Below are 72,089 nucleotides of genomic sequence, written 5' to 3' on the forward strand. Positions count from 1 at the left end.
TGTTTTTCAATAAAATGTGTATGATGGAAAAGCTCCGACTTGTGAATGTTATTATTTGTGACGACTCCAAGCGTGACCAATGAAGATGTGGCTCTGCGTGTGCATCACATCAGGTACCGAGTGGGACTCTGGGCTCAGTAATCTGGGGTGTTGATGACAGGGGCGTGGGGTGGCAGGGTGAGGGGTCTCCGGGCCGTAATTGAAGTTCTCCCCTTCTTAAGGTAAGAAGGATGGTAGGTAATCTGACATCTTTCTAGGTGAAGTGATCCTTCTGGCCACTTCATGAGGATGACAGATACTTGCCTGGATATTGAGGGGGTGATGGGGATATCCCCCGTTCCTGCTCTGGGTGAGGATGTGAGGAGTGGCCCAGCATGGTTCTGAAGAACATGAGAAGTCCTGGGAACAAAAATCTGGAAGCACACAATAAGCTCCTGGTCCGTTTTGTATTAGAATGCAGTCCCTTGATTATTAGGGATTTTTCCCTATGTAACACTCATTACCAGAGTATGAATGGGCAGAATCCAAAAGGTAACTGAATGGCAGAATTGGTTTGTGCTTAAAAAAGAAAAAACTCTACATACATTGCATAACATTTCTAATAGTAAATTTAGAACCCCTTTGTAGAGCAGCTTGCAGACAACATTTTATGGAATAGCCATTCGCTTGGCATAATGGTGCACGAATACACATTCGGAGAATGTTAAGATAACTCTCAATCTGCCTCATGAACCTAGGCAGAGAGGGGAGCATCCAGGATTTGGGCAGGTAGGCAAGTTGGGTGGGTCAAGGCCCACACCTGATCACAGGGCGGGGCGGGGGGGGGGGATGCCAGGTGGTGGGGGCATGCCAAGCATGCAAAAGGGAAGTAGCAGAAAGATGGCCTAAGCTGGCCGATCCCCCAGGTCATCTGCAGGCCTCGCTAAGCCAGGCGGTGAGGGCTCAGGCTAGAGCCCGGCTCAGGCAGGCAGGGTAGAGGCCTGGCCCCGGGGCCCTTGGAGGGCTCCACTAGGGGCTGCCAATCACTTGGGGCCTCCCTGAGCAGCTGCTGGGTCTCAAGATGTGTCTGCCAGCTAGATTCAAGCACTCCCGGAGGCGGCCAGGGAGGTGGTCCTTCCTCTCCTCCAGGTGGTCCAGACAGGCGTTGACCTGGTCCAACATGCAGTTGATGGCGGCATACGCTGCCTGTCCGGCTATGTCGCCGTCCTGGTCTTCGGCACACATATCCACAGCCCTGTTCCACGTGGCAGCAGACAGGGCGGCCTCGTGCACACGCAGGACTCACGTGATGTTGGAGTGAGGCCGCGAGGGGTGCTCAGTCTGCCTTTTTCTGCTGACCCTCTGTTTTGGTCTCTCCTGCACACTGACACCAAAATGGTAGATTAGAAAAGCAGATTGGATCTTAATGGAGTTTACCACGTCCAACCCAAGTGTCCTTGCTATGGGCCACTTAACTTTTTCTCTTTATCTTTTGCAGTTTATATCATTAACTCTCTTCTCCCATGAGGCCAGAATGTGCGTTCTTCCCTGAGAAGGCCATATTCTTTCACATTCCTGCTCCTGTGCACTTGCTCCTCCTTAATCCTTTAAACTGCCTCCTCTCTTGCCCATGTTCCGCGTCAACTCTCTTGCAACACACATTTCAGCCTGGTGCATCTTTTCTTCACAGACGGGCCTGATACGGTCAACCAAATCTTCAGCACATTTTTGCCAATTCCTCTTATCAGGGCACCACCCGCATTGTGCCTTCTGGTAAAACCAATGAGTGGACAAGGGAGTTTATGACCTTCTCATGGGGAATATCGAATATCACGGGGGCTCTCCTAATGAAAGGTGCTATTTCAGTGTCCCCTTATGTGCTATAGAATCTTCATATGTGTTGCGCTCTATATTGAGCTATATGATACCAGGAGAAAATGAGCAACTAAGCTGATGAATTGGAAACTGGTGGTAAAAGTTTTAAGAACAAGACATATAGATGAAGACATGCGCAAGTTAATAAGTCAACAAAGACATTAGCATAGATGAAGGTAATAATTGCGGAACAAAACAGCCGGCAAACTGGCCAATACGTTGTAAGATGTGGATTAGGCTACATGAAGGTAAGTCGAGAAAAAATCAGAGAAAGTAGATCAGTGTCGGCAGAGCTAGCATGGGAAAGTCTCCGGAAAGGACGTTGTATTTGACAAGAGACACGCACGGTGATAAGGTAACAAACAGTCCTAGTTGTCGTTTCATGAAAGCTTAGTGCGTGTTAAGTCACTGGTCTAAATGCTTTTCATGAACTCACTGAGGGTCATGGCAGCCTGAAGACACAGTTCTTATTAGGATCCTCACTCTACTGATTAGGAAACTGAGGCACAAAACAGTGAAGGATGTTCAGCTGGTAGGAGGAATAATTGTGATAGGAATGCCAAGAGCATACCTCAAGCCCATGGACTGTACACAGTAGGTAAGAAGATATGGTTTTCTTCAGACAGACCATGAATGTGGAGTGAAGTATAACTGAGACAAGAATGAAAGGCAGGACTTTCCTGGTGGTCCAGTGGTTAAAACTCAGTGCTTTCGCTGCTGTGGGCCCAGCATCGGTCCCTGGTCAGAAAACTAAGAACCCATAAACTGTGCGAGACACGAGAAAAATAAAATAAAAAGAATGAATGGTGACCACAGATCGAGGAGACACTGGTGATCGGAAAGATAGGACCTGTGTGGTAGTGGTCATTGTGTGCCAGGGATTGAAAGGGTGCAGCATGTATCCATCTGCTGACGCCAGTCAGAGGGACAAGCCTAGTAACACATGGGAAAGACTCGGCAGATCCTGGGGCAGGATTCACATCAACGGCCCCAGTCCTGCTTGTCTTCCCTCCCCACGTGGATTAATCATCCTTTACTGGTTCCTGGACAAGGCCTGCAACAGCTCTCCTGCCCTCTGGATCTTTGTCAGAGTCTCACCTAACAAGCCCAGTTCTAGAAGAGCTCACCTGTAGGCTTTCTCGGGGCTTGCAAAGGAGCAGCTAACCTACTGGAAAAGAAACCCCTCTGGGCCAATGTCTGGCTGTTTGTTTCTGGTATCTTAGTTTCCTCACTCATAGTTTGGAACTAATTTTCATGTATTTGATTTTGCTGTTTCTTCTGAGTTCTAGTTGAGGACTATGAAGCCAAGTGTAACAGCTGCAGCTGGCTGTGATATTCCAGGTTTATTAGTCAGAGGTATTCATGGAAACAGAACCAATAAGAGGCATTTTACATCTATATCTATCTATCTATCTATATCTATATCTATCTATCTATTTATCTATATGTTGGCTGTTGGTTTAGTCACTAACTCGTGTCTGACTCTTGTGACCCCACAGACTGTAGCCCGCCAGGCTCCTCTGCCTATGGGATTCTCCAGGCAAGGACACTGGAGTGAGTTGCCATTTCCTTCTCCAGGGGATCTTCCTGACCCAGGAATCAGACCTGGGTCTCCTGCATTGCAGGCAGATTCTTTACCAACTGAGCTAAAAGGGAAGCCTATATATATACATATATACATACATATATACATATATACATATACATATGCATATGTATATATATACATATATGTATATATCTTGAGGTTTATCTTGAGTTTAGTTCCCTATTTCTGGAGGCTGAGAAATTCCACAATCTCCTGCCTACAAGGTATAAAGCCAGGAAAGCCAGTGGTATAATTCAGTCCAAGTCTGAAGGCCTGTGAACCAGGGGGGCTGGTGGTGTGAATCCTAGTTGAAGAGAAGGAGAAAACTAGGAGAAATGTTCTATCTCAAGCAGCGAGATAGGGAAAAAAGGGAAGAATTCTTCCTTTCTCTGCTTTGGTTCCATTTGGGCCCTCAACGGATTGGATGATGCCTACCCACATCGGGGAAGGCCTTCTATTTTGCTAAGTCACCGATTCAAATACTCATCTCATCCAGAAACACCCTCACAGATACAACCAGAAATAATGTTTAATTCGGACGCCCCATGACCAGTCAAGTTGGCACCTAAAATCAGCCGTCACAGTGGGCAGGGCAGCATCATGGACTGCTGCATAACACGGCACACCACGAAGCCTCAAGTGAGCTTTCCCATGGGAGGGACAGTGCTAGCATTAGATCATCTTTCCTAGGAGCACTGTGCACTGTGACCATGCAGTCCAGCTAAGGGACCCCGTGGCTATGTGGTCCACACACCATGTAGAGGGTAGATGAGTTAAACACTCGAGGTAGTCAGGCCTAGGGGAACTGTGCCCTCTTGTTTGTACAGTTCACAAGTTGCGAGCAGGTGCAGAAACCTCGCAGCAAGGGGCCTCCTGGAAGGAAGTGGGCTTCCAGTCTCACCTTGGATAACTGTGAAGCTTAGGGACATTTGCAGCAGAGATATGAACTCCTCATATCTTTCTTCCTCTAGCAATAGGAGGAATAACTCTTGTGGTTGGGATGGGAACATGAATTCAGGAAAAGAGTTAGGGAAGTGATCTATGCCTGGGCCTTGTAGGAAGGACAAGATTTTCACAGATAGAAAAGCAGGAAAGGATATGAGATTCCTGAAAAGGGTCGTACCAATCCTAGCAAGCTTCTAAGAGTTAGCCTGTTGTCAGTGTTCCCTGGTCTTCCCCAAATGTCTGCAACCTGAACTCACTTGCAAAATATCCAGGTGCCAACCTTGGGTCCCTCACACCGTGCACAGCCCAGTACTATCTGACCCCAGAGCTCAGAGACAAGTCCTCTGCATCTCTGCTCTGATACATCTCCATGTCCGTATCTAATATGAAGAACTCACATTTTGCCTGGAAGGAGTAAAACTTGGAAGGCTTCCTGGAGGGGGAGGTAATTGATCTAGGCCCGGGTAAATTGAATGTGCATGCTTTCCAAAGTCTAAGATGACAAGAAACAAAGCACAAGGTATGTGCAGAGGCCTAAGAAGTCGAGCTAGGCCTTGAGGGATGGACACGGCTATAGAAAGACGTAGGAATACGACCAGAGATTTCCTGACGTCAGCTTGGGCCTTGGGAAATGGCCAGTTTCCCGCCAGTAGACCTGCCTGAGAGGAATGGCCGTTCTCCCCGTCAATCATCGCAGGCCCACCAATGACGATGTTGGGAGGCGGGGGCGTGAGAGCGGGAGGAAGCCCTAGCGCGTGCCTAAGCGCGTGCCTAAGCGCGTGCCTGTCTGGATTGTGCTTCCGTAGACCGTTTTCCTCGGTTAGGATTTAACGTGGCGGCTCCCTTTCCGGAGATCGTAAAAGTGTAAGTTTTACTAACCTTACTCGTATTTGGCTGTCTGCGGTGTGAGTTGGAGAGTCGGGTAGATGGCGTGTCCTGATGGACACTTTGACAGACGTGTCTGCGGGCTCCTGGGTGGATGGCGGAGAAGACCTCTCAGGCACTTCCGGGGGGGTTGGTGTGGGGCATTATTGTAACGGCATGCTGAAACTTGAAGAAGATTTTCTTTGTTTAAATGTGGGTCTCGAAGCTTCCATCCCAGTTATGGTCTTAATGCTTTGTAGTGTTTGCGGCTTAAAGTGAGGGAAGGGCGGGTGCGTTTGGCTGGGTGGGTGGGGGCGCCGGACGGTCTGCCTGGTTGACTGGCGGCCGCCATGGAGCTGATTCTGCTTTCTGTTGTAGGGCGTTTGGGGTGGATATATCGCTGCCGGGGATTGGTCCAAATGTTGACCTTGGCCATTTTTGTGACCTCTCTTAACCATTGAGGGTATTTCTGTTATTTTCCACGTGAAACGAGACAGTAAGGCTCTGAGGGATCGCGTGCGGTGTTAGGACAGCTGACGGCCCTTGGCTGCCTTGGTGTTTTGTGGATAAGGGAAAGGGGAAGTTTGCCCCAGCCAGTCATGTTACGAGCTTCCAAGTTACCTAATTTTCCTGCAACTGTGTTCGGCTGTCCATCTGTAAGCAAGTCTCCTTGTAGATCTGTATAATCACTGTTTCCTTCAGGACCTGTGATGGAAAAATCTAGTACTGGCCAGCCTATGGGCCTGTAATGAGAAGAGAGTGGACCCGGAATTAGCTGTCCAGACCTGCCAGATGAGTAAGTGCTACCTTATGCTGTGTGGGGCCACAGATGCTGGGAGGAGGGTAGCATCCATCCCATCAGCTGTACCATTATTTAACATGGTGTTGAAATGTCTTCCCTGAGTCTCTAAGACAGGAACTTCCAACAATGTCAGGATCACTCCCTGAGCGCTGCTCAGACACTAGGTTTATAATCGATGCCTTTAACTAGTCAGTGGCATCTTTTTCCAGTTCACCCTGAGTGCCGTTCTTACAGACAGACTGAATTTATTAGAATGTCACATGTCCAGAAAGCCTGATCTTGCCATCCTCACATCAGAGCTCTGATCTGTCTTTTTTATCCTTTTGGAAAACACTTGTAATACCAGGCAGAAGCAGGCTGGACTGGATGGGATTGTGAAAAACAAACTTCAGGAATCCAGAGACTGTGGGAGTGCTGTTTTCTTTCAGGTAGGGGAACATGGATTTGAATGTAATATAAAGCCAGCTCTGTTTAGGAAAGGGGAGAAAGATGAGGCCTGTACACCAAGTGAGCGGCAGAGAATGATAGTCTGCCAGTCTATCCCCTCTGTAAGCGGGTGGGTGTTTACTTTGCAGGGGTTCTGGAGGTGTAGGCTAACAAGTCAAGTAATATGCAGGTCAATACTTGACTAAATATTTACCCTTCCACAGTTTGTCGGGGTTTTTTTTTTTTTTTTGCTTTGCAGATGTTGCTGAGACAATACATCGTGTTTCATTCAAAATAAATTTTAGTGTCTGAGTCTGACCCTTTCTTACTGTCATCTTTGAGCCTCAGTTTCCACATTTGCAAAATGGGAATGACACCTTGCTCTCGGGGATATCTCTTGTGTGGTTTTTGTAAAGTGCTCAGCACGCAGGAGGTATGGAGGGAATTAGTACACCATTTCCAGAAAGTGGGAAGGGAACATTGTGGCTTCATTTAGCTCGTCTCCCTACCTGTCCAGACCCCCATTTCAACCAAACGTTTGTTTCCTTTCACAGGGCCAGCAGATTTCCTCAGATATTACTGGGCTGCTCTTTGGAAACCAGCCTCATTAATCCTGCTATGATGCCAAGAGGTAGCCCAGCAGCTCACACCTTGCCTTGCCCTGAGCCACTTTCTGTTCTGGCCATCTCTGACGCCTTATGCTGAAGCTGATGTGGCTCAGCACCAAGTTCAGGCACCAAGAAGGTGCTTGTTAACTGGCAGTGTGGGAAAGGTCTCCTCTCTTTCATTGTCTGTATAACGTTACTTCTTTCCTGGGCAGGGGTTAATTTGTTGAAAATGTGCGGAAGAGTTTTCACAGTTGGGGTGGGGGAAACGCGCCAAATAGAAATATGAACTCTTCTAAGGTGCATTCAGAGACACTTCTAACCTCCAGTTTCATAGAAACCTCGGGCTCCTCTGTTGCTTTATTAGCACGGGTTTTATCCGGAAGGAGGCATCACAGAACCTGAATTTCATTCACCGAAGGTTAAAAGGAAATCCACATTTCTTTGTGATTGGAAACTAAAGTGTGTAGTCTTTAGAGGGCATGTTTAAAGGCTCTTTGGTTATCCCTGTAATTGGTGAAATTACTTTAAAGCTGTGAAAGAGGGGGGTGGTGATAGTTTCCTACTCAGTGAAAACCTGAAGCCTGAGATACTTAGAGAAACCTGTCCTAGGCGCATGTGCCTTCACCAAGTGGCATGACGATGATCAAAACTGGCTTATTTCCTAGTCAAAACAGTTGTGAAACTTGAGGATAACCGTGAGGCCTTCTTCCCCTTCCATACACACTTGTTCCCACTGCCCATCAAAGTGAACCTGGCTGACTTCGTTGGAGGCAGGGGTCAAGAACACCTAAATGGATGGTTGAATAGGTAAATCTGCTGTGTATTGGCACTTAAAAATAAGTCACAAGGTTGAGGATTCCAAAAAGGTGACTCTCCAGCTGGTGACAGTCTCACAGATCAGGGCTCTCATGGAAAGAGAAGGTAATCCTCTTCTGAATTTGAGGTGGAATCTGGCTTGCTGGTTCCTTCCCAGGAATTCATTCCTAGGCCAGCCATGTCACTTAGGCTCATGAGACAGCACCTCAGTGAGTGTCTACTCACTCGTGGGAATGTTGATGTTCTGTAAATTCTTGGTGGGAGGTATTCCTTTGGATACATACCACAAGTGGGATTGCTGGACTAGATGGTAGTTCTGTTTTTAATTTTTTGAGGGACGTTCATACTGTTTTCCATAGTAGCTGTACCAATTTAACCTTGAACTAAATGAGTTTCGTGAGCGGTGGTTGGCCACTCTTGATTGTCGGTTCTTTTCAGGAGAAGTACTGTAGAGATTAGAGGCTCAGAGGGGAACGCACTTCCCTGATCAGGAAAGGTGGAGTGACTGACTACATAAGGACCTTGGTTGGGGTGCCTAAAGCCTAGAGGTGGGGAAGGGGCTGGGAAGAGTGACCCTCTATGGAGCTGCTCTCAGAGCACAAGGAGAAAGCTGGACAGGAGGACATAGGCCCTCAGTGTGAAAGGTGCATCGGGCTTTCTGTGGTCCAAGATGTCTGCTACCTATTTCTCAAGCCCTGGTACTGCCCGGGATCACTGCAGCACGGGGACTGAAGGTAATAGTGCACATCGCTGAGTGTGACATGAGAGTGGATTACTTCCTGGCCAAGGGGAGACTTTGATGATGAAGGCTTTACCCTATGCTACAGCCTTCCTCAGAATTTTGGACTTCGCTGTTAGAGATGTTCTTGTGTTCCTGCTCCCGTCTGTGCACTGCCTTAGGCTGTCGAAAGCGGCTCAGGAAAGGTGACCTTTCCCCCTCCTATACTGTGGCCTAGGGCAGTAATCTGGGGGCGTCTCCTGGGAGGCGCCCACTGATGTTGACTGCACTTGTTTGCGTAGACCGCTCAACTCTTCTGTTGGGACTACCTGTGGCCATGAAGAGGCACGTGAAAGTGAGCTGCTGTTGCTGCTGTGTTCTCCTGATATGGCAGCCAGACACTTCTTCCTTCAACACCCACACAGCTCAGGTGCCTTGCTAAAGTCCTAAGGAAGGCGCATATTGGCAATGGCAGCATGTGGGGCATGGGAAATGTTGAGTCTGGGGCAGAAGTTGGCCGTAGCCCGATGTCAGAATTCTGTGCCATTGTGCAGAGCGAGGGCACATTGGGATTCCCGAGGAGTCCCAAGTCTGTAGGAATGTGGTTGGAACTTTCCACGTTCGCTTTCTGCACTCTCCCACTGAGCACGCTCTGCACGTTGGTTGGAAGAAAGAGGTCCGATGGGTCTTGTCAATGAACTGTGCATGAATCGGGGGCCATTTGCTTCTTCCGGGGCATATGCCGATGAGCCTGGATGTCCAGGAACCTCCCGAGTCAGGTGCCCCAGCTGGAGGATGAAGCCCTTGTATTCCTCTTGCTGGAGAGGGCTACCCCCGGAGGCTGTACTGTCTCTCCCCACTGTGTATCTGCTGGAAAGGCTTTCTAGCAGAAAGGCTGGCTACTGGTGGCTCCTCTTCCATTTGGGTCTTCCTGGTGGTGGTGGGGGTGACATTACCTCAAGGGGACCTTCCCTGCATCTCGAGGAAGAAGGTGGTGTTGGTAAACAGTGGAGAGACAGTTCTGCATTGTTTGTGGTGGTGTGCTACTGGAGTGGGGGAGGGGAAAGGGGAGCTCAATTTGGGGAGGGAAAAGGTCCCATGGTGTCCCCGTTTCAGGCTTTTGCTTTCTCTTGATGAGGGAAGTTTGGGCCCAGCAGGGCTGTGAGCAGGAGGCTCTGAGAGTATACGGAAAGACTGACAGTGGCGAGGACAAGGGTTTTGGTGTGAAAATTGTGGTGGACATTGTGGGTTCAGGGCTCTTTCTCCTGTCTCCTGGCCCTGTTCCCTCACACTACCATTGGGTGGCCACAACTGTGGTATAGAAGATAGTAAAGCACACGGATATGTGTGAAGTGTGTGGAAGTGGGCCTCTATTCAAGATGAGGCATTAATATTCGGATCAAGTCTTCACATTTCATCTTCCCAGTGAATTGTGGGCCTCTCTCCCAGGAGACCATTTTGCCACCGCTGCTCTTTCTGTGCACCATTTAATGTTGTTTATAATGTTTTATACCGTTGCACAATAACATAACCTGAGGGAGTTCTGAGAAGGAACACCTCTTGCTTCTGAGGATGCTGTAATCCTCCTGAGATGCTGCCTGCCCTCACCTTTTCATGATCTTCTCCTGCAGCTCTATTGACTCTGGTGCGTTGCTTTGATAGTCATTTCTTTCTCTGATTGTCCAGAAGGTCTAGCAGTTTCTGGTTTCAACTGCTTAAGTTGTTCCCTCTTTACCTAGTTCTCCCCCTTTGCAAGGATTTTTGCTTCCAGGTCCTTAAAGAAGCGTTCCTGGGTTGTCAGATTGGCAAGAGGCTTATTGAGCTTTCTAAAACGATTTCCACATATTGCAAAGAGACAGAGAAAGAACTGACAAGTTTTCCAAAGTAAACCTTCTAAAGCAAAGGGAGGGGAGAAAGCCTGCTCTCACGTGTCAATGGGGATAGTTAAACCTTTGTTTCTTATGTCACTTTGTATTTGCCCTCCAATATCCTAACATGAGATACCACGTCCCCCCCCAGGTATCTGTCCCCCGCAAATTGTGATTGTGACACCCTGGCCAAACTGAGGCCACAGGGAACTTCGTTCAGTGGAACTTGTGCCAAAGGTACTGCAAGGAAAAGGAATAAGTAGGAGCCGTTGTTCACCCTCCAGCTCGCTTATAGTTTACCAATACCTGTGCCCTTATGGCGAGTTCTCTGTGGTCATTTGCAGTAGGCAATATAACCAGAGGCCTTGTTTACAGATGGTTTCAGTTGCTATGCTGATCTCACCAGTCTTGGCAAGTGGAAGATACACTGTTCCACTCTGTCAGAAGGGAACAGAAGATTGTGTAAAATATTTTGAATCTGTAGAATTGTGTTTTTCAATAAAATGTGTATGATGGAAAAGCTCCGACTTGTGAATGTTATTATTTGTGACGACTCCAAGCGTGACCAATGAAGATGTGGCTCTGCGTGTGCATCACATCAGGTACCGAGTGGGACTCTGGGCTCAGTAATCTGGGGTGTTGATGACAGGGGCGTGGGGTGGCAGGGTGAGGGGTCTCCGGGCCGTAATTGAAGTTCTCCCCTTCTTAAGGTAAGAAGGATGGTAGGTAATCTGACATCTTTCTAGGTGAAGTGATCCTTCTGGCCACTTCATGAGGATGACAGATACTTGCCTGGATATTGAGGGGGTGATGGGGATATCCCCCGTTCCTGCTCTGGGTGAGGATGTGAGGAGTGGCCCAGCATGGTTCTGAAGAACATGAGAAGTCCTGGGAACAAAAATCTGGAAGCACACAATAAGCTCCTGGTCCGTTTTGTATTAGAATGCAGTCCCTTGATTATTAGGGATTTTTCCCTATGTAACACTCATTACCAGAGTATGAATGGGCAGAATCCAAAAGGTAACTGAATGGCAGAATTGGTTTGTGCTTAAAAAAGAAAAAACTCTACATACATTGCATAACATTTCTAATAGTAAATTTAGAACCCCTTTGTAGAGCAGCTTGCAGACAACATTTTATGGAATAGCCATTCGCTTGGCATAATGGTGCACGAATACACATTCGGAGAATGTTAAGATAACTCTCAATCTGCCTCATGAACCTAGGCAGAGAGGGGAGCATCCAGGATTTGGGCAGGTAGGCAAGTTGGGTGGGTCAAGGCCCACACCTGATCACAGGGCGGGGCGGGGGGATGCCAGGTGGTGGGGGCATGCCAAGCATGCAAAAGGGAAGTAGCAGAAAGATGGCCTAAGCTGGCCGATCCCCCAGGTCATCTGCAGGCCTCGCTAAGCCAGGCGGTGAGGGCTCAGGCTAGAGCCCGGCTCAGGCAGGCAGGGTAGAGGCCTGGCCCCGGGGCCCTTGGAGGGCTCCACTAGGGGCTGCCAATCACTTGGGGCCTCCCTGAGCAGCTGCTGGGTCTCAAGATGTGTCTGCCAGCTAGATTCAAGCACTCCCGGAGGCGGCCAGGGAGGTGGTCCTTCCTCTCCTCCAGGTGGTCCAGACAGGCGTTGACCTGGTCCAACATGCAGTTGATGGCGGCATACGCTGCCTGTCCGGCTATGTCGCCGTCCTGGTCTTCGGCACACATATCCACAGCCCTGTTCCACGTGGCAGCAGACAGGGCGGCCTCGTGCACACGCAGGACTCACGTGATGTTGGAGTGAGGCCACGAGGGGTGCTCAGTCTGCCTTTTTCTGCTGACCCTCTGTTTTGGTCTCTCCTGCACACTGACACCAAAATGGTAGATTAGAAAAGCAGATTGGATCTTAATGGAGTTTACCACGTCCAACCCAAGTGTCCTTGCTATGGGCCACTTAACTTTTTCTCTTTATCTTTTGCAGTTTATATCATTAACTCTCTTCTCCCATGAGGCCAGAATGTGCGTTCTTCCCTGAGAAGGCCATATTCTTTCACATTCCTGCTCCTGTGCACTTGCTCCTCCTTAATCCTTTAAACTGCCTCCTCTCTTGCCCATGTTCCGCGTCAACTCTCTTGCAACACACATTTCAGCCTGGTGCATCTTTTCTTCACAGACGGGCCTGATACGGTCAACCAAATCTTCAGCACATTTTTGCCAATTCCTCTTATCAGGGCACCACCCGCATTGTGCCTTCTGGTAAAACCAATGAGTGGACAAGGGAGTTTATGACCTTCTCATGGGGAATATCGAATATCACGGGGGCTCTCCTAATGAAAGGTGCTATTTCAGTGTCCCCTTATGTGCTATAGAATCTTCATATGTGTTGCGCTCTATATTGAGCTATATGATACCAGGAGAAAATGAGCAACTAAGCTGATGAATTGGAAACTGGTGGTAAAAGTTTTAAGAACAAGACATATAGATGAAGACATGCGCAAGTTAATAAGTCAACAAAGACATTAGCATAGATGAAGGTAATAATTGCGGAACAAAACAGCCGGCAAACTGGCCAATACGTTGTAAGATGTGGATTAGGCTACATGAAGGTAAGTCGAGAAAAAATCAGAGAAAGTAGATCAGTGTCGGCAGAGCTAGCATGGGAAAGTCTCCGGAAAGGACGTTGTATTTGACAAGAGACACGCACGGTGATAAGGTAACAAACAGTCCTAGTTGTCGTTTCATGAAAGCTTAGTGCGTGTTAAGTCACTGGTCTAAATGCTTTTCATGAACTCACTGAGGGTCATGGCAGCCTGAAGACACAGTTCTTATTAGGATCCTCACTCTACTGATTAGGAAACTGAGGCACAAAACAGTGAAGGATGTTCAGCTGGTAGGAGGAATAATTGTGATAGGAATGCCAAGAGCATACCTCAAGCCCATGGACTGTACACAGTAGGTAAGAAGATATGGTTTTCTTCAGACAGACCATGAATGTGGAGTGAAGTATAACTGAGACAAGAATGAAAGGCAGGACTTTCCTGGTGGTCCAGTGGTTAAAACTCAGTGCTTTCGCTGCTGTGGGCCCAGCATCGGTCCCTGGTCAGAAAACTAAGAACCCATAAACTGTGCGAGACACGAGAAAAATAAAATAAAAAGAATGAATGGTGACCACAGATCGAGGAGACACTGGTGATCGGAAAGATAGGACCTGTGTGGTAGTGGTCATTGTGTGCCAGGGATTGAAAGGGTGCAGCATGTATCCATCTGCTGACGCCAGTCAGAGGGACAAGCCTAGTAACACATGGGAAAGACTCGGCAGATCCTGGGGCAGGATTCACATCAACGGCCCCAGTCCTGCTTGTCTTCCCTCCCCACGTGGATTAATCATCCTTTACTGGTTCCTGGACAAGGCCTGCAACAGCTCTCCTGCCCTCTGGATCTTTGTCAGAGTCTCACCTAACAAGCCCAGTTCAAGAAGAGCTCACCTGTAGGCTTTCTCGGGGCTTGCAAAGGAGCAGCTAACCTACTGGAAAAGAAACCCCTCTGGGCCAATGTCTGGCTGTTTGTTTCTGGTATCTTAGTTTCCTCACTCATAGTTTGGAACTAATTTTCATGTATTTGATTTTGCTGTTTCTTCTGAGTTCTAGTTGAGGACTATGAAGCCAAGTGTAACAGCTGCAGCTGGCTGTGATATTCCAGGTTTATTAGTCAGAGGTATTCATGGAAACAGAACCAATAAGAGGCATTTTACATCTATATCTATCTATCTATCTATATCTATATCTATCTATCTATTTATCTATATGTTGGCTGTTGGTTTAGTCACTAACTCGTGTCTGACTCTTGTGACCCCACAGACTGTAGCCCGCCAGGCTCCTCTGCCTATGGGATTCTCCAGGCAAGGACACTGGAGTGGGTTGCCATTTCCTTCTCCAGGGGCTCTTCCTGACCCAGGAATCAGACCTGGGTCTCCTGCATTGCAGGCAGATTCTTTACCAACTGAGCTAAAAGGGAAGCCTATATATATACATATATACATACATATATACATATATACATATACATATGCATATGTATATATATATACATGTATGTATATATCTTGAGGTTTATCTTGAGTTTAGTTCCCTATTTCTGGAGGCTGAGAAATTCCACAATCTCCTGCCTACAAGGTATAAAGCCAGGAAAGCCAGTGGTATAATTCAGTCCAAGTCTGAAGGCCTGTGAACCAGGGGGGCTGGTGGTGTGAATCCTAGTTGAAGAGAAGGAGAAAACTAGGAGAAATGTTCTATCTCAAGCAGCGAGATAGGGAAAAAAGGGAAGAATTCTTCCTTTCTCTGCTTTGGTTCCATTTGGGCCCTCAACGGATTGGACGATGCCTACCCACATCGGGGAAGGCCTTCTATTTTGCTAAGTCACCGATTCAAATACTCATCTCATCCAGAAACACCCTCACAGATACAACCAGAAATAATGTTTAATTCGGACGCCCCATGACCAGTCAAGTTGGCACCTAAAATCAGCCGTCACAGTGGGCAGGGCAGCATCATGGACTGCTGCATAACACGGCACACCACGAAGCCTCAAGTGAGCTTTCCCATGGGAGGGACAGTGCTAGCATTAGATCATCTTTCCTAGGAGCACTGTGCACTGTGACCATGCAGTCCAGCTAAGGGACCCCGTGGCTATGTGGTCCACACACCATGTAGAGGGTAGATGAGTTAAACACTCGAGGTAGTCAGGCCTAGGGGAACTGTGCCCTCTTGTTTGTACAGTTCACAAGTTGCGAGCAGGTGCAGAAACCTCGCAGCAAGGGGCCTCCTGGAAGGAAGTGGGCTTCCAGTCTCACCTTGGATAACTGTGAAGCTTAGGGACATTTGCAGCAGAGATATGAACTCCTCATATCTTTCTTCCTCTAGCAATAGGAGGAATAACTCTTGTGGTTGGGGTGGGAACATGAATTCAGGAAAAGAGTTAGGGAAGTGATCTATGCCTGGGCCTTGTAGGAAGGACAAGATTTTCACAGATAGAAAAGCAGGAAAGGATATGAGATTCCTGAAAAGGGTCGTACCAATCCTAGCAAGCTTCTAAGAGTTAGCCTGTTGTCAGTGTTCCCTGGTCTTCCCCAAATGTCTGCAACCTGAACTCACTTGCAAAATATCCAGGTGCCAACCTTGGGTCCCTCACACCGTGCACAGCCCAGTACTATCTGACCCCAGAGCTCAGAGACAAGTCCTCTGCATCTCTGCTCTGATACATCTCCATGTCCGTATCTAATATGAAGAACTCACATTTTGCCTGGAAGGAGTAAAACTTGGAAGGCTTCCTGGAGGGGGAGGTAATTGATCTAGGCCCGGGTAAATTGAATGTGCATGCTTTCCAAAGTCTAAGATGACAAGAAACAAAGCACAAGGTATGTGCAGAGGCCTAAGAAGTCGAGCTAGGCCTTGAGGGATGGACACGGCTATAGAAAGACGTAGGAATACGACCAGAGATTTCCTGACGTCAGCTTGGGCCTTGGGAAATGGCCAGTTTCCCGCCAGTAGACCTGCCTGAGAGGAATGGCCGTTCTCCCCGTCAATCATCGCAGGCCCACCAATGACGATGTTGGGAGGCGGGGGCGTGAGAGCGGGAGGAAGCCCTAGCGCGTGCCTAAGCGCGTGCCTGTCTGGATTGTGCTTCCGTAGACCGTTTTCCTCGGTTAGGATTTAACGTGGCGGCTCCCTTTCCGGAGATCGTAAAAGTGTAAGTTTTACTAACCTTACTCGTATTTGGCTGTCTGCGGTGTGAGTTGGAGAGTCGGGTAGATGGCGTGTCCTGATGGACACTTTGACAGACGTGTCTGCGGGCTCCTGGGTGGATGGCGGAGAAGACCTCTCAGGCACTTCCGGGGGGGTTGGTGTGGGGCATTATTGTAACGGCATGCTGAAACTTGAAGAAGATTTTCTTTGTTTAAATGTGGGTCTCGAAGCTTCCATCCCAGTTATGGTCTTAATGCTTTGTAGTGTTTGCGGCTTAAAGTGAGGGAAGGGCGGGTGCGTTTGGCTGGGTGGGTGGGGGCGCCGGACGGTCTGCCTGGTTGACTGGCGGCCGCCATGGAGCTGATTCTGCTTTCTGTTGTAGGGCGTTTGGGGTGGATATATCGCTGCCGGGGATTGGTCCAAATGTTGACCTTGGCCATTTTTGTGACCTCTCTTAACCATTGAGGGTATTTCTGTTATTTTCCACGTGAAACGAGACAGTAAGGCTCTGAGGGATCGCGTGCGGTGTTAGGACAGCTGACGGCCCTTGGCTGCCTTGGTGTTTTGTGGATAAGGGAAAGGGGAAGTTTGCCCCAGCCAGTCATGTTACGAGCTTCCAAGTTACCTAATTTTCCTGCAACTGTGTTCGGCTGTCCATCTGTAAGCAAGTCTCCTTGTAGATCTGTATAATCACTGTTTCCTTCAGGACCTGTGATGGAAAAATCTAGTACTGGCCAGCCTATGGGCCTGTAATGAGAAGAGAGTGGACCCGGAATTAGCTGTCCAGACCTGCCAGATGAGTAAGTGCTACCTTATGCTGTGTGGGGCCACAGATGCTGGGAGGAGGGTAGCATCCATCCCATCAGCTGTACCATTATTTAACATGGTGTTGAAATGTCTTCCCTGAGTCTCTAAGACAGGAACTTCCAACAATGTCAGGATCACTCCCTGAGCGCTGCTCAGACACTAGGTTTATAATCGATGCCTTTAACTAGTCAGTGGCATCTTTTTCCAGTTCACCCTGAGTGCCGTTCTTACAGACAGACTGAATTTATTAGAATGTCACATGTCCAGAAAGCCTGATCTTGCCATCCTCACATCAGAGCTCTGATCTGTCTTTTTATCCTTTTGGAAAACACTTGTAATACCAGGCAGAAGCAGGCTGGACTGGATGGGATTGTGAAAAACAAACTTCAGGAATCCAGAGACTGTGGGAGTGCTGTTTTCTTTCAGGTAGGGGAACATGGATTTGAATGTAATTTAGAGCCAGCTCTGTTTAGGAAAGGGGAGAAAGATGAGGCCTGTACACTGAGTGAGCGGCAGAGAATGATAGTCTGCCAGTCTATCCCCTCTGTAAGCGGGTGGGCGTTTACTTTGCAGGGGTCCTGGAGGTGTAGGCTAACAATTCAAGTAATATGCAGGTCAATACTTGACTAAATATTTACCCTTCCACAGTTTGTCGGGGTGTTTTTTGTTTGTTTGTTTGTTTTTTTGCTTTGCAGATGTTGCTGAGACAATACATCGTGTTTCATTCAAAATAAATTTTAGTGTCTGAGTCTGACCCTTTCTTACTGTCATCTTTGAGCCTCAGTTTCCACATTTGCAAAATGGGAATGACACCTTGCTCTCGGGGATATCTCTTGTGTGGTTTTTGTAAAGTGCTCAGCACGCAGGAGGTATGGAGGGAATTAGTACACCATTTCCAGAAAGTGGGAAGAGAACATTGTGGCTTCATTTAGCTCGTCTCCCTACCTGTCCAGACCCCCATTTCAACCAAACGTTTGTTTCCTTTCACAGGGCCAGCAGATTTCCTCAGATATTACTGGGCTGCTCTTTGGAAACCAGCCTCATTAATCCTGCTATGATGCCAAGAGGTAGCCCAGCAGCTCACACCTTGCCTTGCCCTGAGCCACTTTCTGTTCTGGCCATCTCTGACGCCTTATGCTGAAGCTGATGTGGCTCAGCACCAAGTTCAGGCACCAAGAAGGTGCTTGTTAACTGGCAGTGTGGGAAAGGTCTCCTCTCTTTCATTGTCTGTATAACGTTACTTCTTTCCTGGGCAGGGGTTAATTTGTTGAAAATGTGCGGAAGAGTTTTCACAGTTGGGGTGGGGGAAACGCGCCAAATAGAAATATGAACTCTTCTAAGGTGCATTCAGAGACACTTCTAACCTCCAGTTTCATAGAAACCTCGGGCTCCTCTGTTGCTTTATTAGCACGGGTTTTATCCGGAAGGAGGCATCACAGAACCTGAATTTCATTCACCGAAGGTTAAAAGGAAATCCACATTTCTTTGTGATTGGAAACTAAAGTGTGTAGTCTTTAGAGGGCATGTTTAAGGGCTCTTTGGTTATCCCTGTAATTGGTGAAATTACTTTAAAGCTGTGAAAGAGGGGGGTGGTGATAGTTTCCTACTCAGTGAAAACCTGAAGCCTGAGATACTTAGAGAAACCTGTCCTAGGCGCATGTGCCTTCACCAAGTGGCATGACGATGATCAAAACTGGCTTATTTCCTAGTCAAAACAGTTGTGAAACTTGAGGATAACCGTGAGGCCTTCTTCCCCTTCCATACACACTTGTTCCCACTGCCCATCAAAGTGAACCTGGCTGACTTCGTTGGAGGCAGGGGTCAAGAACACCTAAATGGATGGTTGAATAGGTAAATCTGCTGTGTATTGGCACTTAAAAATAAGTCACAAGGTTGAGGATTCCAAAAAGGTGACTCTCCAGCTGGTGACAGTCTCACAGATCAGGGCTCTCATGGAAAGAGAAGGTAATCCTCTTCTGAATTTGAGGTGGAATCTGGCTTGCTGGTTCCTTCCCAGGAATTCATTCCTAGGCCAGCCATGTCACTTAGGCTCATGAGACAGCACCTCAGTGAGTGTCTACTCACTCGTGGGAATGTTGATGTTCTATAAATTCTTGGTGGGAGGTATTCCTTTGGATACATACCACAAGTGGGATTGCTGGACTAGATGGTAGTTCTGTTTTTAATTTTTTGAGGGACGTTCATACTGTTTTCCATAGTAGCTGTACCAATTTAACCTTGAACTAAATGAGTTTCGTGAGCGGTGGTTAGGCCACTCTTGATTGTCGGTTCTTTTCAGGAGAAGTACTGTAGAGATTAGAGGCTCAGAGGGGAACGCACTTCCCTGATCAGGAAAGGTGGAGTGACTGACTACATAAGGACCTTGGTTGGGGTGCCTAAAGCCTAGAGGTGGGGAAGGGGCTGGGAAGAGTGACCCTCTATGGAGCTGCTCTCAGAGCACAAGGAGAAAGCTGGACAGGAGGACATAGGCCCTCAGTGTGAAAGGTGCATCGGGCTTTCTGTGGTCCAAGATGTCTGCTACCTATTTCTCAAGCCCTGGTACTGCCCGGCATCACTGCAGCACGGGGACTGAAGGTAATAGTGCACATCGCTGAGTGTGACATGAGAGTGGATTACTTCCTGGCCAAGGGGAGACTTTGATGATGAAGGCTTTACCCTATGCTACAGCCTTCCTCAGAATTTTGGACTTCGCTGTTAGAGATGTTCTTGTGTTCCTGCTCCCGTCTGTGCACTGCCTTAGGCTGTCGAAAGCGGCTCAGGAAAGGTGACCTTTCCCCCTCCTATACTGTGGCCTAGGGCAGTAATCTGGGGGCGTCTCCTGGGAGGCGCCCACTGATGTTGACTGCACTTGTTTGCGTAGACCGCTCAACTCTTCTGTTGGGACTACCTGTGGCCATGAAGAGGCACGTGAAAGTGAGCTGCTGTTGCTGCTGTGTTCTCCTGATATGGCAGCCAGACACTTCTTCCTTCAACACCCACACAGCTCAGGTGCCTTGCTAAAGTCCTAAGGAAGGCGCATATTGGCAATGGCAGCATGTGGGGCATGGGAAATGTTGAGTCTGGGGCAGAAGTTGGCCGTAGCCCGATGTCAGAATTCTGTGCCATTGTGCAGAGCGAGGGCACATTGGGATTCCCGAGGAGTCCCAAGTCTGTAGGAATGTGGTTGGAACTTTCCACGTTCGCTTTCTGCACTCTCCCACTGAGCACGCTCTGCACGTTGGTTGGAAGAAAGAGGTCCGATGGGTCTTGTCAATGAGCTGTGCATGAATCGGGGGCCATTTGCTTCTTCCGGGGCATATGGCGATGAGCCTGGATGTCCAGGAACCTCCCGAGTCAGTGCCCCCGCGGGATGGTGAAGCCCTTGTATTCCTCTTGCTGGAGAGGGCTACACCCCAGGCTGTACTGTCTCTCCCCACTGTGTATTTGCTGGAAAGCCTTTCTAGCAGAAAGGCTGGCTACTGGTGGCTCCTGTTCCATTTGGGTCTTCTTGGTGGTGGGGGGTGACAAGGCCTCAAGGGGACCTTCTCTGCACTCTCGAGGAAGAAGGTGGTGTTGGTAAACAGTGGAGGGAGAGTTCTGCATTGTTTGTGGTGGTGTGCTACTGGAGTGGGGGAGGGGAAAGGGGAGCACAATTTGGGGAGGGGAAAGGTCCCATGGTTTCCCCATTTCAGGCTTTTGCTTTCTGTTGATTAGGGAAATTTGTCCCCAGCAGGGCCAATAGCAGGAGGCTCTGAGAGTATACGGAAAGACTGACAGTGGCGAGGACAAGGGTCTTTGGTGTGACGACTGTGGTGGGCATTGTGGGTTCAGGGCTCTTTCTCCTGTCTCTTTTCTCCATTCTTGTGCCCTTCCTTTGGGTTAACACAGTGAGGGACAGAAGATAACAGTGGACCCTGACGGATATACTTTAAGAAAATAGGGCTTTCTTATAAACTAGGACATTTATCATGGGAACAGGATTATTGTCCGTTTCCCCAAGCGAATTGTGATTTTGTCTGCAAGTGAAGGCTTTGCTCTCTCTTCCTTCTTCTGTGTTGCCTAGACCCGTGAAAAATGGCTATTGTGGAAGGGGAGCTCTCTGTCCTGCTGTACTGTTGCACAGTATACAATCTAAGGGAGTTCTGAGAAGGAACTGCTGTTGCTTACACAATTTATTGTTTTTCTCCAGAGGTATTTTCTGCCCTTTTCTTGTAGCTTTATGGGCTCTTGTTCACTGCTTTTGCTGCCAGGTCCGTGAAGGAACACTCTTGGTTTGTCAAATTGCCAAGAGGCTTATTTCACTTACAGAAAAGTTTTGCATACATTGCAGAGAGTCAGAAATGGCAACCCATTGCCTGGAGAATCCCAGGGACAGAGGAGCCTGGTGGGCTGCCGTCTGCGGGGTCGCACAGAGTCGGACACAGCTGAAGTGATTTAGCAGCAGCAGAGTCAGACAAAGAACTGACCCACATTCCACAGTTTTTTAGGAAAGGCGAGAAAGAAGGCCTTGTCCCTTTTCAGCATGAGCAATTTAATTTTCCTTATTTTAGTTTCCCTTACAATGTGCTCCCCGTGAGATATCAGGTCCCCTGGGTATCTTCACCCTCCCTCCAAGTGCTGATTCTCAAGTCCTGGCCATAGTCAGACCTGTGCAGAGCACTTCCTCAAGAGGACCTTGTGGAAACAGCACCTGAAGGACAAGTAAAAGGGATGAGTGACTGGTTATCCTCTAGGAGGTTTGTACCCATACATATGTCCTCAGGGGGAATTCTCTGTGATCAATAGGATCACTTGGGATGAGGATGAAAACTACAAACCTTGTTTAGAGATGGTTTAAATTGCTCTGCTGATGTCAGCAGTCTGCTGGCAAGTGGAGCTGAACTTCATCTCTCACCGTCCCCTTCTCAAGTGCTCTGAAGGAGCAGAGATATGATCTCCAATTGGCAGAGGTCCGATTTCTGTGTCTTGTGGTGCACAGGACCTGCTAGAATACTTGGTAGGAGGCAAGGACTCAGATCCTGCAGAGTTTTAAGTATGGAATTTAGTGTGCAGCTCTGTCAAAAAGGGTGGACAGAATGAGCAAAATATGTGCATTCCTGTACAATTTGAATGGTCTCTTCATCCCTCTGGACATGAATTTGCCCTCCCAGTCCACTATGCTGACTCCAGCATGCACACAAAATGAGTTACCAGGCCATCTCACAGTTTAGATTTGGGTTGGCTTTCTGAGCGTCCTTCGCTTCTCCTTATTCATGTGCAAGCCTACTGTACTACTTCTTAGCAGCTTTGGGAAAGAACAGCAGTGGGCTCACTTCAGTGAATCCTAAGGAGATTCACTGGTTTACTCAGCCTCTCCCTATCAGTCAGACAAAGCACCTTCCAGAATGCTGAAAGGCCTGTTGTAGATTTTCCTCTAGTAGACTGTCAGAGTACTGAGCCACAGGATATAGGAGATAGTTAAAGCTGGGAACCAAGCACCTGTGCTTGGACCTCTGGACCCCAGAACTGATGTGTACTGAAAAGGCTAAGAGGGTAGATCTTACTGTTATGTTTTTATTACCAGATAATAATAAATCATGAAGGTGGGATGAAACTTCAGAGCGGATGGGTGTGTTTACGATATAGATTATGGAGATGCTTTATGGATGTATACTTATCTCCAGACTCATTAGATTGTATACATTAAATGTGTACATTTTTTGGATGTCAGTCATTCCTCATTCCTCAATAAAGGGGTTTAAAAAAATAATAAAAAAGACCCTTCCGTGATCACAAATGAGTGCCCTCCCTCCAAGTGTTTTTAGATTTTAGAACTGAGAGGGAAGAATATTTCTCCTTGGGGAAATGGGTAATGCCATTTACAGCTTCTGTATTATGGGTTTGCCTTGGTTTTTCTGTGGATACCTAGTATTTGCATTAGTGGTGTATAAGGTTAACCTTTAGTCCGTAGGATTTTGAATTTCATAGAATCACAGCAGTTCTACAGAAGTCGCCAACTTCATGTGGAGGACTTCGGCTCAAGGAGTGACCCTGTGACATCAGCGAGTTGTCATTTGACCAGAAATTGACTTTGGGGTATTGTGCCTTTGGGAATGGCTTGGACTTTGGGTTGTTTTCATTTTCTATAATGTATGCTTTTGTGCTTACTCAAGAAATCTTTAAAAATTTTATACCCATGGGGGCATGTCAAAGTGCGTGTGTGCTGTACGTCTGTTCCACAGGGAGGAAGGCACTGTCTCAGGCTCATTGGTCTCTCTAGCAGGCCTCTTTTCTCTGAGACCTTCCCACAGCCTTCTATTTGCTGTGTCACTGAGTTTCCTGGCCAGAGCTACTTGATTTGGTATACTTCTCATCTTATCCTAGTTGAGCCAGTAATACTTTTGTTATAGTTTGGGACTAGACCCGCAAGAATGAGTGAGAGCCTGCAAAGGTTCACTAGTAACCTTCTACTGCAGAGAATATAAAAAGACATACTGTTGGGACGTCCCCAGCAGTCCAGTGGTTAAGACTCTGTGCTTCCAATATAGTGGAGAGGGGTTCAATCCCTGGTGGGGGAGGTAAGATCCCACATGCTGCACTGCACGGCCAAAAAAAAAAAAAAAAAAAAGACATACTGCTGAGTTTCCCTGAGCTAGCCTCATTTCTGTGTCTTTAAAATGTATTTGTTGCTTAAGTTTCTTGTATTTTGTTAAATACTTGTGTTCTTGCAATAAAATTCATTTGCTTCAGAAGCTCTCACTTGTATGTTTTTCTTATTCTCAGTGAACACCAGCATGATCAAGAAAGCTGCGGCTCTGTCATGTGCATTGTCACCTGAACCGGGGCGGAGCTCTAAGCTCTGGAGTCTGATGCATTAAGAACAGGAGCGGGTGGCAAGGGGATAGGGTCTCCAGGCCATGCTACAAGTTCCCCGCTTTGTAAAGCTCGCCCCTTTGTTTAGGGAAGTATTCCCCATAATGTTAGTCACTCAGTCGTGTCCGACTCTGTGCGACCCCATGGACTGTAGCCCGCCAGGCTCCTCTGTCCTTGGGATTCTCCAGGCAAGAATACTGGAGTGGGTTGCCATTCCCTTCTCCAGGGGATCTTCCCAACCCAGGGATCGAACCCTGGTCTCCTGCATTACAAGCAGATTGTTTACCATCCAAGCCACCTGGGAAGCCCGATCCCCTAAAGGTAGCAGGTTATCTAATACCTCCCTATGAGAAGTGATACTTTTAGCCACTTCATGAAGGCCATGAATGCATGTTTGGGGATCGTGGAGAAATCTGATACTCCCGAGGGCAAGCAGAGGTAGGGTGACCAGCATGGTTTTATAGAAGATTAGTTCAGAATTCAGTAGGACCAAACTAGAAGCAGCAAGCACACAATTAATTCCTGCTGAAGTCTGCATTAGCATCTCGGTCCTTTGTGCCTGAGACATCTTTTATTACGCCACACCACTAGGTCTTACAAAGACTTTGTAATAGCAGAATTAAATCAGCCAAGTGGGTAGAATTTTTTGGCATTGTTTATTCTTTAAACATAACAACACACTTTCCAGTTCTAACTGGAATTAGACATGCAATTAACTAAAATTGCAGGTCTTACGTATAACTTACCATGGTTTAAACATTTCAGCAGGGACTTCCCCGGTGGTCCAGTGGCTGAGACTCCATGCTTCCAATGCAGGGTGCCCATGTTCGATCCGAGGTTGGGAAAATAGATTCCACATGCCACAACTAAGACCCAGTGCAGCCAAATTAATAAATATTAAAAAAAAAAAACACTTTCCCCCCAAATCGCCTTACTGTGGTCAGTAACCCCCCTCTCCACCCCCACAGGAAAGGAGAAGTCTGTTCTGCCTGTAGATCTTCAGGGTGCCTGGGTGTCATAAAGATCTTGGGCTGAAGGTGGCAGCAATTCTGTTCTTGCCACTCAGTCTAGAGGGCCCCAAGCTTCCATGTCTCATTTCCTGCCCGAGAGGTTCATCAGGATGCAGAGCTCAGATTACTTCTCCTTTGCTCTAATTGCAGCTGGAACTTTATATCCCTTTTATTATTCTCTCCTGCTACAGAACAAGTCTCACAAAAGACTGTAAGCCATCTCCCACTGGCCCTATTTCAGGTCAGTGGGTATGATTTTACCTGAGGTAGACTGCCAAACACCGGAGAAGGCAATGGCACCCCACTCCAGTACTCTTGCCTGGAAAATCCCATGGACGGAGGAGCCTGGAAGGCTGCAGTCCATAGGGTCGCGAAGAGTCGGACACGACTGAGCAACTTCAATTTCACTTTTCACTTTCATGCATTGGAGAAGGAAATGGCAACCCACTCCAGTGTTCTTGCCTGGAGAATCCCAGGGACAGGGGAGCCTGGTGGGCTGCCATCTATGGGGTCGCACAGAGTCGGACACAACTGAAGCGACTTAGCAGCTGCCAAACACCGTGAAATCCCACTACCATTCTGATCTTAATTGACACGCCAAGCCTCACCAGCGCTTTCCTGGAGGCGGGCCCAGGGCAGAGGTGGGCGGGGCCGTGAGCCATACTGGCGCCTGTACAGGCACCGCCCTCCTGAGCAGATGGTTGCTAGTGCACAGGCGCAGTATGGAGGCGGAGCTAGGGCTGAAGGGGCGGAAGAAGAGGGTTGGGGAGGGGTGGAGCTAGTGGGCGTAAGGAGGCGGGATCAGAAACGAGGGGCGGGGCCTAGGTTTCCCCAGGCGGGCGGGGGGTGTAGGGCAGGGGCCAGGGCCCAGGGGAGGAGCCCAGAACTCTGCGTCTTACAGGATGGCGGCGAGGCCCGCTGCACCTGGAGCAGAGGAGTCAGCCAGGTGCCCACCCTCCTTGCCGAGCCCGCCCCTCACTTGTCCTTCTGAGTTCCTTGGCTTGCATGAGGTTCTGTGAACACATTTCCCTGCTTATTCATGCATCTCTCAGACAGATTATTGGCACCTACGCTGCCGATGTTGCCTGCAACATTAATGGGAAAGTCCCAAATACTAGTCAGCATAATCCAGAGCAGCATGTTCAAAGAGTGCACCGTGACCAGGGAATGTAAGGAAGATTGAATGCTAAGAAATCTCTTAATTTTCTGTATTAAAAGACTAAAAGAAAATAATCATCTGGTCATCTGCATCAGCTTTGAAAAGATAAAAATGAAGGGTTATCTGATGTTACCAGAGGCATTTGCTTTTAGTCTATTACCAATACCAGAAAATCAAATTACCACTCAGATCATTAAGTTACTTTCTCTGACATCATCATCACATATATGTACATAATTCACTGTTTACTTAGGGCAATGGCACACCAATTTCTTTCACAAATCATGTGTTTTTTATGAGACAGTGCTACAGGTCAACCTCTCTGGATACCCACGACAGCTCAACCCGAAGAGGATGTGACTCTTGTTCCAAAGGAAAATATGTAATTAACTAACCTGTTTGGAGTTGGGATTTCAGTTGAACTCTTACTTAATATATTGCACATATGTTGGAACATTTAAGGAAATCTTAGTTTTACAGATTTTATAAGTTTACTTTAAAAAAATAGGTTTGGTATTCATGAAGGTTTTACTCACTGCCTGCTTTATTGCCCCTCCCAAATCTGTTCTTCCTCTGTCTTCTTCCCCTATGTAAATGAAAGTTCTTTTCTTCATATTGCTTAGGCCAAGCACCTTGGCATCCTCCTTGACGCCTCTGTTTCTTTCACGTCCCACACTAACTGCATCAGCAAATCCTCAGCTCTGCTTTCAACGTATAAGCAAAGGGCTGCACATCCAGGAACAGGAGGAATTGCTGTGGCCTTTTTTTTTTTTCAGTCAGTTTACCACAGTCTGTATGGGTAAATATGAGCCAATACCTAGAAGCAGAGTCCCATAAGCAGAATACGGACTCATAAAAAGACATGAGCTAATATATAGAAACAAAGTCAGTAGGTAAGGTGTGTGCTTACTGAAGGTGTATGAATCCCTTCTAATCCACTAGGGTAGACACAGAATCAAAAATGGCTGTAAAGGAAACATCTGTGGATTTGCAAGGGGTTAGAATTTCAGCTCAGTGTGCTCTCTCCATATCCTAAGAGGAGCAGAAAATAAAAGGAATCTCCTTTCTACCTCCAGGAGAGTAGAGGAGAAAATAAGCATATAGCCCACAACTTGAATGTTGTGCAAAGTTCAGATGCAGGGGTAGAGTTTTAGACCACTGTTTGGGATCAGTACAAGTTTGTGATTGATGGAAGAAATTTTCACAATTGAGGTATGGGGAAATCATTCTGGCTTATATGTGATTTAGCTTGAACTTTATGCTAACCAGAACAGCCTGTCTTATGACCTGATTATCATGCAGTGTACATCTGCTTTAGCCATTAAGAAAAGAATTCATTATCCAGAAGTAAAGTATGTCCACTTTGAAGGTAGGGATAAATGCTACCCTCTCCTATGATGCTTATGCAAGTATTCCTTTAAAGATAAGTTTTTCTTCCCAGATACCAAGGTCCTGCTGATTCACTCTTGTACGTGCTAATCTATCCCTTTTGAAATCTTGAAGGAATGTACCCCTGCATGTTTCTCTTTGATGGTTCTTTGTTCTGAAAAGACACAAAACTGTGATGAAAACCAGGCTTCTCCAGCACAGCTTCTGAGAGTTACTGATAAGCTGTTCCCTAGGCTATAGTCCTCGGTTTGGTTCAAAGAAAACTCTTTTCTATTTCTATCCCTGTTACAGATCGTTTTATCGGTTATTTGTGTTGACATGATGATAAATAAGGCATGGCTTGGCACCATCTGAGTTAGAAGTGGTAACGTGATATGGACTAGCGTTCTGAGCAGGTTCAGAATATTGGTTCCTGTTTTGGTTCCAGTATTCATAGAAAGGACAACCTCCCCTCCCCCACCCAAAAGGACTGGTCATCACGGTAGTGCTTTGTTCTTTGGCAATCTCTTTCATTGGAGGCACTAAGAACACTTTGAAAATACACCTCTGTGAGGTTATCTACAAGACCTTCTAGAAATAACACCCCCCAAAGATGTCCTTTTCATTATAGGGGACTAGAATGCCAAAGTAGGAAGTCAAGAAACACTTGGAGTAACAGGCAAATTTGGCCTTGGAGTACAGAATGAAGCAGGGCAAAGGCTAATAGAGTTCTGCCAAGAGAACGCACTGGTCATAGCAAACACCCTCTCCCAACAACGCGAGAGGAGACTCTACACATGGTCCTCACCAGATGGTCAATCCCAAAATCAGATTGATTCTATTCTTTGCAGCCAAAGATGGAGAAGCTCTATACAGTCAGCAAAAACAAGACCAGGAGCTGACTGTGGCTCAGATCATGAACTCCTTATTGCCAAATTCAGACTGAAATTGAAGAAAGTTGGGAAGACCACTAGACCATTCAGCAATGACCTAAATCAAATCCCTTATGACTATACAGTGGAAGTGAGAAATAGATTTAAGGGACTAGATCTGATACATAGAGTGCCAGATGAAGTATGGACAGAGGTTTGTGACATTGTACAGGAGAGAGGAATCAAGACCATCCCCAAGAAAAAGAAATGCACAAAAGCAAAATGGCTGTCTGAAGAGTCCTTACAAATAGCTGTGAAAAGAAGAGAAGCGAAAAGCAAAGGAGAAAAGGAAATATAAACCCATTTGAATGCCGAGTTCCAAAGAACAGCAAGGAGAGCTAAGAAAGCCTTCCTCAGTGATCAATGCAAAGAAATAGAGGAAAACAATAGAATGGGAAAGACTAGAGATCTCTTCAAGAAAATTAGAGATACCAAGGGAACATTTCATGCAAAGATGGGCTTGATAAAGAAGGGGATGACAGAGGATGAGATGGTTGGATGGCATCACCGACTCAATGGACATGGGCTTGGGTGGACTCCGGCAGTCTACCAGTGGACAGGGAGGCTTGGTATGCTGTGGTTCATGGGGTCCCAAAGAGTCGGACACGACTGAGTGACTGAACTGAGCTGAACTCACGTTATCTATACTATTTTCTCATGGGAAATTCCTTCATATTGTGAACAATGGATCATGAGAACAAAATGGTTCACTGAGAATCTTAGGATATAGACTCAGAGTGGCCTTGGATATCTTCTAGTGCTATAGCCTGACTTGTGTAACCACTCCTCACCCCAATTAGTCTTTTCAAGACTTAACTCTAACGTGATTATATTTGAGTATAGAAAGTTTTGGAGATGGATTTAAAAGACGTCATGAGGGGGGAGTCTTAATCCAACAGGATTGATGGCCTTAGAAGAAGAGGAAAAGAGAGAGCGAGAGATCTCTTTCTGCCTACACACACTGAGGAAAGGCCGTGTGAGGACATAGGGAGAAGGCAATCATATGCTGGCGCCTTAATCTTGGAGTTAACAGCCTCCAAATTTGTGAGAAATAGATTTCTGTAGTTTCAGCTACCTAGTCTATGATTCTTTGTTTTGACAATCTGAGCTAAGACACCTAATCTAGGGTTTTCTTAACTGTGATCTGGAAAATGCTGTTGTGCCTGGACTGTTAGTAGGTCTTGGTTCTATGGTCAAACGCCTTTGAGAATGTTGCATAATATTAACATCTATTGCTAGTTCACAACTTGCATTAGTCTATTAAAGGCTTTCAGAGCCCGAGAGTGAGGAAACCTGGTTACGTTGTTGGAGAAGCACCTTTTAACATGTACATCACAGATTTCTTACATGGGGCCTGTGGAAGCCCTGGGGGATTGTTTTTGTTCTTGTTTCACACCTGTGCAGGCCTTGACTTTGCTAACTCCACACCTACTGAACCAGAATCCCTAGGGGCAGAGTGCCCCCGATTATGAATGACTAAAAGCATACAGAGTTTTGTGGAGCTGAGTTTGGGAACTACTATTCTAGGACAACCCTCTCATGTTATAGGCGACGAAATTAAGATCCTTGTAGGGAAATTGCTTGCCCAAGCGTGAGCACAGAGCAAATATTTGGACCATCTCCCCCTCCACCATAAATAACACCTGAGGTTTTTGATATTTCTCCCAGAAATCATGATTCCAGCTTGTGTTTCATCCGGCCCGGCATTTCGCATGACGTACCCTGCCTATAAGTTAAATAAGCAGGTTGACAATACACAGCCTTGACGTACTCCTTTCCCAATCTTGAACCAGTCTGTCGTTCCATGTCCGGTTCTAACTGTTGCTTCTTGACCTGCATACAGATTTCTCAGGAGGCAGGTAAGGTGGTCTGGTATTCCCATCTCTTTCAGAATTTTCCACATTTTGTTGTGATCCACACAGTGAAAGGTGTTGGAATAGTCAATAAAGCAGAAGTAGATGTTTTCATGGAACTCTCTTGCTTTTTTGATGATCCAACAGATGTTGGCAATTTGATCTCTAGTCCCTCTGCCTTTTCTATATCCAGCTTGAACTTCTGGAAGTTCATAGTTCACGTACTGTTGAAGCCTGGCTTGGAGAATCTTGAGCATTACTTTGCTAGTGTGTGAGATGAGTGCAACTGTGCAGTACTTTGGACATTGTTTGGCATTACCTTTCTTTGGGATTGGAATGAAACTGACCTTTTCCAGTCCTGTAGCCACTGCTGAGTTTTCCAAATTTGCTGGCATATTGAGTGCAGCACTTTCACACCATCATCTTTTAGGATTTGAAACAGCTCAGCTGGAATCCCATCACCTCCACTAGTTTTGTTCATAATGATGTTTCCTAAGGTCCACTCGATATTCCAGCATGTCTGGCTCTAGATGAGTGGTCACACCATCGTGGTTATCTTGGTCATTAAGCTCTCTTTGTATGATTCTTCAGTGTATTCTTGCCACCTCTTCTTAATATCTTCTGCTTCTGTTAGGTCCATAGCATTTCTGTCCTTTATTGTGCCCATCTTTGCATGAAACGTTCCCTTGGCATCTCTAATTTTTTTGAAGAGAGCTCTAGTCTTTCCCATTCTATTGTTCTCCTCTGTTTCTTTGCATTGATCACTTAGGAAGGCTTTCTTATCTCTCCTTGCTATTCTTTGGAGCCCTGCATTCAGATGGGTATATCTTTCCTTTCCTCCTTTGCCTTTAGCTTGTCTTTTTTTTCTCAGCTATTTGTAAGGACTGCTCAGACAACCATTTTGCCTTTTTGTATTTCTTCTTCTTGGGGATGATCTTGATCACTGCCTCCTGTACAATGTCATAAACCTCTGACCCTAGTTCTTCAGGCAGTCTTTCTTTCAGATCTAATCCTTTGAAACTTATTTGTCCCTTCCACTGTATAATCCTAAGAGAGTTTATTTAGGTCATACCTGAATGGTCTAGTTGTTTTCCCTACTTTCTTCAATTTAAGTCTGAATTTGGCAATAAGGAGTTCATGATCTGAGCCACAGTCAGCTTCCGGTCTTGTTTTTGCTAACGGTATAGAGCTTCTCCATCTTCAGCTGCAAAGAATATAATCAACCTGATACCAGTATTGACCATCTGGTGATGTCCATGTGTATAGTCATCTCTTGTGTTGTTGAAAGAGGGTGTTTGCTATGACCAGTGCGTTCTCTTGGCAAACATTGCTGGGAGAAATTTCAATAACCTCAGATATGCATATGACACCATCCTTATGGCAGAAAGTGAAGAGGAATTGAAGAGCCTCTTGATGAAGTTGAAAGAGGAGAGTGAAAAACCTGGGGTAAATCTCAACATTCAGAAGACTAAGAACATGTCATCCTATGCCATCACTTCATGGAAAATAGATGGGGAAACAATGGACACACTGACAGACTATTTTCTTGGGCTCCAAAATCACTGCAGATGGTGACTGCAGCCATGGAATTAAAAGACGCTTGCTCCTTAGAAGAAAAGCTATGACCAACCTAGACAGCATATTAAAAAGCAGAGACATTATTTTCTGACAAAGGTTCATCTAGTCAAAGCTATGGTTTTTCCAATGGTCATGTATGGATGTGAGAGTTGGACCATAAAGAAAGCTGAGTGCTGAAGAATTGATGCTTTTGAACTGTGGTGTTGGAAAAGACTCTTGAGAGTCCCTTGGACTGAATGGAGTCCAACCAATCCATCCTAAAGGAAATCAGTCCTGAATATTCATTGAGAGGACTGATACTGAAGCTGAAACTCCAATCCTTTGGCCCCCTGATGGGAAGAACTGAGTCACTGGAAAAGACCTTGATGCTGGGAAAGATTGAAGGTGGGAGGAGAAGGGGAAGACATGAGGATGAGATGGTTGGATGACGTTACTGACTCAATGGACATGAGTTTGGGCAAGCTCCAGGAGTTGGTGATGGACAGGGAGGCCTGGTGTGTTGCAGTCCATGGGGTCACATAGAGTCAGACAGGACTGAGGAACTAAACTGAACTAAACTGAAAAATAACCTCTAGGTGGCAGTCTGTGTCTTCGTTTTAGTCTGTGCCTGCACAGGTGAAGAAGTTGAATGGTTACTGAATCCATTTGAGTCTTGAAATACAACAGTTTTGTATTTCGTGAATCAGTGCTGCAGATGAAGCATCTGCTGGGGTGTTTATTGTATTCCTCACAGGCCAGGTCTCTGGCCTGGGAAGAGGAGAACTGAGGGCAAGAGAAGTCTAGATTAGGAAAGGAGAGGTGAAGGGTACCTTTCCTGTAGAGCCTACTCTGCCCGCAGTGCCATCTCCTAAATCTTGAGATGGGCAGAGATATATGTCAGGTTGAGACAGCTAGTTTTCCCAAGCCATCCTTCTGTTGATATATTCTTTAAGAATGCATATTTAAAAAATATATCTGATGATGGGTCATTTAGAGAGATGCCTCTTGAAAGTCTGTCATTTTGAGATCCTTTTTTCTTGTCCCTGCTACTCTTCATCAGCATCCTAGAATATTTGGAGAGTTCCAGCCTCTCCCAGGCCAATACTAGGGTTCCAGTCTTATATCTGCTACTAACTTCCAGAGTGACCTTAGGCAAATCTCCTTCCCTTCTTCAGTCTCTGTTTAATCATCTAATTTATTTGCATTAAACTCCTTCTGTAAATCAGTGCCTATTTGGATGATGGCTAATACTTAATTTCAGTGACTCTAATAATTTATTTTTTAAATGACTTTGTTTTTTGGTTGTGCTGGGTCTTCAGTTTTTGGTTGTGCTGCATGTGAGCTTTCTCTAGTTGCAGAGAGTGAGGGCTACTCTTTGTTGTGGTGCATGGGTCTCTCACTGCAGTGGCTTCTGGTTGTGGAACACAGGTTCTAGGCGCACAGGCTTCAGTAGTTGCCACATGTGGGCTTGGTAGTTGTGGCACATGGGCTTAGTTGTTCCACAGCATGTGAAATCTTCCTGGACCAGGGATCAAACCTGTGTCCTCTGCATTGATAGGCAGATTCTTATCCACTGTACTACCAAGGAAGCCCAGTGACTCTAATAATTTATGTTGAGCAAGATAAACACACACACACACACACACAGATACACACACAGAGGAAACCGCATACGTGGGTTTCCAATACCTGTTACATACTTATTAAGAGCTTCCCTCTTTTTTTAGTATCATCAGGGGAGAAGTCCAGAAGTATAGCAGGCTCTAGACACAGAGCTCCAGTTCCACTTCTTTGTGATTCCCTTGTATCCATCATCCTCCATGATTTGGCTTCATTGTCAGGCTCTTGGCAAGATGGCTACAGCAGTTCCCAGGAGTCACATCCAGATCTAACAATTTCCACAGGGAAAACAAAAGGACCACCCCTCTGCATTTAGTTCTTAGGAGAGAACAAACATTTCTTAGAAGCACCCTAGTACACTTTTCACATCTCACTGGTCCCGACTGAAGCATATTTCCATTTCTTTTTCACACGCTGACAAAGGGAATGATAGAATCCTGAAGAGCTTGCACTAATCTTTTTCCGGGAAAGGAAGTACTGAAATTAACTGTTTATTAACTCTCTTTTGTCCCCAAGTTGGAAAGATAAAATGCTATGGTGCAAAGATGAAGTCATTCCTAATGAGAAGTATTAAATGGTCATTTTCGTGATATGATTCAATAATTGCTGTCCATTTATTCTATCCCATGGGCCCTATGTATTTATGTGCAGAGGGAAAGGGGCCACCTCATGGAGATGGTAATATTATTTACTGTCCAAAGATGCTGTCATCCTTCTAGATTGACTAAAGGTATATTATCCAGGGATGGCAAGTGAGATGCAGTGTCATTTAAGGAATAGAGTTAAATGGAAAGAGTAGTAGGCATTCATGAATTTTATTTACAGTGGTGAGCTCAGGCAGCAGGCTGTGATTCTGTTTTCTGGGTTATCTAATGCAAACCTGGACCAGATGCTAGCCTGTTACATATGGTATTGAGTGGTTTGAAGGCTACTGGCATAATGTAGGGGGGGAAATTCAAAACTTCTGAACATGAGAGTACTGTATTGAATCTTAAGAGGGTCTACCCATTCACTGCTAACTTTGCCCTCCAAAGAAATTAAAGCATCTTTCCTGTAACCCTTACCTTGAGAAATTAGTGGGTGAGGGAAGCATCAAAAGCTTGCAAAAGCACTTCTGCTGAGACTGAGTTTGCCATTAAGTAGATGCCATTGAAATGGGCTCTCTGATTTGTAGCATATTGGAGAGGGCCAGGCATAGATGAGTTTAGGTGGTGACAGTTAACATCAGTAGCAAAGAAGATATAACATACATCTGGGGATTATCTGACATGTTATGGATCGAATTGTGCTCCCCCTCCCCCCAATTCATATGTCAAAGCCCTAATTCCCAATGTGACTATATTTGGAGACGGGGCCTTTAAGGATATAATTAAGGTTAAATGAAGTCATCAGGGTGGGGCCCTATTCTGATAGAATGAGTGTCCTTGTAAGAGGAAGAGACACTAGATCTCTCTCTCTCTACAAACACATAAAGGAGAGACCATGTGAAGGCACAAAGAGAAGGGGACCATCTGCAAGCCAGGAAGACAGGTCTCACCAGAAACCAATCCTGCTGGCAGTGTTATTCTTGGGCTTTCAGGCTCCAAAATTATGAGAAAATAAATGTGAGCTATTTAAGTCACCCAGTCTGTGGCATTTTGTTACAGCATCCTGAGTGGACTAAAACATATGTACAGATCTCTGGCCATGGGTAATTAACCTTGGAGGTCCTGTGAATGAAATCTGCAGATAACCCACCCGGGCCTAATTTGATTTCTATAACCAAAAAGATTCTTAGGTCTGGCCAACAGAAGTGCCTGGCATTTTAGTCACCACACTAGCCTAACAAAGGAATAGCTCACGTTCAATTCCCAGGCATGATTTATTCACACCCAGAGTCCTTAGACTAGAGGATGGTCAGGTGAATCCTTTGTAACACTTGTGAAATTTCCTCTTGGCCTCGCCCCAAAGTACCTGTACCAGTTAAACCTGGCAACTTACAGAGGGAAGCAGGATAGCCACACGCCTTCCAGAGGCTAACTGGAAACTGCCTTTAAGGCAAAACTATTGCCAAGGGATCCAGGACACCCCCGCAGTAGTACCTAGCACAGAATGGAGGGAGTACTTTTGGAGGTTAGGGAAAAAGGGTTCTCGGAGGTTGAAACTCAGAAGGCTCAGGGAGACCCTGACCCCGTCCTCTAGGATTATTCTACCAGTTCCCAGGAACACTTAGCATCAGGCAACATCTGCACACTGCTTAGCGTATGCATTTTTTGTAATTGTGGTTGATGTCAAGCCTGAAGGCATCCGAACTCCCCTGATAGAGCCAAGTTCAGTTCAGTTCAGTTCAGTCGCTCAGTCGTGTACGACTCTTTGCGACCCCATGAATCGCAGCACGCCAGGCCTCCCTGTCCATCACCATCTCCCAGAGTTCACTCAGATTCACGTCCATCGAGTCCGTGATGCCATCCAGCCATCTCATCCTTGGTCGTCACCCTCTCCTCCTGCCCCCAATCCCTCCCAGCATCAGAGTCTTTTCCAATGAATCAACTCTTCTCATGAGGTGGCCAAAGTACTGGAGTTTCAGCTTTAGCATCATTCCTTCCAAAGAAATCCCAGGGTTGATCTCCTTCAGAATGGACTGGTTGGATCTCCTTGCAGTCCAAGGGACTCTCAAGAGTCTTCTCCAACACCACAGTTCAAAAGCATCAATTCTTCAGCGCTTAGCCTTCTTCACAGTCCAGCTCTCACATCCATACATGACCACAGGAAAAACCATAGCCTTGACTAGACGGGCCTTAGTCGGCAAAGTACTGTCTCTGCTTTTGAATATGCTATCTAGGTTGGTCATAACTTTCCTTCTAAGGAGTAAGCGTCTTATAATTTCATGGCTGCAGTCACCATCTGCCGTGATTTTAAGGACCCTCTCAAAAGGGACATTTTGACCTCCATTTAGAATCCACCAAACCAAGCCTAACCCCTTCTTTTGTATGAGGTTTGCCCATATTATATAAACTTGAGAATATTAAGGACCTTTATGTGTGTATGTGTGTGTGAGTGTGCACACACTGTTGGAGACTACTTCATTGTGAACACTCAAGGCCTGGGCGGAGTGAGCAGCATCCAGGAGTTGGGCAGGCAGGCAAGTTGGGTGGGTCACAGGCCCACACCTGACGCTAGGTGGGGATGCCAGGAGGTGGGGGTATGCCAGGCCCACTAAGGGAAATACCAGAAGGATGGCCCAGGCAAACAGATCCCCCAGGACATCTGCAGGCTGCCCTAAGCCAGGTGGTGAGGGCTCAGGCAGGCAGTGTTGAGGCCTGGCCCCAGGGCCCTTGGAGGGCTCCACTAGGGGCTGCCAATCGCTTGGGGCCTCCCTGAGTGACTGCTGGAACTCAAGATGTGTCTGCCAGCTAGATTCAAGCACTCCTGGAGGCGGCCAGGGAGGTGGTCATTCCTCTCCTCCAGGTGGTCCAGGCAGGTGTTGACCTGGTCCAACATGGGGTTGATGGCTGCCTGAACTGCTTCTTGGGTGACGCCGTCGACCTTGCCTACCGTGCCGACATCCACAGGCACACCCTATTCCACATGGCCATGAGACCTAGCAGGCTTGTGCAGGCACAAGGCTCACACAGCCTTGGAGTGAGGCGGCGCAAGTTGGGGGTGCAGTGGCCTAGGCAGGGAGGGCGGAGGGTGGTCATTAAAACCTTGTCCTCATTGAAATCATCCTCCTGGGGAAAAGAAAGCAAGACTGTCACAGTCTGTCCTGATTGAAGATGCGCCCGCTAGCTGGGTGGGCTCGGGTCTCTCCCCGATTATTCATAAAGATTTTATAGGCTGTGGGTATCCACAACTCACATCTTGCCATCTCAGTCTAGGGGTCCCCCAAAGCTGCAAAGTGTCACCTCCTGCCCAAGGGCTTCCTAAGGATGCAGATGTCAAAGAAAGTTCTCTGTTCTCTCATCAGAGCTGGAATTTACCTCTTTATCTCAGTATTATTACCTACCGCTGGTGGCTCAGACGGTAAAGCGTCTGCCTGCAATGTGGGAGACCCGGGTTCGATTCCTGGGTCAGGAAGATCCCCTGGAGAAGGAAATGGCAATCCACTCCAGCACTCTTGCCTGGAAAATCCCATGGATGGAGGAGCCTGATAGGCTACAGTCCATGGAGTCACAAAGAGTCGGACACGACTGAGCGACTTCACTTCACTATGTTAAAGAATGACTTATCCATTAAGATGTGAGCTACCCGACTTAGCTATGCAAGCCCAAGTCAGCAGCAAGGAGAGAAACATGGTGAGATTTGGATATGGGGGAGTGGGTCTTCTTCTCATCTGTACTCCTAATACAGGATCGACAGGTATTAATTAATTAATCTACTGACATGCTTTGTGTTTTATAGGAGACCAAGGGATTTGGGGCCTGGGGAAGACTTGAGAGGAGTGTGCATATTTTTTTTCCATTTATTGAGAGCTTTTTTAAAGCCAGGCTGTAAGTGTCTCCCACATAAACACTGCTGTGAGGATAAATGTGGTGATGAATGGTCATCTATTTCTATATGGCTGGTAAGTGTCAGGGCTATCCTAATGTTCTGTTGCTTCCTCTAACCTCTGTGCTCCAACCGGTTGTATCTCTGAAAACACTGAAATCATCTTCTGCACCTTCTGAGGGATGCAGAGTTAAGACTGGGTGTGGAAGTTTGTCTCCATCCTTTTCTTCCGTAATCCACCACATATTGGTCTCTGCTCACCCTGCTGGAATAGACTGCTCCAGGAAACCTCCTGACTTCAGAAATTTCTAGACAGAGACAGACTCTCATCTCCTGTCTACTGCCCCATGCTCCCTGGCCACTAGAGAAAGAGCTATGAGGTTCAGAAGGAGCGAATCACCTCCTTATCAATAGAGGAAGTAAAATGGGGTAGCTTATCCTTACGGGAATTTCAGAGATTTTGGCCACCATCCAAGACTTCAAAAAGCACTTGTTATTCCTACCACACCCAGGCTAATGTGGATCCACAGCTAAAACAGGCTCTCCATGCTAGTAGGTCAGCCTCTTGGCTCTTATCATGTAGCAGATCCTGTGGTGCCCAAAACGTTTAGGGTGAATCAGTATGCTTGCTCTGTGGAGCATGTGGCAAGGAGAATTGTAGCTCAGGCTGCTAGGAGGTAATATCCACTATGAACCTGGAACCCATTTATGGTGCTGTTTCTCCCATTGCCAAGATTTGCAAGTTTCAGAACAGAAGGGCAGAAACAAAGGTGGTGTCTCTCATAAATAAATCTGACCCATCTGCAACAGTTGTACTTTGTCCCTGCAAGTCTGATCTCTGCTGATTTAGAAGTTCTCATTCCCTAGAAGAAGCACATCTAGTATGCAACAAAACAATGGTTCCACAAAATGTGAAGTTCACTCTTAGTTCCTGGAGCCACTCAAAACAGGTGGTTATGGTGTTCATTCTTTAGAATGAGAACAGGGAGGAATACAAATGAGACTTGGATCCCCTAAGGTCTCTTCTTATATGACTGTGCTGAGGGGTTACACGCCAGAGTACTGCATCCCTAAGAAGCCCACCAAAGCTCAGACTCCTCAGGAATGAAACTGTGCTCCACCCCACCCCCCCAGTAGGTAAGGCAAAAGGACAATGAAATTAACAGAGAAGTTATAAATAAATAACAGGACCACCTTGTGGCTATGTGCAGACACAAGGACTTACCCTCTACCTGTGTTGCCCGGCTGATTTTGTTTTTTAAAAACTCTCTCACCTCTTCTTTAGTATTGTAAATAGGATAGTGAAGTGAAGTCGCTCAGTCGTGTCCGACCCTTTGCGGCCCCATGGACTGTAGCCTACCGGGCTCCTCTGTCCATGGGATTTTCCAGGCAAGAATACTGGAGTGGGGTGCCATTTCCTTCTCCAAGGGATCTTCCCGATCCAGGGGTCGAACCTAGGTCTCCTGCATTGCAGGCAGATGCTTTACCCTCTAAGCCAGAGTAAAGTCTTCAAATAGGATAGAGTGGGAGTGAATTCACCATTTAGGTCATGGAACTGTAGAATAACAACAATAAGTTGGGATAATGTGGTTCTAGAGAAAGAAGAGATTGTGAAGAAAACCTGAACTGTAAACAGACGCCCCATAACCTCACTTTTGACTGTGATAGCTGGAAATGTTTGTATGTGTTGTTTCTCTCTGGTTAGTTCTTGGTGGTATGTGGAGTAATTAAAGTATGCCAGGAGGGAGCCATGTTTGGAATGGTATGAACGGAAGAAGGGTGTTTGTACAAGCTAGGAGTAGAAGGTAGTTACCATCTATATTACTTTTATTTAAAAAAAATATTTATTTATTTGGCTGCATGGGTCTTAGTTGAGACATGTGGGATCTAGTTCCCTGACCAGGGATTGAACCTGAGTCTGCTGCATTGGGAGCACAGAATCTTAGCCATTGGACCATCAGGGAAGTCCCCTATATTACGTTTCTGTCTACCTAACATTTACTCCTTTAGGGAACTGCTGAAAATCACAGGGATTCTCTTCTTCAGACCATAGGAGTGCTTGGTATAGAAATACAGATGATGGAAGGACAGCAGTACCCAGCAAAGGATCCCCAAATTGGACACCCAAAGGACTCTTGCTTGTTCTTTTAAAGGCCTCCACCTTTTAAAACTTTGGTTACCTTACCCAGAATTACTCAGATTCTTTGGTTCAACAAAATTTAGCTTATGAACTTGACTTCTAGCTTCCCAAGCATCCTTTGGGAAGGATTTGAAGCAAAGTTCTTAGATTTTCAGTAACACTACCCAAGGTCTGGACTTAGGGTAACATGTCTTAAAAGACAGACTGTTTCTCACTCTCTGACCACTCCCACACCTATCCTGGGGCCCAGGATTCTAAAGATAGTCTCTCTGAGTCGCTGGAGAAGGGAGTCATCACCAGTAATCATTCAAGTGACCAGAACCAGTCTGAAGGCAGTCATGGGACTGTGTTCAAGAAAAGGGGTCAAGGGTCACAATGGGAAGTGCAGGCTGTAGGCCTGCCCAAGGAAATCATCTGTGCCTGTGAAGTCAGAAGTTTGGTCCTACCTGGAGAGGACCTTGGGGAAAGGAAGGGGGAATTGATAGAGTCAAGGTAGAAAAGGAATTTTTTTCACTAGTCAGAATGGTTGTCATCAAAAAGTCTACAAATAACAAGTGCTGGAGAAGGTATGGAGAAAAAGGAACCCTTCTGCACTGTTGGTGGGAATGTAAATTGGCACAGGCACTTTGGGAAACAGTATGGAAGTTCTTTATAAAACTAAAAATAGAGCTACCATATGATCCAGGAATCCCAGGAATCTTGGGCATATATCTGAAGATATATCTAGCATTTATTGTGTGTAGACTTTTTGATGGTGGCCATTCTGACTGGCGTGAGATGATACCTCATTGTGGTTTTGATTTGCATTTCTCTGATAAGAAGTGGTGTAGAGCATCTTTTCATGTGTTTATTAGCCGTCTGTATGTATTCTTTGGAGAAATGTCTGTTTAGTTCTTTTGCCCACTTTTTGATTGGGTTGTTCGTTTTTCTGGTATTGAGCTGCATGAGCTGCTTGTATATTTTGGAGATTAATTCTTTGTCAGTTGTTTCATTTGCTCTTATTTTCTCCCATTCTGAAGGATTCCTTTTCACCTTGCTTATAGTTTCCTTCATTGTGCAAAAGCTTTTAAGTTTAATTAGCTCCCATTTGTTTATTTTTGTTTTTATTTCCATTACTCTGGGAGGTGGGTAATAGAGAATCTTGCTATGATTTATGTCAGAGTGTTCTGCCTATGTTTTCCTCTAAGAGTTTTATAGTTTCTGGTCTTACATTTATATCTTTAATCCATTTTGAGTTTATTTTTGTGTGTTAGAAAGTGTTCTAGTTTCATTCTTTTACACGTGGTTGACCAGTTTTCCCAACACCACTTGTTAAAGAGACTGTCTTTCCTCCATTGTATATTTTTGCCTCCTTTGTCAAATATGAGGTGTCCATAGGTGTGTGGATTTATCTCTGGGCTTTCTATTTTGTTCCATTGATCTGTATTTCTGTCTTTGTGCCAGTACCATACTGTCTTGATGACTGTAACTTTGTAGTATAGTCTGAAGTCAGGAAGGTTGATTATTCCAGTTCTATTCTTTTTCAAGATTCGAGGTATTTTGTGTTTCCATGTAAATTGTGAAATTATTTGTTCTAGTTCTGTGAAAAATACCACTGGTAGCTTGATAGGGATTGCATTGAATCTATAGATTGCTTTGGGTTCAGTTCAGTTCAGTCGCTCAGTCGTGTCCGACTCTTTGCGACCCCATGAATCGCAGCACACCAGGCCTCCCTGACCATCACCATTTCCCGGAGTTCACTCAGACTCACGTCCATCGAATCCTTGATGCCATCCAGCCATCTCATCCTTGGTCGTCCCTCTCTCCTCCTGCCCCCAATCTCTCCCAGCATCAGAGTCTTTTCCAATGAGTCAACTCTTCGCATGAGGTGGCCAAAGTACTGGAGTTTCAGCTTTAGCATCATTCCTTCCAAAGAAATCCCAGGGCTGATCTCCTTCAGAATGGACTGGTTGGATCTCCTTGCAGTCGAAGGGACTCTCAAGAGTCTTCTCCAACACCACAGTTCAAAAGCATCAATTCTTCGGCACTCAGCCTTCTTCACAGTCCAACTCTCACATCCATACATGACCACAGGACAAACCATAGCTTTGACTAGATGGACATTAGTTGGCAAAGTACTGTCTCTGCTTTTGAATATGCTATCTAGGTTGGTCATAACTTTTCTTCAAGGAGTAAGCGTCTTTTAATTTCATGGCTGCAGTCACCATCTGCAGTGATTTTGGAGCCCCCAAAAATAAAGTCTGACACTGTTTCCACTGTTTCTCCATCTATTTCCCATGAAGTGATGGGACCGGATGCCATGATCTTCATTTTCTGAATGCTGAGCTTTAAGCCAACTTTTTCACTCTCCTCTTTCACTTTCATCAGGAGGCTTTTTAGTTCCTCTTCACTTTCTGCCATAAGGGTGGTGTCATCTGCATATCTGAGGTTATTGATATTTCTCCTGGCAATCTTGATTCCAGCTTGTGCTTCTTCCAGTCCAGCGTTTCGCATGATGCACTCTGCATAGAAGTCAAATAAGCAGGGTGAAAATATACAGCCTTGACGTACTCCTTTTCCTATTTGGAACCAGTCTGTTGTTCCCTGTCCAGTTCTAACTGTTGCTTCCTGACCTGCATACAGATTTCTCAAGAGGCAGGTTGGGTGGTCTGGTATTCCCATCTCTTTCAGAATTTTCCACAGTTTATTGTGATCCACACAATCAAAGTCTTTGGCATAGTCAATAAAGCGGAAAGAGATGTTTTTCTGGAACTCTCTTGCTTTTTCCATGATCCAGCAGATATTGGCAATTTGATCTCTGGTTCCTCTGCCTTTTCTAAAACCAGCTTGAACGTCAGGAAGTTCATGGTTCACCTATTGCTGAAGCCTGGCTTGGAGAATTTTGAGCATTACTTTGCTAGCATGTGAGATGAGTGCAATTGTGCGGTAGTTTGAGCATTCTTTGGCATTGCCTTTCTCTGGAATTGGAATGAAAACTGACCTTTTCCAGTCCTGTGGCCACTGCTGAGTTTTCCAAATTTGCTGGCATATTGAGTGCTTTGGGTAGTATACTCATTTTCACTCTATTGTTTCTTCCAATCCACGGACTATTTCTCCATCTATTTCTCCATCTATTTGTGTCATCTTTGATTTCTTTCATCAGTGTTTTATAGTTTTCTGTATATAGGTTTTTTGTTTCTTTAGGTAAATTTATTCCCAAGTATTTTACTCTTTTTGTTGCAATGGTGAATGGGATTTTTTTCTTGAATTTCTCTTTCTGTTTTTTCATTGTTAGTATATAGGAATGCAAAAACTCTCAATCTGAAAAGATACATGCACCCCAATGTGGACAGCAGCACTATTTGCAATAGTCAAGACATGGAAGCAACCTAAGTGTCCCCTGACAGATGAATGGATAAAAAAGATGTGGTCTATATAGACAACAGGATACTACTCAACCATAAAAAGAGTGAAATAATGCTATTTGCAGCAACATGGATGGACTTAGAGAATACCATACTAAGTGAAATGTCAGACAGGGAAAGACAGATATCATTTATATGTGGAATCTAAAAAATAATAATGCAAATCAACTTATTTACAAAACAGAAATACACTCACAGACATAGAAAACAAACTTATGGTTACCAAAGGGGATAGAGGGGGTGGGAGGAAGAGAAATTAGGAGTTTGGGATTAACAGATGCAAACTACTATGTATGAAACAGATAAACAACAATGTCCTACTGTATAGCACAGGGAACTGTACTCAGTATCTTGTAATAACATATAATGGAAAAGAATTTGAAAACAAATATATATATACACATATATGCCTGCCTGCCTACCTGCTAAGTCACTTCAGTCATGTCTGACTCTATGTGACCCTATGGACTGTAGCCCACCAGGCTCCTCTGTCCATGGGATTCTCCAGGCAAGAATACTGGAGTGGGTTGCCATGCCCTCCTCCAGGGGCCATGGATCTTCCCAACCCAAGGATTGAACTCCCATCTCGTGCATTGCAGGCAGATTCTTTACCACTGAGCCACTGGGGAAGCCTATATATATGTATATATATGTTGTAAATGATGCTGCTATGAATATTGAAGTCATGTATCTTTTTGAATTAAGAGTTTTCTCCAGACATATGTCATATATATATATATATATATATATATATATATGGATTGAATCTGTGGATTGAATCTGTGTCCATGGCAGTGAAAGCACTGGGTCTTAACCACTGGGCCGCCAGGGAAGTCTTTATATATTTGTATGCATAACTGAATCACTTTGATGTACACCTGAAACACTGGAAATCAACTATACTTCAATTTAAAAGAAAGAAAAGGAATTCTTTTCATCTTATATGTGAAAGAGGCGTTCCCTCCCATCTGGTGCTTTCAGAGAATTGCATGTTTAGGAAAGCCTGAATTAAAGGACATTTTCTGTTGCTCTAGGATAGTGTTAGCAGTGCTCAAGAGAACTGCATCTCACTCGACAATTAAATCTATGCCAAAAGTTGCCGGGAATATTTGGCTCATGAAAGTCAGATGGTCATGGAATTGAGCAGGTTAATGAACCTGAGGATGCTGTGGTTTCACTAGCTGTCTTTTTTTCTTTTTTTTTTCCGGTCTGTCAGATGAAGAGAAATTATACCTGCAGTGAATTAGGGGAAATAATTTGAAAAGTGAACCCCGAAACCAAAAATCTGTACATAATCTATGCAAGTTAAAAAATTTTAAACTGCAACTGTTTAGAACTGTGTATATTTGATGTTTCTCTGTTAATGGGCAAAAACTGTTTTCTGAGGAGAGTGACATTTAATTACAGTTTAATTAATTGCATTTAATTACAGTTACAGTTTCCACATTAAAGCTATTTTGCTTTTGAGTATTGTTGCAAGAATGAATTTAATATCTCATCAAACCTAATTTATTTGGTTAAAATTCAAATCCTGAGTGACTCTGAGTTACACCTGACCCTCCATTCATGTGCAGTGGTACACGTACTTGGGAGTGCTAACCCAAGGGTGTAGGAATGGGGTGTCTAACCCTGTGTTCCCCAAATCCTAGCATCCATGCCATCCACTTGGATAGTGAATTTTACACTAAAGTTTTTTAATATTTATTTTATTATTTATTTGGCTGTGCCAGGTCTTATTTATGGCATATGGGATCTAATTCCCTAACCAAAGATCAAACCCGGGGCCCTCTGCATTGGGAGTGCAGAATAACGCAAAGAAAAAACAAATCATAGCTATGAATGTCTCACATTAGTAGGAAGAATAATATTGTTGGCAATATTTCATCACTCTGCCACTATCCTTCTCCGTGTTTGTCTCCTCTCCTGCAAATCAGGGGTGATGATAGTCACATATCTCTGAGTTGTGAGGATTAAATGAAATGATGCTTACAAAGTGCTTGGGATATTACATGGTTATAGTAAATGTGCAATAGTGTTTCCAAGTATTATTTCTCTATAATTAAGAAGAGTGTATGCTATATAATATATATTTCTCTCTGGCTCAGTAATGGCAACCCACTCCAGTATTCCTGCCTGGAAAATGCCACAGACAGAGGAGCCTGGGGTCACAAAGAGTCGGGCAGAACTGAGCAACTGAGCATGCACATACTACCCCATTCCATTGATAGACTATTTCTATTTAGCCCAGCTTCTGTTGCACATTTAGCTTATGTCCCCCCTCTTGCTATTATGATCAATACTAAAATGTGAGAACCTTGTCTAAACATCATGGGGTACTTGCCCAATTTTTCAGTTTTGAAAAATTAAATCACATTTTTGTTTTGTTTTGTTTTTACCTTAACCATGACATTGCAGAGATTAGCTCATGAGAAGTTTCATAGCGTAAGGAAGCTCTGGGCTATCTGAAGATTGCTGATCATTTCATTAGGCATTTCCTTATGGTCTTATGGTGTACTTAGAAAGCAAGGAAATCATATTTCATGTGCTCATTAGGGAACAGTTTAGGAAATTGTTGCAGAAAGATAGGAAGGCAGAACCTACCTGGACTCATGGGCCACTCCCCAACCCCCTTCCCCCAAATTTCCTTCCAACTGCAGTAAATTCACTTTTAATAAGTTTTAATTTTTAATCAAGATAATACATGCATTAAAAGGATAATAAAAAAATCAACCAATACAAAAGAACATGTAATGAAAAGCAGTGAATCCCCGCCTACCCTTCTTAACTTTTACTTTCCCATTCCAGAGGCAAAAACTTTACATGTCTGTTTAGAGGTTAACTCCATTTTTCCTAGTAATATGCTTTTCTTACTATTTTTTAACTTTGATGAATTGAGACATTTTCTGCTGCCTTCCTGCTGTCTCCTGGCTTTTCCTTCCCCACTTCCCTACCATTGTATCACTATTTTTAAGTTTCCTGTTGATTAACTCCTTCAGTTTAAAAATTTAACCCCTAAATTTGCCTTATTCTTTCACCTAGAGACTTGCTAGTTTAGAAGAATAACACCACTATTCCCTTTCCTCCCCTCTGTTTGGCAACTTGTTGCCTGTACTTGTCAAAGTTGATTACCATTCCCATTCTGTTCTATGACCATAATTAAGTCTTCCCTGCTTTGTCTAGAGATTTACTCTAAAAACAAAAAAGCATAACTAATATTTCCACTGTAATGGTTATTTAAACACTGTTCATTGAATAGGGATGTTGCAGCTATGATTGGATTTTCTGTGATTGCAGAGTCTTGATCCACGTATGCCAGTGTTCCGATTCCCTTTCTCACACTGCCCGCAACGCTTGAAAACAGGTTGCTTCATATCTGAAGCATGTTCTCCTTGTACAGTCTGAAATGTTTGTTTTTCCTTGAAGGTTCTGTTTTTTTTCTTTGGGGGATGAAGAAAAGTATGCCATCCAGATCATGCGATCAGTTTCCTCCAGCTTCTAACTCCATCCATCTATTGCCTAGAATTGATTCCATCCAGTTGGAAGTCCTTTCACTTCTTTTTCAAATTTGGAAGATTTGCAGACCATTCTTGTGCAGCTTATTTAAGTCGTTGGTAACTTTTCCTCTTTTCTCCTTTAGGGCATCCTGTGCTCATTGTCATTTCCCAATGTGCGTGCTCATTTGATTCTTTACCAGCTGAGCCACGAGAGAAGCCCTTTATGTATGGAAGAACTTAAATATTTCTGAGGATTTTCAGATTTTTAAGTTCTGTTCCTTGCTTGAGATTCACCTTCTCGTTTATTTTAGAGTTTCCTGGTTATATTGCAGGCTTTCCGCAAATAATGATTTCTAGCTGCCCGTTTATATGAAAAGATGGGGCGATAGCAGGACAGGTCAGCAAGTGTGTGTGCGCCAGGCAAGCTGGTCACTGTGCCCTAGGGCGGGTGAGCCAGTGGGTGGAGGTCAGCCATCCTGCTGGGCCTCCCAACTGCCACAAAGTTAGTTGCTCTAAATATGTACCTGCAGGCGGACGTTGAGCATCACCGAGGCCACGATGTAGAAATAGGGGAAGTTCATGCGCAGACGCCAGGCCAGGTCGAAGAAGGTGATCAGCGTGCGCGTGAGCCCCTTGCAGAAGGCGCCATACGAGCCGCGGGTCGTGGCTGAGCGCGACAGCCGCACTGCTACGCCCAACAGGGCTGCTGTTGCTGCCATCGGTTTGCTGTGGCCCGGGATACAGCGCCCAGAGCCAGGTGCTTCTCGCTGGTTCAGCGGACAGAAGGACGCTCGCGGGGGGAATCAGCACGGTAGGTGGATCGCGCGGCAGCAGTTGCTAATTGCGCTGCACTGCGGGATCCCTCCTCCTCTGGCTGTGCTCCCTCCTCCTCTGGCTGTGCTCTGGCCGCAGCGGTCACTGGTGCCCTGCCGGGCCGCCCTCCTAGGTTGCCTTGGGGCCACGTGGGGCGGGATCAGGCAGAGTGCCAGGGATCCAGAGCCCTGGGACGGGGAAGGGGGAATGTTAAGGGGGAGTCAGGAGCAACGGAGAGGGGCGGGCAGTTTGTCCAGGAGACCTAGCTTCCTGACCCCAGTGGTCCTTTTTTAACTCTTCATTTTTAAATTTTAATGGAAGCAAAGTGAAACTTGCTCCAAACGTTAGAAATTTTCCTTCGAAGCTTGAACGCATTTCCTGTCGCTTCAGATCCCTTTAGGAATTTTTTCGGTCCCCAGTTGTAAGCTAGTACAAACACACCAAACCAACTAATTTAACTTTAAGTTGTGTGCATTCTGCTTTATTCATTCAAGCGTCTAATTTGTTTTTGCTTTATATCTGTAGTATTCTGCTAATGGGAAAAGTCTAAAAGCAAGTTTTTCGACTTTGTCAACAGCACAATGAGAACAATGGAAAGCAAATGCCCTGCTTAGCTTCCCTTTCCCTACCCCGCCCCAGCAGCCATGAACTGAGATAACGTTTCCTGAATATACCTCCAGATGTGATGTGTTGATAAGGTGCTCTTACCATGTCAATAACACAAAACTGCCTCACTCTCCATGAAGATGGATAACTACACCAATACATATATTAGCTCATAATGTTCAATAATTCATTTAACAAGTCCCTTGATGGGCGTTCTGAATGTTTCCAGTTTTTTTTTATGCCAAAATTTATTGAAATAGCATCATTGTAAACATGAATTTGCAAGTGGCAGAAGAGGATGAATCATATGATTCCATCTTTATTATAAAAAACCTACACATAGCATAGATATTTAGTGTTTGAGGTCAATAAGTTTTCCTAATACATGCAGTTGGTCAAAGTTTAGAGAAGGAAGCTCTATACAACATTAAGTGTCAGTCTTGGAATTTTTTTCCTCAACATGATAAACAACAATTGTATCTTATTCTTCTTCTAATTTGCATTTATTTAATTATCAGAGAAGCTTAGCAACTTTAAAAAATTTCTTAATTTTTATATATATAATTTTTACCAATTGTTTGTAAATCATTGACCCTTAAGTATATATTATGAGAAAAGTAAAGTTTTTAGGATCACAACCACCAGGAAAAAAAAGACTATTAACAGCTTGGTATATGTTTTAGTCAATTTTAATAAACGAAGCACACACACACACACATATATATTTCACACACCAATAGTAAAACAAAAGTGAAATCATACTAACATACTGCCTTGACAGTTGTTTTTAAACATAATGATATATTTTGCTTATCCTTCTATATTGATTCTTTGTGATCAGTAGTACTGTGTATGACTCCTTATGGCAGGCCAATCATTAACTGAAGGATATTTGGATGGTTTCAAAGTTTCCACAGTCATAAACAGTGTTGAGATTAGCATCCTCATGCATATCTTTATATACTTCTCTGATGTCTCACTCCGGTACATCCGGTACATTCCTAGAAATGGAGTTCGTGGATCAAAAGTTTTTCATTTGTTTAATGATTTTGATACATATTATCAAACTGTCTTCCACACAGCTCTAAGGTATCCATGAACATCCTCTACTTTCTTAATAATGGCATTGATGTTCTTTTAAATCTTGGGCGTTCTAGGTGAAAAGGACATCTCATTGTTTTAATTTGCATATTTTGTTTACTGGCAAGGTTAGACATCTTTTATATGTACAGATATTGTTGCACATTTGCATGAAAGAAAGTACTCTGCCAAAAGATTTGTAGTCTTATAGAAAACAAATTTATGGTTACTGGAGGGAGAGGGAAAAATTAGGAGTTTGGGATTATCATATTGCTATATATAAAAGGCAATGAAGAATCTAATCTGCCTGCTATGCGGGAGACCCAGGTTTGATCCCTGGGTCAGGAAGATCCCTTGGAGAAGGGAATGTCTATGACTAACACTTTCACTTTTTCATATATAAAAGAGATAAACAACAAAGACCTGTATAGCTTAGGGAACTATATTCAATATCTTGTAATAACCTACAGTGGAAAAGAATCTGAAAAAGTATATATAGATATAGATATATAGGCTTCCCTGGTGGCTCAGACAGTAAAGCCTTCCATAAAACTGAGGGCTTCCTAGGTGGTACAATGGTAAACCAGTGCAGGAAACACAAGTTTGATCCCTGGGTCAGAAGGATCCCCTGGAGTAGGAAATGAAAACGCACTCCAGTATTCTTGCCTGGAAAATTCCATGGACAGAAGAGCCTGGCAGGCTACAGTCACGGGATCACAAAGAATTGAACATGACTGAGTGCACACACACATATATAACTGAATCACTTTATTGTACACCTGAAACTAACACAATATTGTAAATAAATTATACCTCAATTAAATATATATTAAATAAATATGTATATATATAAACATTTGGATAAGCTAAAAAAAAGATTTGCAGTCTTCATTTTAATCAGTATATTCAATTTCCATGTAAGAAAGTTTGTACCCATTTCCACTCCCTCAAGTAATGTTTGAAGCTGTCCATTTCTCCACATCCTCACTCATATTATGTATTATTTTATTATTGTTAATCTAAAAACAAAGCATTATTCTATTTAATTTGCTTATATTTGATTACAGTTGAAGATGAATATTATGTTTATTGGTCATTCATAGTGGCCTCAAAAGGAAGGAGGGCCCCATGGACTAGATGACTGGAAGGCAGACTAAAAGGGTCTTGGAAACCCCAGGGGCAGTGGCAACAGTAGGAGAGAGAAGAGTTAAGCTTTGAGTTAACTTTCCCTTCTCCTCACCCCTGTCTTTTTGCTCCTCAAGTTGCCCAAGCTCTTGTTCCTTTGCTCATTTTTATATTAAAATTTTTGTCTAAGGCAAGCAGAACAGTGCAAGCAATCTATAAATGATAAAATCTCAACCCCAGCTTTAGAAGAAACAGAGTAGACAAGACAGCCTCAGGCAATGCATTGTCTTTGGGAACTGTATAACCTTGTGAAAGTTGCTCAGTCTTTTCCAACTCTTTAAGACCCCATGGATTATACAGTCCATGGAATTCTCTAGGCCAGAATCCTGGAGTGGGTAGCCTTTCCTTTCTCCAGGGGATCTTCCCAACCCAGGGATCGAACCCAGGTCTCCTGTATTGCAATTGGATTCTTTACCAACTGAGCTATCAGGGAAGCCCCTAGTGGCCCAAAATGTTTGATAAATTCCTGGAATGAATACAGATTGGCTCAAACTGAAATCATACAGGAGGGCACCACAGCCCAACAAATCTCAGGCAGGCAAAGGATGCTGCAGAAGCAGAGCCACTTTGAGGGAAGAAGGACCAGTACGGAAAGTGGACATGGGAGGATGAGGGGAAAGGAAATGATGACAAAGCCAATACAGTATTGTAAAGTAAAATAAAGTAAAAATAAAAATTAAAAAAAAAGAAAATAAATAAATAAAAATTATTTGAAAAATGGTTGAATAATTTGGGTTTTGGTTCCACCATCTTCCTTTCCCTCATCACCAGTGAAGTTTATCTCCTGGATGAAAATGAACAGTGTTTTTTCTAAAGAAATTGAGGGATATACCTGCAAAAGGCTAGGGCTCCAGAATAGGGGGTGGGGGGAAAATTGGTGCCTGGGGCAGAGTAAAAATCACCACAAGTGCTTCCTCTCCCTGAATCCATAACTTTGCACTGATACTACAGATCTGTCAAGAGGTGACCTGCTTTGTTTTTTTCTTGAAGATATCTTTTAACTTGCTTTGGTCAATGGGACATTGGCAAAAACAATGCAGACAAAAGCTAGAAAAGTGCCTATGCACTGGGGCCCGCACTATTGCTAGTCTTGTAAACCTGCTGCCACCAGACTGGATGATCAAACTCATGCCCCAATTATCCCTGTATCCCTAAATAATAGCCAACCAACTCCCAGACATAGTGTCACCAAGACTGCTAGCAGCAGCTGACTACAGATACGTGAGAGGGGACACAAGCAAAAGAATAGTCCAGTTGAGCCCAGCCCAAATTGCCAACCCCCAACAACTGTACATTAAATAAATGGCAGTTGTTTTAAGGCTCTAGGTTTTGAGTGGTTTGATCTTTGGTGGAAATTACATGAATCATGGGGCCCTAGGACTGAAATAGAAGCATGACTCATTTAACTAAAAGAAGTCTGGCAAAAAGAGAGTTGGGTCACCATGAGAGAGGGTCATAGCTCCTCTGGTTGTATATCCAGGGTCCCTAGAATGAAGGGGAGACTGAGAGCCTTGAGGAAGGATGTTATGGTAACATTGTAATTATGTACAGTAAATCTTCCTAGTTACCCCTGAAAGGACCCACAGCAATTTCCCAAAGTTATTGTGTAGCAGAGAAATAAAAATCCACATACTCTCCAAGGTTTATTAGACAATGGCTTTGAGCTAACAGTCATCCTGGTGAATGAGAGCATCACTGTTACCCACAGTCAGAGTGAGGGCTAATGAATGTCAAATGATAAATGGATAAATCCAACTCATAGTGGGGCCAGGAGTGTACAAACCCACTCTCTGGTAATTTCTCCAGTTCTTAGGTTTACAGTTGTACTAGGTAAAACCAGCAACTGGCAAAATACCCCAACTGGCTCCCCGTGGAAAAAGAATTTTTCTGTTAAGGAAGGGACAGGTGGAAACCTGGAACTTATTCTCCTTTCCAATTGTAGCAGGAATAGCAAACACAAATATAGCTCTTGTTACATGCCAGACACTCCTCCAAGCACTTTACCTACATTAAAAATTTATTCCTCAAAACAGCACTACAAAGTAGGTACTATTTTTGTTTGCTTTTAGGTATTTTAAAATGATTTTTTAATTTAAGTATAATTGACTTACAATATTGTATTAGTTTCAAAGTAGGTACTGTTATTGTACACATTTTACAGAAAAGTTAAGCTTAAGTAACTTGCCCAAGGTCACCAGTTAATAATTGGTAAGGTGGAACTTAAACCAGAAGCTGGCTCCAGAGTCCATTCTATTAACCATTATACTGTACTGTCTAAATAGTAAACTGTAACCAATACTGCAGACATGGGAGACTCAGAAATTAGGGTCACCATCAAGACTTTAAAATTCCAGTGTAGTGATCCCTATTACATAGCATTCTTATATGATATACCTGTTTGGCTAGTGAAGAGTACAGAGGGCTCTTGAAATAGAAATGATACATATGGATTGACTTTGAGTAGGTTCTGAAGGCACAAGTAACATTTGTGAGCAGTGACTCACACTGCCAGTGTGCCTCCACCTGCCACATTGCTTTCCTTTTGTCAACCCCCACTTACAGTTTCATGGGAACTGTTATGGGCTAAACTGAATATGTTTCATTTGTCCATGCTGGGCCTTTGTTGCTGTGTGCAGGCTTTCTTTAGTTGTGGCGAGTAGGGGCTACTCCTAGTTGCGGTGCTCAGGCTTCTTATTGCAGTGGCTTCTCTTGTTGTGAAGCACAGGATTTTGTAGTTGCAGCTCGTGGAGTCTAGAGTGCAGGCTCAGTAGTTGTAGCACTCAGGCTCAGTAGTTGTGGTACACAGACTTAATTGCTTGGAGGCATGTGGGATCTTCCCAGACTAGAGACGGAACCCGTGTCCCCTGTCCTGGAAGTCAGACTCTCAACCACTGGACCGCCAGGCAAGTCCAAAGACAAGGTCATTAAACATATAACTGAGGTTATATAAGGTCCTTGAGGTGAGCCCTAATCCAGCATGACTGCTGTTCCTTTAAGAAGAGTGAGTGAGTGACTGAGTAAAAGTCACTCAGTCATGTCTGACTCTTTGTGACCCTGTGGACTGTAGCACATCAGGCTCCTCTGTCCATGAGATTCTCCAGGCAAGAATATTGGAGTGGATTGCCATTTCCTTCTTCCTGTCCAAGGGATTGAACCTGGGTCTTCCTCATTGCAGGCAGTGTCTTGACCAACTGAGCCACCAGGGAGATTATAAAAAGAGATCAGGACTCAAATAGGCCTAGAGAGAGGACCATGTGAAGACACATGGAGAAGATGGCAGAGGTGAGGGGTCCAAAAGAAACTAACTCTGCTGATACCTTAATTTCTGACTTCTTTCTAGCCTTCAGAGCTCTAAGGAAGTAAATTTCTGTTGTTAGGGCCACCCATTCTGTGGTTCTTTGTCATGGCAACCCTGGCAAACTAATATAGGGACTTCTTTATAGACCAGTTGTATTAGTCAGGGTTCTCCAGAGAAACAATAGGAAAGAGATGGGAATACCAGACCACCTGACCTGCCTCTTGAGAAACCTATATGCAGGTCAGGAAGCAACAGTTAGAACTGGACAGGGAACAACAGACTGGTTCCAAATAGGAAAAGGAGTACTTCAAGGCTGTATATTGTCACCCTGCTTATTTAACTTATATGCAGAGTACATCATGAGAAACGCTGGACTGGAGGAAGCACAAGCTGGAATCAAGATTGCAGGAGAAAGATCAATAACCTCAGATATGCAGATGACACCACCCTTCTGGCAGAAAGTGAAGAGGAGCTAAAAAGCCTCTTGATGAAAGTGAAAGAGGAGAGTGAAAAAGTTGGCTTAAAGCTCAACATTCAGAAAACTGAGATCATGACATCTGGTCCCATCACTTCATGGGAAATAGATGGGGAAACAGTGGAAACAGTGTCAGACTTTATTTTGGGGGGCTCCAAAATCACTGCAGATGGTGATTGCCATGAAATTAAAAGACGCTTACTCCTTGGAAGGAAAGTTATGATCAACCTAGATAGCATATTCAAAAGCAGAGACATTACTTTGCCAACAAAGGTCCATCTAGTCAAGGCTATGGTTTTTCCTGTGATCATGTATGGATGTGAGAGTTGGACTGTGAAGAAGGCTGAGCGCCGAAGAATTGATGCTTTTGAACTGTGGTGTTGGAGAAGACTCTTGAGAGTCCCTTGGACTGCAAGGAGATCCAACCAGTCCATCCTAAAGGAGACCAGTCTTGGGTGTTCATTGGAAGGACTGATGCTAAAGCTGAAATTCCAATACTTTGGCCACCTCATGCGAAGAGGTGACTCATTGGAAAAGACCCTGATACTGGGATGGATTGGGGGCAGGAGGAGAAGGGGATAGCAGAGGATGAAGTGGCTGGATGGCATCACCAACTCGATGGAAATAAGTTTGAGTAAACTCGGGAGATGGTGATGGACAGGGAGGCCCGGTGTGCTGCGATTCATGGGGTCACAAAGAGTCGGACACGACTGAGCGAATGAAATGAACTGAACTGAACTGATATATATATGAAAAGATTTATTACAGAAATTGTCTCACACAGTTATGGAGGCTAAGAACTTCCACAGTCTGCTGTCAGCTAGCTAGAGAACCGGGAAAGCCAGTGGTATAGTTCAGTCCAAATCCTAAGCCTGAGAACCAGGGGTGCTGGTATAAATCCTGGAGTTCAAAGGCCCAGGAACCAGCACCACAATCAAATGTTTGAGGGTAGGAAAAGATGGATGTCCTGGCTCAAAAAGGGAGAGAATCCTCCCTTTGCCTTTTTGTTCCTTTCAGGTCCTCTCACCAAACTGGTGAGGATGGATGTCCTTACTCAGTAAGGGATCTATTGAAGTACAGCTTTGCATGACATTAGGGCACCAGCCAGAAGCATATTGCTGCAACATTCCAGCCCCACATAGGAACAGGCCAAGAAAGACAGTGCAAAAGTAAAATCTTCCCTGAAGATTGGTATATCTGGTTGTTCACTTTGCTTAGAAGGAGAAGTGGCCTAAGGTAAGGCTCTACATTGTCTGGTGTTCAGGAACTAGGAAAGAAAATAATTTGTAGTACTGGTGACAAGAAGGTTTGGGAGGAGTAATATGTAGTTGGACCTCTAGGAATGGCCAGAGAGTGTGAGTACATTTGTGCTTCATATAAATGCCCAACAGAGCATGTTAGCTATGATGAAGGCTCTCAATAATCACGTAAACAAGGCGACTTACCTAAGAATGTCAGCCAGCCCCACCCTGAATCTTGCTCAGTGGCCCATATACAAAGTGGCCATGGCTGCAGGGACAGAGGCTCTTCACAGACTCAATTACATGGGTGTCCCCTCACCCAGGCTGATGTAGTTATCAGATCAGTTGAGTGTCCAACCCTAACTTGCCAATAGCAGAGGCCAATACCAAACTCTTGATACGTGCCATTTCCTTCTGGGAGGAAGGTTCCAACCAGCCATCTGGTGGCACATTAATTACATTGGACCCCTTCCATGATAGAAGGGGCAGGAATATGTACTTGCCGTCCCTAACTGCAACACTGCAGCCAGCACCACTCTCGCGGGCATACAGTTATGATATCCCACACAACACTGCTTCTGACTAAGGAACTTCTTTTATAGAAAAAAGGCAAAAAAAGAGTTAAACAGAATTCACCCTGGTCATACCTTACCCTCCATCATCTAAAATGGTGAATTGCCTATTCAACCTCCATTTGCAAGTATTTTCTTCACATTTTGGCCTCTGCTGATTTAAAACTCTGATTATTAGTCTACCAGTAGAAATAACAGAGATTCTATTGAATAGATTGTTGAGACTGCAACCTAGCCATTTGGGCTTCATGTATCACTGGGCCAGCAGGCAAAATATGAGTTTGATTGGTGTGATTGATCCTGATCATCAAGGGGATGTTTGGCTTCTCTCACACAATGCATGCAGGGAAAATTAAGTCTGAAACTCTGTGGCTCCTCTTGAAACTGGAATATTCAGGGGTCAAAGTTAATGAAAGATTACAGCCACATCACATAGGCAAGATCACTGAAAGCTCAAACCTCTGAGTAATGAAGCTTTACCTCTGCCCACTGGGCAAAAAGAACTCAATAGCTGAGAAACTGACTGAGGGCAAGAGAAAATGGAATAAGTAATGGAAGAAAGAAGTTATATTCAGTTCAGTTCAGTCGCTCAGTCGTGTCTGACTCTTTGTGACCCCATGAATCGAAGCATGCCAGGCCTCCCTGTAAACTCCCGGAGTTTACCCAAACTCATGTGTATCAAGTCGGTGATGCCATCCAGCCATCTCATCCTCCGTCGTCCCTTTCTCCTCCTGCCCCCAATCCCTCCCAGCATCAGAGTCTTTTCCAATGAGTCAACTCTTCACATGAGGTGGCCAAAGTATTGGAGTTTCAGCTTTAGCATCAGTCCTTCCAATGAACACCCAAGACTGGTCTCCTTTAGGATGGACTAGTTGGATCTCCTTGCAGTCCAAGGGACTCTCAAGAGTCTTCTCCAACACCACAGTTCAAAAGCATCAATTCTTTGGTGTTCAGCTTTCTTCACAGTCCGACTCTCACATCCATACATGACTACTGGAAAAACCATAGCCTTGACTAGATGGACCTTTGTTGGCAAAATAATGTCTCTGCTTCTGAATATGCTATCTAGGTTGGTCATAACTTTCCTTCCAAGGAGTAAGTGTCTTTTAATTTCATGGCTGCAGTCACCATCTGCAGTGATTTTGGAGCCCCAAAAAACAAAGTCTGACACTGTTTCCACTGTTTCCCCATCTACTTCCCATGAAGTGATGGGACCAGATGACATGATCTCAAGTTTTCTGAATGTTGAGCTTTAAGCCAACTTTTTCACTCTCCTCTTTCACTTTCATCAAGAGGCTTTTTAGTTCCTCTTCACTTTCTGCCAGAAGGGTGGTGTCATCTGCATATCTGAGGTTATTGATATTTTTCCCAGCAATCTTGATTCCAGCTTGTGCTTCTTCCAGCCCTGCATTTCTCATGACGTACTCTGCATAAAAATTAAATAAACAGGGTGACAATATACAGCCTTGATGTACTCCTTGTCTTATCTGGAACCAGTTTGTTGTTCCATGTCCAGTTCTGACTGTTGCTTCCTGACCTGCATATAGGTTTCTCAAGAAGTAGGTCAGGTGATCTGGTATTCTCATCTCTTTCAGAATTTTCCACAGTTTATTGTGATCCACACAGTCAAAGGCTTTGGCATAGTCAATAAAGCAGAAATAGATGTTTTTTTCTGGAACTCTCTTGCTTTTTCCATGATCCAGTGGATGTTGGCAATTTGATCTCTGGTTCTTCTTCCCTTTCTAAAACCAGCTTGAATATCTGGAAGTTCACAGTTCACGTATTGCTGAAGCCTGGCTTGGAGAATTTTGAGCGTTACTTTACTAGCATGTGAGATGAGTGCAATTGTGCGGTAGTTTGAGCATTCTTTGGCATTGCCTTTCTTTGGAATTGGAATGAAAACTGACCTTTTCCAGTCCTGTGGCCACTGCTGAGTTTTCCAAATTTGCTGACATATTGAGTGCAGCACTTTCACAGCATCATCTTTCAGGATTTGAAAGAGCTCAACTGGAATTCCATCACCTCCACTAGCTTTGTTCGTAGTGATGCTTCCTAAGGCCCACTTGCCTTTACATTCCAGGATGTCTGGCTCTAGGTGAGTGATCACACCATCGTGATTAGCATGACCGAGAGTAGCTACCCCTCGCCCAAGGTCAGGGGCAGTGGTCGAGAGGAGCAACCCCACGTCCAAGAAGCTGTGGCTGTGCAGGGGCAGGAGGCCCGAGAGGAGCTACTCCACGTTCAAGGTCGGGATAGGTGGCTGTGAGGAGATACCCCTCGTCCAAGGTAAGGAGCAGTGGCTGCGCTTTGCAGCCAAGGTAAGAGAAACCCAAGTAAGATGGTAGGTGTTGTGAGACAGCATCAGAGGGCAGACACACTGAAATCATAATCACAGAAAACTAGTCAATCTGATCACATGGACCACAGCCTTATCTAACTCTATGAAACTAAGCCATGCCGTGTGGGGCCACCCAAGACAGGCGGGTCATGGTGGAGAAGTCTGACAGAATGTGGTCCACTGGAGAAGGGAATGGCAAACCACTTCAGTATTCTTACCTTGAGAACCCCATGAACAGTATGAACAGTATGAAGTTATATTAATAAATAGCAACTATAGCTTTGTGGCTAGTTTCAGAAAGAAAATGGAAATAGTTATTTCTATTTTCTATTTTCTCATTTTGCAATATGTGTGTGTGTTCTAGATGTGTTAATGTGCCCTCTTCACCTTGTCCCCTTGTCTAGGGGATGTTGATTGTGACTGAACTTCACAATTTAGTCCACAAATTATAGAATATCAGTATGTGATTATGTTGAACTTAGGAATGAACATGGGTCAAAAATCCTAAATTTAGAGCTGGGTGTGATAACTTGTGAGAGTTTGGGCATTCTCTTTTGGGGAAAAAGTTGAGTGTGATTTGTTTTGTACGAGGCATAGTTGTTATATGCTAAATGGAACATCTTTAAAAAAAAAAACTATGTATTTGGCTGCATTTGGTCTTAGTTGTGGCATGTGGGCTTAGTTGCCTCGCAGTATGTGGGCTCCTGGTTCCCTGACTAAGGATTCAACCTGCATTCCCGGTGTTGGAAGGCAAATTCTTAACCACAGGACCACCAGGGAAGTCCCTGGAACATTTTATTGTTGTCACCATTGTTATTTAGAATTTTAATTGTGGAAAAAGATTGAATAGACATCCATCATTATTTAAATCTAATCTGTTACAGAAAATACATTGAATAGCACATGTTGGATAGCAGAAGCCTATCTTTCATTATTTTAAGTGGGAAAAATAATGTATCTTAGCTTAGCCAAACCCATTTTCCCAAATGTTACTAAAAGACTCTTTAAAAATCTATGTAATCTGCCATTTTCTGTACAATATAAAGCATTTGTAATCCAACTATCTAGCTATTTAATATTTAAGGAACTCACTAGTTTATATCTTTAGGTGCAGTATGTGATGATACTATAAAGTATAGGATATGAATTACACTCTTCCACATTGTAGGAAACACATTCTGTACTATTATTACACTGTAATGTTACAGTAATCAAATAGTGTGGTATTGAAGAAGAAATAAATACACATACCAGTGGAATAGAAGAGAGCCCAGAAATAGACCTACACACATATGGCTAGCTGATTTTTTACAAAGATGAAAAAGCAATTAAATAGAGAAAAGACAGCCTTTCAACTAATGTGTTGAAATAATTGAACATCAATAGGCAAAAAAAAGAAAAACTGTCTCAACTTAAAAATAATACTTTATTTAAAAAGTCTGAACTGGATGATAAATCTAAATGTAAAACATAAAGTATAAAAAGTTTTAGAAGAAAGCACAGGAATAAATCTGTATGACCTGGGATTAGGCAAAGAATGAGTAAGCATGACACAAAAGCACAATCCATGAAAAAAATTGATGAACATTATCAAAATTAAAAACTTGTGCTCTTTAGAAGTCATTGTTAAGGAAATGAAAAGACAAGGTACTATCAAGAACTTGATGATATGAGATTTTATCACACTTAGAAGATTAAAAAGCTAACCTGTTTCATGGGTACTGGCAAAAGACTCTTGGGTCTGACACAAATGACCTTATTGCTCCTGGCAAAAGCCATAGCTAGAGGATCAGCATGATGCTCATGTTGGTTCCTCATGCTCACTAAGTCCCACGGAGGTGATGCAAAGCCTCTATTGTGGATGTTAGGACACACAGGGGCTACATTACAGGAGAGGGACAGTGGGCTTGGTGAATACATTGCTTTTATAACAAGTGTCAAGGCTGTTTGCTCTGATATAAACACAATCCTGAAAAATGGCCAGGTAAAGAGGGTCAGTGTTTCCAGTCTTGGCCAGCCCATCAGAAAGATGTGCAAAGGTGGCCCATGGTGACTGTCTCTCCCAACATTCTGGGCCAAATTTGTTTTTGTTTTTTTTTTGCATGAATATGCCACCTTAATCTGACCAAGAGAGTCTGGGATCAAATCTGTTGAGTTTGTCTCATAAATTGTTTTCACCAGAACTCCAAGCTGCAAGATGAGACTGCCTAGCAGTAGTCACCTCATCCACCCCTCCCAGAGTCCTAGTCTCACCCAACTCTGAATAAGTCCTAGCAGGGAGCACTTGGTCTTTTTTTACACACTAAGGATATAGTCTCAGGCCAGACTACTATCCATAACAACCCACAAAAGGGAGTTTAGACTATCCTGACGATCTTGAATATCATTGCCAATAATTATAAGGGCCAAAAAGCAATCCCTATTCCCAATGGAGAGAGGCCATGGCTCACTTCCCCCCACATACAAACATATGACCCAAAAGGGCACAGTTCAGGATTTGTTGTCACCATTACACTGGTTTGCTCAAACCACATGGGCAGTGTCACCAGGTATTTGTAGCCTCAGTCTTCATACATAACTCAAGGCCACTTGGGTGTCAAGAGAAGCATATGAATCCGAATTAGATCGAAACAACGTTATACTGGATCACATGTTTATACATGTTCACTTTCAGGGGATGCTGTTGATGGCATTAGATATAACAAAATACTTCTAGACTGCCGGGGGCCAGTGTGAGGAACTCTGCCCATGGCAAGGGTCATGAGGAAGGAGGCTTGGCATATGCAAAGGCGTGATCAAGCCTCAGGAAACCCCCTGTTCCTGAGCATCTACCCCAAAACCAGAGTCTGTTTTATGCTTTCCCCCACAACCGTTTCTCTCGGAGAAGAAGTAAACATGCAGCTCCAAGGCAATAAAAATTCCTGGGCGTGACAAGAGTGTTTCAGCTTACGGACTCCTCTGAAGGTTATCTAGCCCACCTGTATAGGTTCGTCCGGCCACATGTGATTGTTTACAGCCTCCCAACCTGAGAGGCACGAGATGTTTTAGACTTACTAAAGGCAAATTCTTTTGGGGAGTTAGAAATTATTAGTATAGTGGGTTGGTTAGGAATTATATTGGTGAAGGGTTTTTCATTTGTTGTGTCAATAATTGCTGCTAATTCCCTGCTCTGGGTGGGACAAGGATGTCTCAGGTCAAACCTCTCTGCTGACAGACTAGCTTGTGTGACAGGATTATCCATACTGCTGCCACTAGGCACATGATTGTTTACTACCTCTTAACCATAAACAGCACAGAGAGCTTTGGAGTATTTTGAGAGTCTTAATTAGCATAAGGCCTTTTCTTCTTGTTGAGTCAATGATTGCCGCCAGGCCTCCATATCCTTAGGCACCTGGGAATATATTAATCAATGTATTTGGAATATAGAAAAGGAAATATAGTAGTTTTTGATGTTAGCAATACTAGACTTTTTTGAGTTAATGAATTTTCTCTTTTGTAATAGATCACTGTACTTTGTTATAAATCACTGTGTCCTTGCTACGTAAAAATGTAACTTTATCACTATCTTAAGACTAAATAGATCTTAAGGGGAACATTGGTGAAAGGATTTTTATTTTTGGGGCTGATGTTTGCTGCTAAATCTCCATATTCCCTGCCCTTATAATGAATATAACTAGCATATAGGAGAAATAAGCATTAACCTTTAAGATTAATCATGTTAACCTTGGGTTAAATAAATTCCTTTCTTGATTGTAACTCACTACACCGTCATCCTATAGGAATGTAACTTTATTTGGAGGGTGGTGCCTGGTTTAAGAAAAAACACCCTTGGAAAAAATAAGTTTTTTGGTTATCAGAAAGAAAGGATCATAAAATGTCAGCGGGTCTCATGGCCAGAAGATGATGTAATATTCCTAAGACCTTTTTTTTTTTACATTTATGTGAAGCACCTGATTTTGATAAAGGTCAGGACTGCTGACCCCCGCGTGACTCTGTATTCATCCCTATGTGTAACAAAAGGTATATAAGCAAACCCCAAAATAAAGAAATCGGATCAGTTTCCTGAAAGACTGATTCCCCCATGTCGTTCTTTCTTGCTCCTCGTTTTTCTGGCTGAATTCCGATCTGGAGCATGGATGCTATTCCACGTAATCCAAGTTATTCAGCCTCTTTTTCTTCACTAATCTTCCTACTACACTATCTGTCTCTAATCTCTCTATATATCTATGATTAAATATGTATTTTTCTAAGGACGCTGACTCCGTCCCCACCTTCAAATCACCCTGGATCCACCGGGGCTGGACCCCGGCACTAGACCTGTCATAACCACGTGAGTTTTTCTGATTTCATAGAACATGGAAGGGGATTACAATATTAAGCAGCAAGTCAGATTGCCAGTGCAGTTGCTGTCTGACTTAGGTGACAGTGCTGGATCCAGGGGACAAAAACAGCATTAATCACCCTCCATCCTTGGAGGTCTAAGGTGTTCTCTGTCAAGGTGCTGGGGATTGGTAATTTCCCTTTTCTGCCACATGATTGGGGTGGCCCTTCATAATACCTATAACTTCACTTTTTCTCTGCTTGTATGCAGAACTTTCATCCTAGCCATTGCACAGGAGGCAGCCAAGTGATCTCTTTCTGGGGACAGCTGCATTCAGTGACCAAATTGCCCCACTAAGGTGTGTGGACCAAGCAGAAGTAGAGTCATAAGTCATTCCAGTGCTTAACAATATCAGATACTAATGGATGGTAGGGTGTGTGGAATGGTCATCAAATACTTTGACTATTGGTCCATTACTGGGTGACATTTGAGGGGGAAAAAAGATGTACTATTTGTCCTGCTGCAGAGGGACTGGAGAACTGAAAATGTAACACAGATAAGACTCACAGAAGCCATATGGTGTAGTCGAAGTCAAGTGATCAGGCTGAAACAGCAACACATAACCTTAAAAGGTGTCAAAAGTGATGAGACCATGGGTGGCATTGAGGGGGACAGTAAAAGGTCTCATGTAGTCAATCTGTTAGGAGGGAGCAAAGTCAATTTCCCATGCATTGTGGCTCCCATTGTTGCAAACAAACAGGCCAACTTTTGGCAAAAGTCACAAATCTGGCACATGGTAGTGGCTTCTGCATCAGAGACAGAGTCGTTTAGTTTGTGCCTAGTCCCCAATGCCAGATGTGTTGCCATGTCTGATCACATTGTGTCAGTGCAGCCTTGATCAGCAGCTTAATTTTAGTTGGTCTCCCAGGTGGTCCATTGGTTAAGGATCCACCTGCCTGGAGCTCACACCCAGGACTCCGTGACAACCTAGAGGGATGAGATGGGGTAGGAGGTGGGAGGGAAGTTCAGGAGGAAGGGGACACATGTATGCCTATGGCTGATTTTATGTTGATGTATGGCAGAAACTAACACAATATTGTAAAGCAATTATCCTCCAATTAAAAGCAAGTTAAAAAGAAGTAAAGAAAAAAAAAAAAGAATCTGTCTGCAAATGCAGGGGACATGGGTTTGATCCCTGGTCTGGGAAGATTTGGCTCTAGAGCCTGAACTACTGAGCCCATTGTGCCACAACTACTGAAGCACTTGTGCCCTAGATCCCATGCTCTGCCATAAGAGAAGCCACCACAATGAGAAGCCTGCACACCGCAACTAGAGAGTAGCCCCTGCTCGCCACAACTGGAGAAAAACCCAAGCAGCAATGAAGACCCAACACAGCCCAAAAAGAGAAAAGAACAGATCTTTACTGTAGGCATCCCTATGAGTGAGCCAGATATTCTCATTAACACCCACAGTTTGTGTTTCCATAGTTTATAACCCCCAACCCCAAGAGGTATCTTTTATCTGCCAGTCTGTATTCTTTCAACTGACAGATTGAATGGCCAAGCCATTAGCAACAGCCCCAGAGCCAGTAAAAGTATAACACGTTTCATCAAGGGGCAGGTTGACCAAACTGATGAGAACAGCCTTGAATTCTGCCCACTGAGCACAGGTGTTCCCTCCCTGTTGAGAAATCTGTATGCAGATCAAGAAGCAACAGTTAGAACCAGACATGGAACAAAGGACTGGTTCAAAATTGGGAAAGGAGTACAGCAAGGCTGTATATTGTCACCCTGCTTATTTAACTTACATGCAGAGTACATCATTCGAAATGCTGGGCTGGATGAAGCACAAACTGGAATCAAGATTGCTTGGAGAAATATCAACAACCTCAGATATGCAGATGACACCATCCTTATGGCAGAAAGCAAAGAGGATGTATCTCCTTTGACTTTTTTTTTTTTTTTTTTTTTTTGTGGCTGCCCTGCAGGGCATGTGGGATCTTAGTTTTGCCCTATCAAGGATGGACCCTGCAACCCCTGCATTGGAAGCTCGGAGTCTTAACCACTGAACTGCGAGGGGAGTCCCTCTGCTGACTCTTTGTGAGCTTTTATAGTACAGTACAAGCCATTTAACACACCAGTTTCCTTGTACATTTTCACATCAGTAGATTGAATTGGCACAGAGTGCTCTAACCGCAAGATCGCTTGAACTGTTTCCCTTCACCGAGAGTTTTACTCAAGCTCTACCAGTTGACTTCAGGCTCTTTTTGTTCTCCTGTGGGAACACAGCCCAAGTTGCTTAGCACCTGCACTTCCGCAGTTATAACCGCAGCTCCAGGCAGCTCCTGGCATGGATGGAGGGAAGATGGGGAGGGAAGTGGGCTGGAGGAGGCCAGCCTTTTTCTTTGTCTCCTAGCACTAGGAGTAGCTTCCCTCCACCCCTAGTACCTTCCAGAGTGCTGTGCTCCGGGAGTCTTCCTTTCTGCCTCTCCACTTGCTACAGCTCTACCCTGGAGACCGCAAGGCCATTGGCCATGTGTGTGCCCAATGCCTTCTCCTGCCAAAGGATTGTGTATGATGGTGGCTTGGACGTTCATTGTCAACAGTCATAAAAGTTTGTGTCCCTCCCCCTGCAAGTTCCCTGTGTACTCTTTTGTTCTTTAAAGCACCTGGAATCTGGGTAGAGGAGGAGGGAGGCATCACAGGGTATGAAGGGAGAGAGCAGCTCTGCACCAGCAAGCAGGGCTCTCCATTCACTTTCAATTTTGAGTGGCTGCCCACTTGGGCTCAGCTATTGAATCTCTCATGTTTTTCATGACCTAAAGCAGTACATCTTCATTTCTGATACTGTTTATTTCAGCTTAGGAGACCTCTTGACTCAGCAACCATATTCCCTTTAACTAGGGATCCAGGGCTGCCCCATTGTCATGATAATGTTTTAACGACCCTTCCTCTGTCCTCCCAGAGGAGGGATCAAGAACTAAGATGTGAAACTTGTAGAAAAAGAGATTAGACTGGTGGCGGGAGAGAGCATTGGAGGAATGTGGTCAAAAGGTAAAACTTGCAGTTATAAGATAAATGTTAGGGATGTAATGTACAACATGATAGTATAATTGACACTGCTGTATACTCTTTATATGTAGTCCATGAGGTTGCAAAAAGTCGGTCACGACTGAGTGACTTTCACTTTCACTTCACTCATACAGTTTATGACGGTTGTTTGTTAGAGAGTAAATCCTAAGGCATTCTCATCACAAAGAAAACTGTTTTTCTATTTGTGTATCTACATGAGATGGTGGTTGTTCACTAAACTTACTGTGGTCATCATTTCATGGTGTATGTAATTCAAATCATGCTGTACACCTTAAACATATACTGTTTGTATGAGTATTGTTATTATTGTTGTTATTGTTTAGTTGTTATTGTTTAGCTGTTCAGTCGTGTCCGACTCTGCCACCCCATGAACTGTAACACACCAGGCTTCCTTGTCCTTCACTATCTCCCCAAGTTTGCTCAAACTCATGTCCATTAAGTCAGTGATGCCATCTAACCATCTCATCCTCTGTCATCCCCTTCTCCTCTTGCCCTCAATCTTTCCCAGCATCAGGGTCTTTTCCAATGAGTCAGCTCTTCGCATCAGGTGGCCAAAGTATTGGACTTCAGCATCAGTCCTTCCCATGAATATTCAGAACTGATTTCCTTTAGGATTGACTTATTTGATCTCCTTGCTGTCCAAGGCTCTTAAGACTCTTCTCCAGCACCGCAGTTTGAAAGCATCATTTTTTTGACATTCAGCCTTCTTTATAGTTCAACTCACATTCATTCATGACTACTGGAAAAACCATAGCTTTGACTACATGGACCTTTGTCAGTAAAATGATGTCTCTGCTCTTTAATACACTGTCTAGGTTTGTCATAGCTTTTCTTCCAAGGAGCAAACATTTTTTAATTTCATGGCTTCAGTCACTGTCCACAGTGATGTCGGAGCCCAAGAAAATAAAATCTATCAATGTTTCCACTTTTCCCCCATCTATTTGCTATGAAGTGATGGGACCAAATGCCATGATCTTAGTTTTCTGAATCTTGAGTTTTAAAGCCAGTTTTTTTCACTCTCCTCTTTCATCTTCATCAAGAGGCTGTTTAGTTCTTTGCTTTCTGCCATAAGGGTGGTGTCATCTGCATATCTGAGGTTGTTGATATTTCTCCAAGCAATCTTGATTCCAGCTTGTGAGTCATCCGGCCTGGCATTTTGTATAATGTGCTCTGCATATAAGTGAAATAAGCAGGGTGATAATATATAGCCTTGCTGCACTCCTTTCCCAATTTTGAACCAGTCCTTTGTTCCATGTCTGGTTCTAACTGTTGCTTCCTGACCTGCATACAGGTTTCTCAGAAAACAGGTAAAGTGGTTTGGTATTCTCATCTCTTTAAGAGTTTTCCACAGTGTGTTGTGATCCATACAGTCAAAGGCTTTAGCATAATCAATGAAGCAGAAGTAGATGGTTTTTTTTTTTTTTTGGAATTCCCTTGTTTTTTTGATGATCCAGTGGATGTTGGCAATTTGATCTCTGGCTTCTCTGCCTTTTCTAAATCCAGCTTGGACATCTGGAAGTTCTTGGTTCACATACTGCTGAAGCCTAGCTTGAAGGATTTTGACTATAATCTTGCTATCATATAAAATGAGTGCGGTTATTTGAACATTCAGTGTGGTAATTTGAATGTTCTTTGGCATTGCCTTTCTTTGGGAGTGCTGGATGTCAATTATATTGCAATAAAACCAAGGGGAATAAGGACCAAGGTATCCGGCAGATGAATTTTTGTGTCTTAATTGAAAATTCCCTAGAGAATGATGACTTCTGAAATGAATTCAGTTCAGTTCAGTCGCTCAGTTGTGTCCGACTCTTTGTGACCCCATGAATCGCAGCACACCAGGCCTCCCTGTCCATCACCAACTCCCAGAGTCTACCCAAACCTATGTCCATCGAGTCAGTGATGTCATCCAGCCATCTCATCCTCTGTCATCCCCTTCCCCTCCTGCCCCCAATCCTTCCCAGCATCAGGGCCTTTTCCAATGAGTCAAGTCTTCGCATGAGGTGGCCAAAGTATTGGAGTCTCAGCTTCAGCATCAGTCCTTCCAATGAACACCCAGGACTGGTCTCCTTTAGGATGGACTGGTTGGATCTCCCTGCAGTCCAAGTCTCAAGAGTCTTCTCCAACACCACAGTTCAAAAGCATCTATTCTTCGGCACTCAGCTTTCTTCACAGTCCAACTCTCACATCCATACATGACCACTGGAAAAACCATAGCCTTCACTAGACGGACCTTTGTTGGCAAAGTAATGTCTCTGCTTTTGAATATGCTATCTAGGTTGGTCATAACTTTCCTTCCAAGGAGTAAGTGTCTTTTAATTTCATGGCTGCAATCACCATCTGCAGTGATTTTGGAGCCCCTCAAAATAAAGTCTGACACTGTTTCCACTGTTTCCCCATCTATTTCCCATGAAGTGATGGGACCAGAATACTGAAATGAATACTAAGTCATAGGAAAAGCAGATGGTTGAAGGAAACTATTGCCTAGAAGCTAATACCCTTTCCCTTGAGATGGTACCTATGGGACCCAGGGAGGGGAGAGAGACAGAAAAAAAGAACTCAGGGACCAATCAGGTGGCTTGTTTCAATCCTGACTCTCAGCACATAGCCTCTAATACAGCTTAAAATGGGAAACAGAATCTCACAAGCAGCACAGTTATGGAGACTGACAAAGTGACCCAGAGTAGACTTCCTTCCTTTGAATAGACTCCATGAGGAACTGGAGCTTTGGTACCAGCAGCTGCCCCTGGCGCCCATCTGCCTCCTTGGGGAGTGCAGATGAATTTGGGTAAGTCTCTCCTCATTCTTGAATTTCCCGTATTGATTGAGATTCTGAGTTTTATTTGGTGGTGGAGCAGGTTACCTACCCCCTCCTAGTAAGAAAGATACTTGGGGGGGGGGGCAGGTGAAACATCTGGGGCATACCCACTCATGGTCTAGACACTGAGTGGGGCTTGGTTGAAAGATACCGAGGAATTCCCACCCAGTCAAAAGATGCTAGGTGGGGGGCTGGTTGAAAGATGCCAGGAGAATTGCCCACCCAGTGGAAAGGTAGTGAGTAGTGGGGCTCGATTGGGAAAAAATCGAGGAATACCTGGGGCTTGGCTGAAAGATGCCGAGGTTGCTCTGTTGTAGGGGACTGAATTGTCTTGGCTGAACGGTTAAGTAAGAGGCTGATCTGACACTTTTCTTCAATTTGACTGCCTTTATAGAATTTGTCAGGATAAAAGTGAGGAAAATACACGAGAGCTTTGCTCTGAAGAAAAGGGACAAGACTCCTCCCGACTGGTTTCGGTTTTCTCAGGTGACTGAGAAATTTATGGGAGTGGTGGAGGCCTAGTCCTCATACCGTGCAGTGGGCCCATAGGAAAACACACTAATTAATTAAAATACTTGCTCTTTCAGGGGTTGCACATAAGAACTGGTCATTCAGCGACCTGAGCAGACATGGTGGTTTTAGATTGCTGGAGGCAGAATCTGAGACAAATAAGACAAGCTGAAATGACTCTGGGGTAACTCCTGGAAGAGTTAGGCTCACAAGCAGCACATGGGCCCACTACACAAGTTCACTAGTGATCTCTCAACAGAAATAAAGGGGTGTCAGAAAGCCAGCCTCTGACTAACACTCCAGCCAGGTTCATGTACAGTACATACGGAGCTCATGCTTGCAAGTACCTAGTTAATTGGAGAAATTATACTAAAGAGATCTCAACCTAAAATGGCCAAATTTGGGTCCTTCTGATATTCTAAAATTGATATTTTTACATGGTATCTAGAAGCTTCTAAAACAAGAAATGATAGAGTAACGTCTTCGCAGAAAATCAACAAGAAATTGCTTGAAACTATCAGAACTAAAAAGGCTGCTAGCACTGACTTTGCCAGGTTGCAGGTCTGATTGAACTGGGAAGTCACATTTGGCATTTATGCCATTTGGCTTTTGATTTTTGGGCATGACCTTACCACCTTTTTGGGGCACTCTTGCCACTTGGCTTTTGATTTCTGGGCATCTCTTTGCCTTTTGTTTCGTTTGGAGTGTGACTCCTGGCTGGTGAAGTTCTGGTTTGGTTTGGTTTGAGTGCATAGACATCTGGTACAAACAAACTGTTTGAGCTAATATGTGAATTAAGTTTCCACACCCGACCTGGGAACCCCTTGGGAAAATATTTTTAAATGACTGGTCAATCTATAGCTATGATAAAATGACAAGAAAAATGGCCTGAAACTATTAGATCTTTATTGACATAGGATAGGAAAATGAACTGAAGTTCCCTTATGTCCAGGACTTCCTCCTGTAATCAACAGCCTGGAGCTGATCAAACCAAGACCCCTACTTCCCCAGAGGGACAATCCCTGCTGGGACCAATTTGCCCCTGTTATCAGGGCCAAGTTGAGCACTATCTGGTCTAAATTTTGGCTGTAAAACTATGGTCACACACACAAAAAAATACAATTTTTGACAATGTGGTCACAATATTCTTTACACTCCAGAGAAAGCTTGAAGAAAAATTATCTCTTTAAGAATTCTTGCCCTGAGGAAATAATTCTTCCTATACCTTTAGACCAGATCTCTCTGGATCTAGACCATATCTAATTCCTGAAACCAAAAGGAACAAAAAGGGGAACAAAGCCTTTTAAAATCTTATTCCAACCATTTTTTATGCATAACCAAGTTTGGAAAACAAAGCTATAGGATCTCTTGTGTCTGTTAGGATGTATGTATGTCTCAGTGTGTGTCTTTGTTTCTTTGATAATATTGCTGATTGCTGAGATCAGTTTGTAAATGAGCTCTAATCTAATTGGCCTTTAAAAAAAAGTAAAACTCAATTCAATTGTTTGGTTGTGGCCAATTACCTATGTCTAGTACTTCTGGGTTACCTTGATAGATTTCTGTTCCCTAGGGATACCCACTAGGAAATTTATTTTAGATGAGTGTTCAGTCCTGTTCTATCTTCATGATACTACTAGATGGGATTCTCTCACCTGGCCAGTTAATAATACCTGCTCTGGGGGTGCTGGCCATAGATTTTTTTCTCTTAGGGTCATTTAAACTCAGTCAGAGTGATGAGCTAAGTCTCAATTAAAAAAATTAACCTCTCATCTATGAAAAGGAAAATTCCCACAATTATGGGGTAGATCTACATGGTTAATATCAGGCTATGGTCATTTAAAAGCTCCTTTATGTTGGCAAGGGTTAAATCATACTAAAAATAATCAACCTGGTAATCATGAGACAAGCCTGGGTGCTTTATGAACTATGTCTATTATTACCCTTAGAGAGAGTGATTGGTATGGAATTCAGTGGATTTGTGGAACTAATTTATGGCCTTCACATCTGCAGGGATGGATATGAAGGTGTAGCCCTAACCAATCTACCATTGGTATGATCCCAATGGGTCAAACATCTGTATTCTACTGGTATGACAATTTAGCAGCTTGTGTGTGTGTGTGTGTGTGTGCCTTCAATGGGGTTGGAGGATGTAATTGACCATTTCTAAGTCTTAACAACTTTCATAAGCTTTAAATGATAGTAATTGGGCTATTAGCCTATTGAATTCTGAGATATCTATGATGAGAAATGCATTGCTACACAACTGCAAGGCCCTTGACACCTTACAGCATCTCAGGGAGATATCTGTGCTATAATTCAAACTGAATGCTATATTTTCATACCTGGTAAATCCTTTAATGTAACACATTTGAACCACATGAAAAATCAGATTTCTGCTTTAAGTCTTGGTGATCTTTTAAAAAAAAAACTGGTGTGGGAGGCTCATGGCTAAAATATTTACTTTTAAATCCACTAAGATGACACTACCCTTATGGCAGAAAGTGAAGAGGAACTAAAAAGCGTCTTGATGAAAGTGAAAGAGGAGGGTGAAAAAGTTGGCTTAAAGCTCAACATTCAGAAAACTGAGATCATAGCATCTGGTCCCATCACTTCATGGCAGATAGACGGGGAAACAGTGTTAAACTATTTTTGGGGGCTCCCAAATCACTGCAGATGGTGATTGCAGCCATGAAATTAAAAGACACTTACTCCTTGGAAGGAAAGTTATGACCAACCTAGATAGCATATTCAAAGGCAGAGACATTACTTTGCCAACAAAAGTCCATCTAGTCAAGGCTATGGTTTTTCCAGTAGTATGTATGGATGTGAGAGTTGGACTGTGAAGAAAGCTGAGTGCCGAAGAATAGATG

At 44.3% G+C, this 72,089-nt stretch overlaps 1 protein-coding gene and 3 long non-coding RNA genes across 4 annotated transcripts; 2 read left to right on the forward strand and 2 right to left on the reverse strand.

Moving 5' to 3' along the window:
• The first annotated feature begins 5,609 nt into the window (after positions 1-5,609).
• Positions 5,610-11,011, forward strand: LOC138930454 (uncharacterized). The gene is made up of 3 exons (XR_011446193.1): positions 5,610-6,047; positions 6,400-6,481; positions 7,034-11,011. It is a non-coding gene; the product is annotated as an uncharacterized lncRNA (long non-coding RNA).
• Positions 11,012-16,572: 5,561 nt separating this feature from the next.
• Positions 16,573-23,745, forward strand: LOC138930456 (uncharacterized). The gene is made up of 3 exons (XR_011446195.1): positions 16,573-17,010; positions 17,362-17,443; positions 18,008-23,745. It is a non-coding gene; the product is annotated as an uncharacterized lncRNA (long non-coding RNA).
• LOC138930455 (uncharacterized) lies at positions 21,172-25,815 on the reverse strand. Its single transcript, XR_011446194.1, has 3 exons — positions 24,616-25,815; positions 21,835-22,035; positions 21,172-21,707 (listed from the first exon to the last, which is right to left on the reverse strand). It is a non-coding gene; the product is annotated as an uncharacterized lncRNA (long non-coding RNA).
• Positions 25,816-46,040: 20,225 nt separating this feature from the next.
• Positions 46,041-47,799, reverse strand: SMIM10 (small integral membrane protein 10). Its single transcript, XM_070290697.1, has one exon. The coding sequence runs from the start codon at positions 47,590-47,592 to the stop codon at positions 47,386-47,388; it is 207 nt and encodes a 68-aa protein (XP_070146798.1). The 5' UTR covers positions 47,593-47,799; the 3' UTR covers positions 46,041-47,385.
• Between the last annotated feature and the right edge of the window lie 24,290 nt (positions 47,800-72,089).

The sequence above is a fragment of the Ovis canadensis genome, chromosome X, assembly GCF_042477335.2.
Source record: "Ovis canadensis isolate MfBH-ARS-UI-01 breed Bighorn chromosome X, ARS-UI_OviCan_v2, whole genome shotgun sequence".
Lineage (NCBI taxonomy): Eukaryota > Metazoa > Chordata > Mammalia > Artiodactyla > Bovidae > Ovis > Ovis canadensis.

Coding starts and splice junctions, on each gene's coding strand:
- SMIM10 (XM_070290697.1), bottom strand. CDS start 47,592: ATGGCAGCAACAGCAGCCCTGTTGGGCGTAGCAGTGCGGCTGTCGCGC.